This window comes from Oncorhynchus gorbuscha, linkage group LG21, assembly GCF_021184085.1.
Source record: "Oncorhynchus gorbuscha isolate QuinsamMale2020 ecotype Even-year linkage group LG21, OgorEven_v1.0, whole genome shotgun sequence".
In the NCBI taxonomy this organism is placed as follows: Eukaryota; Metazoa; Chordata; class Actinopteri; order Salmoniformes; family Salmonidae; genus Oncorhynchus; species Oncorhynchus gorbuscha.
This window is the reverse complement of record NC_060193.1, coordinates 42,113,538-42,183,706: the sequence shown is the minus strand read 5'-3', so window position 1 is coordinate 42,183,706 and position 70,169 is coordinate 42,113,538. Positions and strand designations below refer to the sequence as shown.

General features: G+C 42.0%; 1 protein-coding gene across 4 annotated transcripts; it reads right to left on the bottom strand.

Moving 5' to 3' along the window:
* Positions 1-11,712: 11,712 nt before the first annotated feature.
* LOC124008333 (sodium- and chloride-dependent GABA transporter 2-like) lies at positions 11,713-54,627 on the bottom strand. Of its 4 annotated transcripts, none has more exons than XM_046319500.1 (16): positions 54,196-54,627; positions 53,007-53,176; positions 51,306-51,553; positions 48,399-48,533; positions 39,858-39,998; positions 36,100-36,187; positions 35,616-35,748; positions 28,813-28,947; positions 19,943-20,046; positions 18,741-18,865; positions 17,766-17,878; positions 17,415-17,552; positions 16,600-16,702; positions 13,266-13,366; positions 12,822-12,992; positions 11,713-12,455 (listed from the first exon to the last, which is right to left on the bottom strand). In XM_046319500.1, exons 3-16 carry the CDS (start codon positions 51,520-51,522, stop codon positions 12,327-12,329), a joined length of 1,833 nt encoding a protein of 610 aa, XP_046175456.1. In that variant the 5' UTR covers positions 51,523-51,553; positions 53,007-53,176; positions 54,196-54,627; the 3' UTR covers positions 11,713-12,326. The 4 variants fall into 4 exon arrangements, with proteins under 4 accessions (XP_046175456.1, XP_046175457.1, XP_046175454.1 ...); XM_046319501.1 differs by having other exon boundaries at positions 54,213-54,627; XM_046319498.1 differs by lacking the exons at positions 36,100-36,187; positions 54,196-54,627 and adding exons at positions 53,338-53,418; positions 53,475-54,181.
* Positions 54,628-70,169: the final 15,542 nt, after the last annotated feature.

The window sequence follows — 70,169 nt, the reverse complement described above, 5'->3', positions numbered from 1 at the left end:
CTGAAGATGCACTCTTGTGGGGCACACTTGTGAGTCAAAATCAAATCAAATTGTATTGGTCACATACACGTGTTTAGCAGATGTTATTGCGGGTGTAGCGAAATGCTTGTGCTTCTAGTTCCGACAGTGCAGCAATATCTAACATGTAATATCTAGCAATTTCACAACATATACCCTATACACACAAATCTAAGTAAAGGAATGGAATTAATAATATCTAAATATACGAACAATGTTAGAGCGGCATAGACTAAAATACAGTAGAAGAGTATAGAATGCAGTATATACATATGAGATGAGTAATGCAAGATATGTAAACATTATTAAAGTTAAATTATTGTGTGACTAGTGTTCCAGTTATTAAAGTGGCCAATGATTTCAAGTTTGTGTATATAGACAGCAGTCTCTCTGTGCTAGTGATGACTGTTTTAACAGTCTGATGGCCTTCAGAAGCTGTTTTTCAGTCTCTTGGTCCCAGCTTTGACTCACCTGTACTGACCTCACCTTCTCTATGATAACGGTGAGAACAGGCAGTGGCTCATGTGTTTGTGGTCCCTCTGCTGTTTCCTGAAGTCCACGATCATCGCCTTTGTTTTGTTGACGTTGAGTCAGAGGTTATTTTCCTGGCACCACACCCCCTGAGCCCTCACCGCCTCTCTGTAGGCTGTCTCGTCGATGTTGGTAATCAAGCCTACTGCTGTTGTGTCATCTGCAAACTTGATGATTGAGTTGGAGGCGTGCTTGACCACACAGCCATGTGTGAACAGGGAGAACAAGAGGGGGCTGAGCACACACCCTTGTGGGCCAAAGTGTTGAGGATCAGCGAAGTGGAGGTGTTGTTTCCTACCTTCACCATCTGGGGGCGACACGTCAGGAAGTCCAGGACCCAGTTGCACAGGGCGGGGTTCAGACCCAGGGCCTCAAGCTTAATGATGAGCTTGGAGGATACTATGGTGTTTAATGCTGAGCTATAGTCAATAAACTGCATTCTTACATAGGTATTCCTCTTGTCCAGATGGGATAGGGCAGTGTGATGGCGATTGTATCGTCTGTGGACCTATTGGTGCGGTAAGCGAATTGAAGTGGGTCTAGGCCTGACAGGTAAGGAAAGGTTGAAGAGATTATGTTGCTTACCTTCACCATCTGGGAGCGGCCCTTCATGAAGTCTAGGACCCAGTTGCATAGGGAGGAGTTCAGTCCCAGGTCTGTGAGGAGGGACTGTTTTGGGACTGTCAGTGTGTGTGTCTTGGCAATTGATTGTGTCTTCAGGGAAGTGTGTGTGTGCCAGCGGTGTCATGCCTGTGTGTTTGGAGAGAGCTGAGGCATACATAGCAGTCTAGGGCCAAACTCTCAGAGGGGAAGTGTGACTCTTCATGCGTCTCCAGCACTGTGTTTATTTGCTAGTTTACTGGTGGCTGAGTCACAGAACAGTGTTTTCCCATAGGAGCCATCCAAATACACAGAGAGGGAGGGAGATATGGAAACTTCCTTCTGTTTTGCTGTAAACACCCACGCAAGCACGCACCCATACACACATGGACCCATACACACACACGCACACACAGTGTTGTACAACTAACCTTGTGGGGACACACAATTCAGTCCCATTCAAAATCCTATTTTCCCCTTACTCCTAACCTTAAACTTAACCCTAACCTTAACCCTAATCAGAACCCTAGCTCCTAACCCTAATTCTAACGTTAACATTCATTCTAACCTTAACCCCAAACCCCCTAGAAATAGCATTTGACCTTGTGGGCATTGGTGGAAAAAGTACTGGTTTAATAGGGTCTGGTTCGGCGGATGATTGGATGGCTTTTAAACGTCTTTGAAATATGGGTGTGGCTATGATCTGAAAATTGAAATCTACTTCGGCTAATTTAAATAATCCTTCCAAATTTTGTCAAGTAGTGAAAGGTTTGGAGTGCAAAAAAATATACACAGCTTCCCAAACAATTGTTGGTCGACACAGATTGTAACTGAGAGAATCTCCATTCTGAAAGCCTTAAATCTTTTTTATTTTACCGTTATTTAACTAGGCAAGTTAGTTAAGAACAGATTCTTATTTTCAATGACGGCCTAGGAACAGAGGGTTAACTGCCTGTTCAGGGGAAGAACGACAGATTTGTACCTTGTCAGCTTGGGGATTTGAACTTGCAACCTTCTGGTTACTAGTCCAACGCTCTAACCACTAGGCTACCCTGCCTGCAGGAAGATTATTTGAAAAGGTCAAAGGTATAAATGAACCCCCCTGGGAATTTACCTGACACCCCTGTGCACTCCTTCGCGAGGTTCTCCTTTTCAACCTTCTCTGTTTCAGAAGTGCATAAAGCCCTGAAAGAAATCTCCTGGCCCTGATGAACTAGACCCCTGCTTTCTACACCTAGTTACAGACATCATTGCTCCCCCTTAACATGCATTTTTAACCTTACGCTTGACGTTAAGGAAATCCCCCAATTTATTGAAATCTGCTTTTGTACTGCCTCTCCTGAAAAGTGGAGATCCTTCGCTACTCGACAACTATTGTCTCATATCAAAATTGTCTGTACTATCAAAAGGTACTGGAGTCCTTAGTTGGTTCGCAGCTGAAGGCCTACCTCCACGAAAACAACATGGAATGCAATCAGGCTTTAGGTCTGGCCACAGCACTGTTTCAGAAACATTGAATGTTTTAAATGTGTCTGTCTTTATTGATTTGTCGAAGGTATTTGACACCGTGGACCATGCTGTGTTGCTGCAAAGGTTAAAATGTGGTGGAATTACTTGTCATGCTCTAGATTGGTTTATAAATGACCTATTAAATCGAACACAATGTGTAATGGCGGATGTTTGAAAAGTCCATAGAGTGCTGTTTGTGCTGTTTTCCGCATGGTCCTATTTTGGGCCCACTGCTGTTCATTTTGTTTATCAACAACATTGGGGATCATATTGAAACAGTGGATGTTCATTTTTATGCAGATGATAATGTTCGTTATTGAAGTGGTAGTAGTTTATCTTTAGCTTTTGAAAATCCCCAGAGCATTTAACATCATACAACAGAATCTGTATGATTTGAAGCTGGTTCTGAATTTGGGTAAAATAAAATGCATGGTATTTTCAAATGCCAGGTATGTTACTAATGTCATTGCTACATTGGCTGGACATGCTGTAGAGCAAGTCAAAGTGTACAAATATTTGGGTGTGTGGGTTGATGACAAGCTGAGCTTCACTGTTCATGTGGAGAACTTGATAAGGAAGCTCAAGCTGAGAATAGGTTTTTATTACCAGCAAAAGGCTTGTTTTTCCCTGAAGACCAGGAAGAAGCTGGTACGATGTACATTACTGGCAGTTTTATATTTTAGTGATGTTATATACAGTTTAAGTCTGACGTTTAGCTTAGCCGAATGCATTCAAACTGTTTTTCACAATTCCTGACGTTTAATCCTAGTAAAAATTCCCTGTTTTAGGTCAGTTAGGATCACCTCTTTATTTTAAGAATGTGAAATGTCAGAATATTAGTAGAGCGAATGATTTATTTTAGGATTTATTTCCTTCATCACATTCCCAGTGGGTCAGAAGTTAACATACACTCAATTAGTATTTGGTAGAATTGCCTTTAAATTGTTTAACTTGGGTCAAACGTTTCGGTTAGCCTTCCACAAGCTTCCCACAGTAAGTTCTGGAAATTGTGGCCTATTTCTCCTGACAGAGCTGGCGTAATTGAGTCAGGTTTGTAGGCCTCCTTGCTGCACATGCTTTTTCAGTTCTGCCCACAAATTGTCTATATGATTGAGGTCAGGGCTTTGTGATGGCCACTCCAATACCTTGACCTTGTTGTCCTTAAGCCATTTTGCTACAACTTTTGAAGTATGCTTGGGGTTATTGTCCATTTGGAAGACCCATTTGCAACCAAGCTTCAACTTTCTGACAGATGTCTTCAGATGTTGCTTCCATATATCCACATAATTTTACCTCCTCATGATGCCATCTATTTTGTGAAGTGCACCAGTCCCTCCTGCAGCAAAGCACCCCCACAACATGATGCTGCCACCCCTGTGCTTCACGGTTGTGATGGTGTTCTTCAGCTTGCAAGCCTCCCCCTTTTTCCTCCAAACATAATGATGGTCATTATGGCCAAACAGTTCTATTTTTGTTTCATCAGACCAGAGGACATTTCTCCAAAAAGTGCGATCTTTGTTCCCATGTGCCGTTGCAAACCGTAGTCTGGCTTTTTTATGGTGGTTTTGGAGCAATGGCTTCTTCCTTGCTGAGCAACCTTTCTGTCACGACTTCCGCTGAAGTCGGGTCCTTTCCTTGTTCGAGTGGCGCTCGGCGTTGCCGGTCATCTAGCCATCATCGATCCACTTTTCATTTTCCATGTGTTTTGTCTTATTTTTCCTCACACCTGGTTTCAATTCCCTCAATCATTTGTTGTGTATTTAACCCTATGTTTCCCCAATGTCTTTGTGTGGGATTGTTTATTCTAAGTGGCACGTGTTGATTGGTGCGCTATGGGTTTTGGTACCCAAATGTCTTGTTATTTTTACACCGTGGGTTTTGCTATTTAACTGCTCCAGCTATTACCAGGTTCTGCTCTCCTGCGTCTGACTTCCCTGCCACCGATTACGCACCCTTTACACTTTCAGGTTATGTTGAAATAGGACTCGTTTGACTGTGGATATAGATACTTTTGTACCGGTTTCCTCCAGCATCTTCACAGGGTCCTTTGCTGCTGTTCTGGGATTGATTTGCACTTTTCGCACCAAAGTACTTCATCTCTAGGATACAGAATGCGTCTCCTTCCTGAGCGGTATGACGGCTGCGTGGTCCCATGGTGTTTATACTTACGTACTTTTGTTTGTATAGAGGAACGTGGTATCTTCTGGCATTTGGAAATTGCTTCCAAGGATGAACCAGACTTGTTGAGGTCTACAATTGTTTTTCTGAGGTCTTGGCTGATTTCTTTTGATTTTCCCATGATGTCAAACAAAGAGGCACTGAGTTTGAAGGTAGGTCTTGAAATACATACACCTCCAATGGATTCAGGCTAATTGACATCATTTGTCAGAAGCTTCTAAAGCCATGACATAATTTCCTGGAATTTTCCAAGCTGTTTAAAGGCACAGTCAACTTAGTGTATGTAACCTTCTGGCCCACTGGAATTGTGATACAGTGAATTATAAGTGAAATAATCTGTCTGTAAACAATTGTTGGAAAACATGCACAAAGTAGATGCAATAACCGACTTGCCAAAACTATAGTTTGTTAACAAGAAATTTGTGGAGTGGTTGAAAAACAAGTTTTAATGAGTCCAACCTAAGTGTATGTAAACTTCCGACTTCAACTGTATATGCAAGCCTCAACCACTACCCTGAGAGGACTTGATTCAGTATATCACGAGGCCCTCAGGTTCGTTACCAATCAAAAATGTTCAACACATCACTGTGATCTTTACAGCACGGTTGTCTGGTCGTCATTGACCTTGGGTAGGCGTAAAACATCGGTATACACTGATTTATAAGGCCATATTGGGTAAAATGTCACTCTTTTTTTAATCAGGTCGGTAAATAAATATAAATTATGGTCCCATTCTCATTTGTTTTTAACAGTCCCAAGAATTAGAACAGATCATGGTAGAAATAGTTTTAGTTATTCAGCTCCATGGTCCTGGATTTCTCTCCTGAACATTTACAAATTTGATGATCGAGTCACGTTGGTGGAGTTTAAACACTTGATCAATGTAAATATCATAGAAGGGTGTAATTGTCTTTAGGACAGCTGTTTTTTAGTCGTGACAGAGTGTTTTGTTTTTAGTAATATGTAATTGTTGTGCTGTATGTGTGTCTATAGTTTTGTTTTAATGTAGTGTTAGTGTATATAAGTTGGTTTTCCTGAAACATTGTTCCCCCTGCTGCTATTGGACCAGGTCTCTCTTGAAAAAGAGATGTTATCCCAATAATTAAAAATAAATATTTTTTGTCATACTTGAGTAAAAGTAAAGATACCTTAATAATAAAAAATGACTCAAGTAAAATGAAAGTCATCCAGTAAAATATTACTTGAGTAAAAGTCTAAAAGTCTTTGGTTTTCAATGCACTTAGGTATCAAAAGTAAATTCCTTATATTAAACAACCAGACGAAATCTATTTTTGCCAGGGGCACACTCCAACACTCAGACATAATTTGCAAAACGTGGCATTTGTGTTTAGTGAGTCCGTCAGATCAGAGGCAGTAGGAATGACCAGGGATGTTCTCTTGATAAGTGTCTGAATTGTCAAAATGTAACGAGTACTTTTGGGTGTCAGGGAAAATGTATGGAGTAAAAAGTTCATTATTTTCTTTAGGAATGTAAAAGTATAATTTGGCAAAAATAGAAATAGTAAAGTACAGATACCCCCCAAAACTACTTAAGTAAAAATACTTTAAAGTACTACTTAAGTACTTTACACCACTGCTTGTGGAGACCAACAAAATGTCCCGTTGGTCAAATTGTTGTTTGTTTACTATTCTTGTGTGGACTTCTGGTCCCCACAAGTATAGTTAAACACGTCCACACACACACACACACACACACACACACACACACACACACACACACACACACACACACACACACACACACACACACACACACACACACACACACACACACACACACACACACACACACACACACACACACACACACACACACACACACACACACACACACACCCTCCTTCCAACCCACCAGTCCACATTTGTCCCCTTGAGAAATGCCTAGCTAAAACATTAGGTTATTGATAAATGTGCATTATTTTGTGTGGGTGAACCCTACTTTCCTCTACCGAGCGCACATACTCCCCCTCTAAAACCCTGAGATGTCCCTTGTCGTACTAATCTAGTAATATTGTGGCCTAGTATATATAAATAAGAGAGAGCGAGAGAGAGAGAGAGAGGACTTCTTAGCATGGCCAAAACAGAACACCATGTGCTGACTGCCACCCTAAGACTCTCCACCTCTCACAGCTCCACATGCATGACCTACACAACCAATGCCCCGCACATTATAGCAGGTTAGTGTTTCTTCCTCATGAATCTTGTTCTGGAGGCAGTTCTGCAGAGTGGTCACTAGCTGGCACAGTCACAAAGTCATCAAATCTGATTTTAAACCTAACCTTAACCACACTGCTAACCCTAATGCATAACCCTAACCTTAAATAAAAAGAAAATGTTTGTTTTCAATAATTTTTACACATTTTGACTTTGCAGCTGGCCCATCTAGCGGAAATCGCTCCGTTCTGCCTCAAGGACAAGACCAATAAACGTCTACCTGCCACATATTACAGGGGAAACTAAAGGGTCCATTGTTTCATGATGCCCCTCTCAATGATAAACAAAAATAAATGCATGGTAATAGGTCACTTTTTAAAATATATGAATTTCAAATTCTATGAACAATGCATTTCCTGAGTTAATCGTAACTTTCTCCTCCCCTGATAGCAGAGGTTTGTGTCAGACCCAATGATGTGTATAAACCCTGGATTGTGGCAGGTACTCTAGCGGTTAAGAGCGTTGGGCAAGTAACATCGAAAGGCCGTTGGCTTGAATCCCAGAGCCGAGCAGGAAATAAATCTGCCGATGTGCCCTTGAGCAATGTACTTACCCTAATTGCTCACTCTGGATAAGAGTGTCTGCTAAATTACTAAAATATTTTAGTCAATTTCACAAGCAACACATTTGACCAAAATAAAAGACACAAAAAAGTATAAATACATTGTAAACCATTACATTTACATTTAAGTCATTTAGTAGACGCTCTTATCCAGAGCGACTTACAAATTGGTGCATTCACCTTATGACATCCAGTGGAACAGCCACTTTACAATAGTGCATCTAAATCTTTTATTAAAAAAAATAAATAATAATATATATATTTTTTTTAAATAAACCACTGAGGTGAATTCAGAATACATGTGAAGTTTTACATCTACATGTAAACCAATGACAGTCAATGCTACGGTAAATTTTGTGTTTGCTTACACCAAATCATGCGATTTGCTACACAAAGAACAACTTATAAAGCAATTGGTGATGGCAACAAAAAAACTATATAGAAAGGGGAGAGAGGATAGGAAAGGGATAGAAAGAGTAGCCGAGATGGCATAGAAAGAGGAAAAGGAGGTGGGTGGGCTACAGACAACCTAAACAATTATACGGTGTAGAGCTTGGGACAAACTGCATCTTCCAACACATCCTCCAATACGTTTCTGTCTTTCATTCCCCTCTCTCTCTCTCTCTCTCACACACACACGGCATCATTTCTAATCCTGTTCCTCTGAAACAGAGGATGTATGCCAGGGAACCATATGGGCCTGAACTAACCACCCCCTCATCTCCACATACACAGTACAATGATAGATCGCACATTCTGCAAAGGAGTCCCATGGTATCTAAAATACTCATCACCAAAACAACGTGTGCATAACCACGCGTGCACAGACACGTGTGGAGCGGGGACAACCCGGTTCTATATATATCATCCGCTGTGGGGGGAATCTAACACAGCTAATTGACACCCCGGACCCTTTTACACAACCAACTGGCTCAGTGATGGTGGATGGTTCCAGAATTAATCTCAACGACTTTCGGCCCGTGTCCCAAATGGCACCCTATACCCTATATAGTGCACTATGTAGGGGATAGGGCGCCATTTGGGATGTATTACACGCTCTTTCACTCACATGCTCTCGCTCCCTCACCCATAACAGGCCACTAAATGCCCGCTGGGATAGAAATGCATCCGATAAAGAACGTTAGCATAATAACGAGAACCCACAACATTTGCTCTCGAGTGATGGATGACAAGTTGGCTTTGATCCTTTCTGAAGAGGCCCCTCCCTCTCTTCATCCATCCCTTCATCGCTATCTCTCGCTCTAAAGTGTGGTGTGCCTGTTCAGAGGCGCTCTCTCTTCTGTCATCCGTTGCCGTGGCAGCCGAGGGGGGGGTTAGGTGACAAGTACAGGGTGTCCCCTAGGACCTAGGTCACAGAGGTAACTTACCTACGCCAGCAAAATAGGACTCACTGGGGCCCTTGCTCCCTTCCTCCATCCAGGACTTCTATATCAGGTGGTGTGAACGGAAGGCCTGGGAAATCATTAAAGACTCCAGCCACCCAAGACATCGACAGTTCTCTCTGCTTCCGCATGGCAATTGGAACCGGTGCATCAAATCTGACACCATGTCTCCTGAACAGCTTCTATCTCCAAGACATAACACTGCTAAATAGCTAACAAAATAATTACACACACTGAGTTGACCCTTTTTTGCAGTCTCTATACAAACTCAGATGGCCCTACACACTCACCGACACACACTTCATAATTTGCTCACACACACACACGCACATATAATTATCATATTTTCTGTTTATCATATATCCTGAGCCTCCAGCACCTCTGATTCAGAGAGGTTGGGTTAAATGCGGAAGACACATTTCACTTGAATGTATTCAGTTGTACAACTGACTAGGTATCCCCCTTTCTCTTTCCCTATACATATCTACCCCTAAAGTATTCCTGCACATTGTATATATGGTACTGGAACTGACTGACCCTGTTTATGTTCTACCTTATGCTATTTATGACATTAAAAATTGAAACTCTGTGGACGAACACAGTCCTCTGCACACACACACACACACACACACACGAACACACGCAGACACATACATATGCACACACTTGTTCAATACAACATGTTTGTTTTTTATCATGAGTTCAATGAGAAAGTAATCAAAGAATATAAAGAGTCATATCCATGGCTGGCAATTTGTAAACCGAGATGACAGTGTACATTTCCAGCAGCTTTGAGAAGTAAAATTGAACACATTGGATCATGATTAGCCACAGTTTTCACATACTGTAGAACAAGAAAATAGTTACAGGGATTTTCACATGATTGAAAACCTTACAACATGCCATTAGATTGTATAAAGTAGAACCTCAAAGATACGAGCCTCAAGAGTTACAGATTGACCAGTCAACCGAACGGGCAATATGAAACGGAACTGTCAAATGTAAATGTTGTTTACATGGTCTTAAAAACAAAATCAGATATTATTACAGTATCTAGATAAATGATTAGAAAACACATGTAAAACAATAAATATATATATATGTATATATTTTCTATAACAAATCATTTATATAAAAATATATTTAATCAATATATTCGATAAAGGTTTGATGAGTTTTTAAAGTGAATTTTAAAGTGAATTTCAAAGTTACGGACATTTCAGTCTGAAGGACCTCCAGTCCAGACATGTTCGTATGTCGGAGTTCCTACTATACACAGAGTACAAAACACCTTCCTAATACTGAGTTGTACCCCCTTTTGCCCTCAGAACAGTCAAAATCGCCAGGGCATGAACTCTACAAGGTGTCATGGATGCTGGCCTATGTTGACTCAAATGCTTCCCATAGTTGTGTCAAGTCGGCTGGATGTCCTTTGGGTGGTGGACCGTTCTTGATACACTCGAGAAACTATTGAGCGTGAAAAACCCAGCAGCGTTGCAGTTCTTGACAGACTCAAACCGGTGTGCCTGGCACCAACTAGTACCCTACCCAGTACATAGGCACTTAAATATTTTGTCTTGCCCACTCACCTTCTGAATGGCACAAATACACAATCCATGTCTCAATTGTCTCAAGGCTTAAAAATCCTTCTTTAACCCGTCTCCCCCCCTTCATCTACACGGATTGACGTGAACTTACTGTTATCATCATCATTATTATGATTATTATGATTATTATCATTATTATTATTATTATCATTATTATTATTATCATCATTATTATTATACCTTTATTTCAACAAGGAACACAGACTGAGACCAAGGTCTCTTTTACAGCTGGGCCCTGCGTATACATGTTTACACATACAGTTCAGGTACAATGACTTAACAAGTGACATCAATAAGGGAGCACAGCGTTCACCTGGATTCACCTGGTCAGTCTGTGTCATGGAAAGAGCAGGTGTTCCTAATGTTTCGTACACACAGTGTATAGTATGCCTCTCTGATTATTACTTATGTTTTCAACTCGGTACTGCATTCATTTTACTCGATTCATTATTCAACACAATAAATAGCAAAAAGGAGAAAGATATATTTTACGGTCTGATTTTCTTCACTACTTCCAATCCCAGAGGAGATTTCTCATTTTCTGTAAACAGTTTCACTTAATGCCTTAATCCAATCAGCCAATTACAGACTTAAATGGCACCATATTTCCTACATAGTGCACTACTTCTGACCAGAGCCCTAGCGGCCCTGGTTAAAGGTAAAAGTGCACTACTTCTGACCAGAGCCCTAGTGGCCCTGGTTAAAGGTAATAGTGCACTACTTCTGACCAGAGCCCTAGCGGCCCTGGTTAAAGGTAATAGTGCACTACTTCTGACCAGAGCCTAGCGGCCCTTCTGACCAGAGCCCTAGCGGCCCTGGTTAAAGGTAATAGTGCACTACTTCTGACCAGAGCCCTAGCGGCCCTGGTTAAAGGTAATAGTGCACTACTTCTGACCAGAGCCCTAGCGGCCCTGGTTAAAGGTAATAGTGCACTACTTCTGACCAGAGCCCTAGCGGCCCTGGTTAAAGGTAATAGTGTACTACTTCTGACCAGAGCCCTAGCGGCCCTGGTTAAAGGTAATAGTGCACTACTTCTGACCAGAGCCCTAGCGGCCCTGGTTAAAGGTAATAGTGTACTACTTCTGACCAGAGCCCTAGCGGCCCTGGTTAAAGGTAATAGTGCACTACTTCTGACCAGAGCCCTAGCGGCCCTGGTTAAAGGTAATAGTGCACTACTTCTGACCAGAGCCCTAGCGGTCCTGGTTAAAGGTAATAGTGTACTACTTCTGACCAGAGCCCTAGCGGCCCTGGTTAAAGGTAATAGTGCACTACTTCTGACCAGAGCCCTAGCGGCCCTGGTTAAAGGTAATAGTGCACTACTTCTGACCAGAGCCCTAGCGGCCCTGGTTAAAGGTAATAGTGTACTATATAGGGAGGGAATAGGGTACCATTTCAGACCCAATCAGTCTGATCAAAATAGTCCAGTCAGAAACCATTGACTAGTCTGACTGAAATTATGATGAGGTAATTTCCCCCTCCTTCATGGGCATGTCACTAAGTCCGGTCCACATATCCCAGGCCCATCACAGTTTCAACCACCATCCTGTCTCCATTTACCAGTGAGAACACAACAGAGGGGCAGAGGCCTCTGCACAGAAACATCACATGACCCCCGATTCTGATCTGTCCCATTGGTGTGCAGAAACTGTATCATTGGCTAAACCCAGGGTGGACGTCCCTAGATCACGTCTGCGATTGGCTCATTGGATTTCCGGCGGTGAGAGCCAGACAGGGTTCAAAGGTGAGAGAGGTGGTCCGGTGGTCCATGGCCAAATTGGAGTCGGGGGCAGGACGACACAGCCGGCGGAAACGCTACGGGTCAACAGGAGAGATGGACGAGATGTTAGTCACACACAACCTATGCCTTAATGCACTGTACAGTATGTCTTATATGCTCAGTACAGTCTTGTGCACGGAATTACTGGCCAACCTATTCACTATAGCATGATGGGAAGGTACAAGTTATTTTCAAGACACACTAACTAATGTCTTGTGTAATCATGAGGGTAAGTCACAGGGGAAATGGCGGTAATTAAGTGTTGGAGTCAGTCCACATAGCGCAGTGTTGGACGGTAGAGGTTGGACGGTAGGGGTAAGAGTAACAGTTAATGTGGGAGTCAGGGTTATGGTAGGGCCAAGTGTGGTAGTTGGCTGTTGGTGTAAAAATGTGTGACTGACCTGTGTTAGGCTGCCGGTGGTGGTGGCAAGGGCGTAAAGTGCACAGAGGGGCAGCAGGGAGACAGAGGAGAGGGTGAGGAGCCATCCCAGAGCTGTGGCCCACCCCGGGGCTACTATGCCCTTGCCCAGGGACAGAGGGGACCAGCACACCAAGGAGAACACAAACGTCGCCTGGTGAGAGAGAGAGAGAAAGAGTTGCACACACATTGCTTGTCTGAATAGGACCCAATGGATTAATCTTGAACCAGTGTATCAGTCTGATCCCTTTGTGGGGTAAGAAATGTACAGAGAAAAGTCCTAACTAGATTCTGCAAAAAAAGGTAGCCAAATCATTCACATAATTACTCAAATGTGTACATGGATATAATGGCAGACACAATTGGGATATATGAAGATCACAGGGCTCTTCCCACACACAGGGGTCAAGGGTTAAAGGTCACTCACCGTGCACATGGCTGGCGTCAGATAGCGCCAGCACAGCTTGAAGAAGGGCAGCGGACTGTAGCCAATCATGTGCTTAATGTTGTCATTGAACCTGTCAGGCCCTAAGGAACAGGGCGAGGGGTCAGGGGTTATTACATGGCTCTGTGGTCAAGGCTGGGTTCTGACCACAACAGTGGTTTAACCATGGTTCTGAATTGTAAGGACCAAACCAGGTCAATCTGAAGTCCAGGCACAATCTTAAAGACCAGTAATTGAAAAAGAGAAAACGGTCTTCGAGGCCCCAAACCACTTAAATCGGAGACCCATATAAAGAGGGTAGAACTATAGCACAGGATATTGTCTAAGGTCCTGAACAGACCACCTTTTAAATCCCATGGCCGTAATGACCATAGAGGAACTACTGGAGACCTGACCGCAGTCTAAATGACCATGGACAAATTCCATCTCCACGAGGATGCTCAGAGAGTAGTAAAGCATGGCTGGGGTCGGAAAGTATTCAGCATTCAGACCCCTTCCCCTTCTTCCACATTTTGTTATGTTACAGCCTAATTCTAAAATTGATTAAACTCACTTTTTTGTTCTCATCAATCTACACACAATAATGACAAATGAAAACAGGTTTTTAGAAATGCTTCTACATTTACATAAGTATTCAGATCCTTTGCTATGAGACTCGAAATTGAGTTCAGGTGCATCTTGTTACCATTGATCATCCTTGAGATGTTTCTACAACTTGATTGGAGTCCACCTGTGATAAATTCAATTGATTGGACATGATTTGGGAATGGCACACACTTGTCTGTACAAGGTCCTACAGTTGACAGTGCATGTCAGAGCAAAAACCAAGCCATGAGGTCGAAGGAAATGTCCGCAGAGCTCAGAGACAGGATTGTGTCGAGGCGCAGATCTGGGGAATGGTACCAAAAAATGTCAGTAGCATTGAAGGTCCCCAAGAACACAGTGGCCTCCATCATTCTTAAATGGAAAAAGCTGGGAACCACCATGACTCTTGCTAGAGCTGGCCGCCCGGCCAAACTGAGCAATCAGGGGGAGAAGGGCTTTGGTCAGGGTGGTGACCAACAACCCAATGGTCACTGACAGAGCTCCAGAGTTAGTCTGTTGAGATGGGAGAACCTTCCAGAAGGACAACCATCTCTGCAGCACTCCACCAATCAGGCCTTTATGGTAGAATGGCCAGACGGAAGCCACTCCTCAGTAAATGGCACATGACAGCCCGCTTAGAGTTTGCCAAAAGGCACCTAAAGAACTCTCACACCATGAGAAACAAGATTCTCTGGTCTGAAGAACCAAGATTTGGCCTGAATGTCAAGCGTCACGTCTGGAGGAAACTTGGCACCATCCCTACGGTGAAGCATGGTGGTGGCAGCATCATGCTGTGGGGATGTTTTTCAGTGGCAGGGACTGGAAGACTAGTCAGGATCAAGGGAAGATGAATAGAGCAAAGTAGACAGAGATCCTTGATGAAAACCTGCTCCAGAGCGCTCAGGACCTCCGACTGGGGCGAAGGTTCACCTTTCAACAGGACAACGACCCTAAGCACACAGCCAAGACAACTCAGGAGAAGCTTCGGGACAAGTCTCTGAATGTCCTTGAGGGGCCCAGCCAGAGCCCGGACTTGAACCCCATCGAACACCTCTGGAGAGACCGGGCTCCCGAGTGGCGCAGCAGTCTAATGTACTGCATTTCAGTGCTAGAGGTGTCACTACAGACTCTGGTTCGATCCTGGGCTGTTTCACATCCGGCCGTGATTGGGAGACCCATTGGGTGCCGCACAATGGGCCCAGCGTCTTCAGGGTTTGGCCGGGGTAGGCCGTCATTGTATGTAAGAATTAGTTCTTAACTGACTTGCCTACTTAAATAAAGGTTAAATAAAAATTAAATAAAAAGACCTGAAAATAGCTGTGCAGACACGCTCCCCCATCCAACCTGACAGAGCTTGAGAGGATCTGCAGAGAAGAATGGGAGAAACTCTCCAAATACAGGTGTGCCAAGCTTGTAGCGTAATTGCTGTAGGCTGTAATCGCTGCCAAACAAAGTACTGAGTAAAGGGTCTGAATACTTAAATGTAATATTTCAGTTTAACATGTTTAAAACATTAGCAAAATGTTCTAAAAACCTGTTTTTACTTCACCACTATGTGGTATTGTGTGGAGATAGATGTGAAAAAAAAATGTTGAATCCATTTTAGAATAAGGCTTTAACGTAACAAAAATAGTGAAGGGGTCTGAATACTTACCGAATGCACTGTAGGCAAGCATGTATGAGGTTACACACACACACACAACACACACACACACACACACACACACACACACACACACACACACACACACACACACACACACACACACACACACACACACACACACACACACACACACACACACACACACACACACACACACACACACACACACACACACACACACTTTAGGAATCCACCAGAGCAGAGAGGTTCCCACCTCACACAGACTGCTCCAATCCCCATCATCATTCCTATCTACAGCCCGTGTCTCTACCTTCTGGCTAGGGCTCTTAGCATAAAACAACAATCCTATCTTACACTCTCAACTTACATGGAAACAAATTAAAGTAGATCACCCAAAATCCCTCTGCAGTTCCACTGTAGACTCTGCAGATTTTCACTCTGGCTTTTCTGTGTCTGAGCTTGTCTATGTTAGAGACTTCGTGTTAGCAGTTGAGGCAGATCTATGCCCAAGCTTTTCTGTGTCTGGAACCTTTTGGGATGTTAGCGTTTCTAAGAAGATTTATGCTCAGGTTTTTCTATCACCAGAGTTTTTCCTGCGTTAGTGACTTAGCGCTAGCATGTTATCATCTAAGGGAGATTCATGCCTGAGCTTTTCTTTGCCTATGCTTTTTGTGTGTTAGTATCCGAGGCAGCTACTGTGGGCTCCCCAGGGCCCCATGGCTGAGACTGTGTGGCGACACATTCAGCGGGAAGATTTAGGGTCTGGGGAGACAGTGACTCATGAATAGATCTGGCGCTGGCTCGGTCTCCACTACACTACAGCTCACACCCTTACTTCAGATTCATATAGTGTTGACCTGAATAGGAATGTGAAAGGTACGGTGAGAGGACATACAAGATTTGTGCATAGTTAAACAACACCACCGTTAGCTCACTTTGTGCGCATTTGCACAATTGAGAGATATCTATACATCTTGCTATGGCTCACAGAAAGTACAGTGTTGAGGCACACATGTGTTCAGTGTACAGTGTTAAGTCTACATTAGGTTGAAAGATGTTGTGTTAAGGTTGTGATATTTAATTGTGCACAACCTCTGGACTCACCGTAAACCCAGCCCACGGCCACCGACTGGAAGATGGACAGGAGCAGCAGACTGGCCCCACTACAGGAGTAGTGGTCATAGATCTGGAACACATAGAGACCACCCTATCCAAAGAGATTGAGAGAACATGACATCACAGATTTATCACCACATCATAGATCTACACAATTGAAAAGACAGAGGGAGATTATTTCATTGGGAGAAGACATTTGGGTAATGTACTAATTGTAACAGAGTGTCTAACAGTAGGTGGATATGTCAACTAGTCGGGCATTAGGTCAAATAGACAGACAGACAACCAATCATGTAGACAGACAGGCAAGCAGACTGAGACAGACAGTCAGCTAGCCAGCCATGTAGCCAGTCACGTAGACAGCCACCCAAGCTAACCAACCAGTCATGTGGCCAGTAAAACAGACAACCATCCATCCATCCATCTAGCCTGACAACTCACACTAAATTCTTCTGCTGCTCTGTCATTCGCTACAGACTTTAGGGGCACAAGGGGCACGTTATAAAACAAAGTAATCAGCGATTGGATCGTCTCTAACCAATCGGGGTATCAAAGCCAAAGATGAATTTTCAAACTGCCGCTTTACCCACGTGTGCTTTGGCTGTGGCCCAACCCATCAATTTCTTGACCAATCAGACTACCCTGAATGTGTTCGCATTTGGTGAAGGGTTGGGGAGGCACTCAAGATTCAGACTCCCAGAGAAGAAACTAACTTCCAAGGGCGTGGGGTAGCACTTGGCCGGAGCAAGGAGTCTGGGGAGCCAAGAAATCATCTACCCATGCATCCATCCAACCAGACTCACCGGGGTGACCATGACCAGGCCAACCAGGAAGCAGACGACACACACCATCAGCAGCAGCAGCTCTCGTCGATAACCCCGCCGGATCACCGTAGGGTAGAGGTCAGTCACAGAGGTCATCAGGGCCTCCAGGCTTACAAACTGGACAGGGGGTGGAAGGGGAACAGGGTAGGTTGCTGTGTGTAAGATGGCCGTTACATTGCAATGCTTGTCTGTTGCATACTGTGTGGGTGTTGTCGGTGTGTGCATGTGGATACGATGCTTGTTACAGTGTAATTCTTATTTGTTACACCCTGGATGCATGTGTGGAAGAGCCCCTGTGTGTTTGTGTGTGTGTGTGTGCCATACACACACCTGTGTGTCCAGCCCCAGCATGATGATCATGAGGAAGAAGCACACAGCCCAGAGCTGAGGGAAAGGCATCATGGCTACAGCCCGAGGGTAAGCTATAAAGGCCAGCCCAGGGCCTGGAGAGAAACACACAGTCAGACAAACACAGCCATACAACACCGAGTCATACACATATAGAAAGTATTCAAACCCCTAGACTTTTTCCACATTTTGTTCTGTTACAAAGTGGGATTAAAATGGATTTAATTGTATTTTTTTGTCACAAAAATACTCTGTAATGTCAAAGTGGAAGAATTTTAAAAAGCATTTGTAAAACAATTCTAAAAAACAAAACACTACTAGATCTTGATAATATAAGTATTCAACCCCCTGAGTTATAAACACATTTGGCAGCAATTACAGCTGTGAGTCTTTTGGGGTAAGTCTCTAAGAGCTTTGCACACCTGGATTGTACAATCGTTGCCTATTATTCTTTCTAAAATTCTTCAAGCTCTGTGAAGTTGGTTGTTGATCATTGCTAAACAGCGACTTTCAAGTCTTGCAAAATATTTTCAAGCCGATTTAAGTCAAAACTGTAACTCGGCCACTCAGGAACATTCAATGTCACCTTGGTTAGCAACTCCAGTGAAGATGGGATTTATTTCTCCTGCTGAAATGTGAATTAAATCTCCCAGTGTCTGTTGGAAAGCAGACAGAAACAGGGTTTCTTGTAGGATTTTGCCTGTACTTAGCTGTACTCCTGTATTTCTGGTCTTTATGGTTGAATCTGTGCTTTAAATTCATTACTCGATTGAGGGACCTTACACAATGTATGTGTGTGGTACAGAGATGGGGCAGTCATTAAAAATCATGCTAACCACTATTATTGAACACAGAACGAGTCCATGCAACTTATGTGACTCGTTAAGCACATATTTACTCCTTAAGTTTGCACAACAAGAGAGTTGAATACGTAGTGACCCCCCCCCCATAATGTACCTGACTGGGCCACATCTGCAATGTCCACGCCCTGCTCCTGAGCCATGAAGCCTAGCACAGAGAAGATGGCAAAGCCTGCCAGGAAGCTGGTGCCACTGTTCAGCAGGCACAGGGATAAACAGTCCCTGGCAAACCACACAGACAATCACAATCAATCACTGAGTAAATATAGGGAACAGACAATCTCAAGCAATCACTGACTTCAAACTACTAAAAAAATAACAATTAATGAATAAAACAAATAAATAAATGAAACACAATCCGTCAGTTAATCAAAAAATCTGATCTGCTAAATAAAATCGATGAATTGATTAACGAGACAATGTTAAAAAGCACAATGGCAAGAAGACTGTCCGTCAGTCAATACATCGGAATAAATGAATCTTTCAAACAATACTATACAGCCCCATACACTTGATCAACCCAATCAATCACGACAGATCAATCAAATCAAAACATGAGTCATTCCAGTGGCATAAAAAGAAGGGATCGTGTTCAAAAGAGTAATCAATTATCTTTATGGTCTGGCGCCAGCTTCAACTTTCAAAGAGCTGTCCAGCTACAAAAGGAGCCTGGGTCATGTTTATTGTGCACCCCCCCTCCCCAAAAAAGACAAACAGGGAGGGACTACTTGGCCCTGTCCAATAAGAAATGCACATTTTTGTTTTTCCGTTGCAGAGTGCTTTAAAACGTTTCCATTATGTTCCCTAATGAACACGACCCTGGGTTTGTAATTGCCAGGACCTGCATGTCAGTGTGGGATTTTGTTCTAGGTGGGGTACGGTGTCAGTGTTTTCCCTGTCATTCCTGGCATCCTTTTTGTAAAATATCTGGGGACTGGGAGTTGGGGGATGCATCCTAAATGAATCCCTATTACCTATTCCCCGGGTCAAAAGTAGTGCACTACATAGGGAATTGGGTGCCATTTGGAACAAAGGCAGGGAGTACCTTAAGAAAGCAAAAGTTCTACGGATAAATCTGCCAATTCACGAGATGAAAACTGAAAGGTGAAATTCTCCCTTTGCTTTATTTTTCTTGGTGAGCTAAGTTGATGAAATTATTACCACTTTGTGTGTATTTGGTTTCTATCATCTACTGTGTGTGTGTGTGTGTGTGTGTGTGTGTGTGTGTGTGTGTGTGTGTGTGTGTATATATATATATATATATATATATATATATATATATATATATATAAGGCTCACTTATAGCAGTCGTTGTTGTATTTGTTGTAGCTGCCCAGGGCGGTAAGGCTCCCCAGACAGATGCCATAAGAGAAGAAGATCTGAGTCCCCGCATCCATCCATACCTAAACAGAGATGGACAGAGAGAGGGACAGAAGGAAGGATGGAGAGAGAAAAAGTACAAATGAGGGAAAGAGAAAGGGAAAAAAGAGAGAGAGAGAGAGAGCACACAAGTCAAAAAGAAAGAAAGAGAAGAAAGACAAAGACAGAGAGAGCATGGCTGCGTAGATAGACTGCATATTTTTACCAATGGGTAAAATGATAGTTCTTTATTTAGGGGGAAGATCAACTTTAATATTGCAGATAGATTGTAGCTTCCATAAATGTAATTGTCTGCATCATTTCCAATCCCCCATATATCATTTTTGTAATTACACACACATATTGTATGTATGTACAGTGGGGAGAACAAGTATTTGATACACAACATGCCTACCACTTTGAAGATGTAAAATATTTTCTCTTGTGAAACAAACAAGAAATAAGACTAAAAAACAGAAAACTTCAGCGTGCATAACTATTCACCCTCCCAAAGTCAATAGTTTGTAGAGCCAACTTTTGCAGCTGTAAGTCTATTCAAGTATGTCTCTATAAGCGTCGGCCATCTAGAATCTGGGATTTCTGCCCATTCTTCAAGGCAAAACTGCTCCAGCTCCTTCAAGTTGGATGGGTTGCACTGGTGTACAGCAATCTTTATGTCATGCTACAGATTCTCAATTGGATTGAGGTCTGGGCTTTGACTAGGCCATTCCAAGATATTTAAATGTTTCCCCTTAAACCACTCGAGTGTTGCTTTAGCAGTATGATTAGGGTCATTGTCCTGCTGGAAGGTGAACCTCTGAAACAGGTTCCCCTCAAGAATTTCCCTGTATTTAGTGCCATCCATCATTCCATCAATTCTGACCAGTTTCCCATTTCCTGCCGATGAAAAACATCCCCACAGCATGATGCTGCCACCATGCTGCCATCATTAAAGTGGTCTTATGGACAGATCCTCCAATCTCCACTGTGGAGCTTTGCAGCTCTCTTTGCCTGGTCCATGAGTTTTGGTGGGCGGTTTGTGGTTGTGCCATATTCTTTCCATTTATTATAATGGATTTAATGGTGTTTTTATTTGGACATGAAATCCAAATAAAAATCCATTTAAATTACAGGTTGTAATGCAACAAAATAGGAAAAACACCAAGGGGGTGAATACTTTTGCAAGGCACTGATATATCTACATCTATCTATCTATACACACACACACACACACACAGTGAAAGTCGGAAGTTTACATACACTCATCTTCAGAAGAATTATAAGAAGATCTACAGTTGAATAAGTAGTTTACATACACTTAAGTTGGATTCATTAAAACTCGTTTTTCAACCACTCCACAAATTTCTTGTTAACAAACTATAGTTTTGCCAAGTCAGTTGTGTCATGCACAAAGTAGATGTCCTAAGTATTTTTTCCAACAATAGTTTACAGACAGATTTATTATTTCACTTATAATTCACTGTATCACAATTCCAGTGGGTTCGAAATTTACATACAGTAAGTTGACTGTGCCTTTAAACAGCTTGGAAAATTCCATAAAATTAGGTCATGGCATTAGAAGCTTCTGATAGGCTAATTGACATTATTAGAGTCAATTGGAGGTGTACCTGTGGATGAATTTCAAGGCCTACCTTCAAACTCAGTGCCTCTTTGCTTGACATTATGGGAAAAACAAAAGAAATCAGCCAAGACTTCAGAAACAAATTGTAGACCTCCACAGGTCTGGTTCATCCTTGGGAGCAATTTCCAAATGCCTGAAGGTACCACGTTCATCTGTACAGACAATAGTATGCAAGTATAAACATCATGGGACCACTCAGCAGTCATACCGCTCAGAAAGGAGACGCTGTTCTGTTTCCTAGAAATTACCGTACTTTGGTGCGAAGATGCTGGAGGAAACAGGTACAAAAGTATCTATATCCACAGTAAAACAAGTCCTATATCGCTCAGCGAGGAAGAAGCCACTGCTCCAAAAACGGCATAAAAACCAGACTACGGTTTGCAACTGTGCATGGGGACAAAGATCGTACTTTTTGGAGAAATGTCCTCTGGTCTGATGAAACAAAAATAGAACTGCTTGCCCATAATGACAATCGTTATGTTTGGAGGAAAAATGGGGAGGCTTGCAAGCCGAAGAATACCATCCCAACCGTGAAGTACAGCGGTGGCAACATCAACATCTCAAGACATCGGTCAGGAAGTTAAAGCTTGGTCGCAAATGGGTCTTCCAATTGGACAATGACCCCAAGCAAACTTCCAAAATTCTGGCAAAGTGGCGTAAGGACAACAAAGTCAAGGTATTGGAGTGGCCATCAAAGCCCTGACCTCAAGCCTATCAAATATTTGTGGGCAGAACAGAAAAAGCATGTGCCAGCTAGGAGGCCTACAAACCTTATTCAGTTACACCAGCTCTGTCAGGAGGAATGGGCCAAAATTCACCCAACTTATTGTGGGAAGCTTGTGGAAGGCTACCCAAAATGTTTGATCCAAGTTAAAGAATTTAAAGGCAATGCTACCAAATACTAATTTAGTGTATGTAAACTTCTGACACACTGGGAATGTGATGAAAGAAATAAAAGCTGAAATAAATAATTCCCTCTACTATTATTCTGACATGTCACATTCTTAAAATAAAGTGGTGATCCTAACTGACCTAAGACAGGGAATTTTTACTGGGATAAACATCTCAGGAATTGTGAAAAACTGAGTTTTAATGTATTTGGCTAAGGTGTATGTACACTTCCAACTTCAACTGTATAGTACTAGTCAAAAGTTTAGACACCTACTCATTCAATAGTTTTTATTTTTACTATGTTCTTCATTGTAGAAAAATAGGAAAGACATCAAAACTATGAAATAACATATATGGAATCATGTATTAATCAAAGAAGTGTTAAACAAAAATGAACATCTTTTTTCCCCCTCCTACATGTTTTTCTCTGAGCAGAGCTGGGACTGGAAAAAAAGGAAACGCATGCACTACCATTGAAAAGTTTGGGGTTGTAATGATCTTCGTCTGTTGTTTGTAGAAAGTCAGACCGAAATGCAGCGTGTAGGTTACTCATGACTTTTAATGAAGCTAATACAGTACATGAAATAACGAAGAAGAAAACAACAAACGAATGAAACTAATACAGCCTATCTGGTGACTAACACTAAGACAGGTACAATCACCCACGAAATACAATGCGCACTCAGGCTACCTAAATACGTTTCCCAATCCGAGACAACTAGAATCAGCTGACTCCAATTAGGAATCGCCTCAGGCAGCCAAGCCTAACTAGACACACCCCTAATAATACACACTCCCAATTAATACAAGCCCTAATACGAAATACAACATATAAACCCATGTCACACCCTGGCCTACCCAAACATATAACAAAAACACAAGATACAATGACCAAGGCATGACAGGGGTCACTTAGAAATGTCCTTGTTTTTGAAAAAAAAGCTCATTATTTTGTCCATTAAAATAACATCAAATTGATCAGAAATACAGTGTAGACATTATTCATGTTGTAAATGACTATTGTAGCTGGAAACGGCAGATTTTTATGGAATACCTACATTGGCGTACAGAAGCCCATTTTCAGCAACCATCACTCCTGTGTCCCTATGGCACGTTGTGTTAGCTAATCCAAGTTTATAATTTTAAAGGTCTAATTGATCATTAGAAAACCCTTTTGCAATTATCTTAGCACAGCTGAAAACGGTTGTCCTGACTAAAGAAGCAATAAAACTGGCCTTCTTTAGACTAGTTGAGTATCTGGAGCATCAGCATTTGTGGGTTCGATTACCGTAATTTCCAGACTATAAGCCGCTACTTTATTCCCACACTTTGAACCTTGCGGTTTATACAATGACGCGGCTAAGTTATGAATTTTTCCCGCTTTCACAAGATTCATGCCGCAAAAAGTGAGCACGTCACATAATGTGACGTAAATTGAGCGCGCTCAAACTTCCCATCATTCTGATTACGGTAGTAATTTTGTCACCCTCATCATGGCAAAGACACGGAGAAATGCATATGATGCAGCTTTCAAGTTGAAGGAGATAAATCTGGCTGTTGGAAAAGGAAATAGAGCAGCTGCATGGGAGCTTGGCCTTAATGAGTCGATGATAAGACGTTGGAAACAGCAGCGTGAGGAACTGACTCAGTGCAGAAAGACAACAAAAGCTTTCAGAGGGAAGAAAAGCAGATGGCCCAAAGTATTTGCAGCCACTCGACATCAGTGTAAACCGTGCATTTAAGGTGGCACTCCTTGTTCAGTGGGAGGCTTGGATGACAAGTGGGGAGAAATTCCTCAATAAAACGGGCCGCAGGCGAAGAGCATCTTATGGTCAAGTCTGCCAGTGGGTCCTGACAGCGTGGAGCATTGTCAAAAAATCCACTATCATCAACGGGTTTCGAAAGGCTGGACTGCTGCGTGTTGAAGGGGCAGCATGAGCTCAGCGGGGTATTTGCCTCCGGATGAAAGTGACGAGAGCGACAATGAAAACGAACCAACATCGGATGAAGCAATTCTGAGGCTATTCTACTCCGACACCGAAGGAGATAACTTCAGTGGTTTCAGTGCGCAGGAGGAAGTTAGTGACCAATGACTTTCTTGGTAGGCTACTGTTTTAATTTTTGTTACAATCCGTGTTTCGTTAAAGCCCATTTATTTTTGTTACAAGCCGTGTTTCGTTTAAAGGCTGTGTAAAGTTCATTTGTTTCAATGTACCGGTAGGCACCTGCGGCTTATAGACATGTGCGGCTTATTTATGTACAAAATACATATTTTTTAATAATTCAGTTGGTGCGGTTTATATTCAGGTGCGCTTAATAGTCCAGAAATTACGGTACAGGCTCAAAATGGCCAGAAACAAAGACCTTTCTTGTGAAACTCGTCAGTCTATTCTTGTTGTGAAAAATGAATGCTATTCCATGCGAGAAATTGCCAAGAAACTTTAGATCTCGTACAACGCTGTGTACTACTCCCCTCACAGAACATCGCAAACTGGCACTAACCAGAATAGAAAGAGGAGTGGGAGGCCCTGAGCAAGAGGACAAGTACAATAGAGTTTCTAGCTTGATAAACAGATGCCCCACAAGTCTTCAACTGGCAGCTTCATTAAATTGTACCCACAAACTACCCGTCTCAACGTCAACAGTGAAGAGGCGACTCCGGGATGCTGCCCTTCTAGGCAGAGTTGCAAAGAAAAAGCTACATGGCTGGCTAATACAATTTAAATATTAACATGGGCAAAAGAACACAGACACTGGACAGAGAAAGATTGGAAAAAAAAGTGTTATGGACAGACAAGTCTAAGTTTGAGGTGCTCGGATCACAAGAACATTTGTGAGACGCAGAAAAGAAAATGAAAAGATGCAGGAGGAGTGATTGACGCCATCTGCTTTGGTGGTGGTAAAGTGGGAGATTTGTACAGGGTAAAAGGGATCTTGAAGAAGTAAGGCTAATCACTTCATTTTGCAACGCAATGCACTTAATTGGATCCAATTTCCTCCTACAACAAGACAATGACCCAAAGCACAGATCCAAACTATGCAAGAACTATTTAGGAAAGAAGCAGGTAGCTGGTATTCTGTCTATAATGAAATGGACAGCACAGTCACAGGATCTGTTGTGGGAGCAGTTTGACCGTATGGTACATAAGTGCCCATCAAGCCAATCCAACTTGTGGGAGGTGCTTCAGGAAGCATGGGGTGAAATCTCTTCAGATTACCTCAACAAATTGACAACTAGAACACCTAAGGTCTGCAAGGCTGTAATTGCTGCAAATGGAGGATTATTTGACAAAGGCAAAGTTTGAAGGACACAATTACCATTTCAATGAAAAAATAAATAAATAAATAAATAAAAATAATCAACATTTATAACCTTGTCAATGACTATATTCCCTATTCATTTTGCAACTAAATTTCATGTATGTTTTCATGGAAGACAAGGACATTTCTAAGTGACCCCAAACTTTTGAATGGTAGTGTATTTCTTCCCTATTATTCTACAATGTAGAATATAATACAAATGAAGAAAACTGTTGAATGGACACCTACTCAAACTCTTGACTGGTACTGTGTATATATATATATCGTTCCTTTATTATATTCCCCTAACCCTTACACCCCTCCCCTAATTAGAGTAAAATAATGGACAACAACACTTAGGATTCTACTTCCAGCTTATACATACTATATGAATTTTACGGACACAATGCATTTTACAATGGTAATTTGGTTTACTCCCATCCTTCAGCTACCCTCAACCCCTCCCATCTACCTCTTAACACAATCCAGTTTTCCACTTGCCATATATTTTTCAACTGTGCTGTTTCACAAAAGTTCTGAACCTTTTTCATAGGAAAATTGCCGCCGGGAAATTCGAGACATTATCAAGTGCTTGTCAAATTGAAAATGAGAGACAGATGAAGTGTGTACAGCCTACGCAAAAAAAAACAAAGCAGAGCTCATGCCTTCAAGCTACTTATTTCAAATCATCATTAGAGACGCTTCATGTAGCCTTACAATGTATTAAAAATCCAAAACATAGAGCCCAGTGTTTGTAGAACAACTAAAGTTACATTGATAACTTAAATTAAGCCTATAGGAGTACCTGTTTCTTTGCTAACCGCACAACACAGAATAGCCGCATGTGTGCACTCCCTCAAATCATTTGGAGAAAATATCCTTTCTATTTTATTCAGCTGTGTTCAATTGTATTCTTCATACCATAAAATAATGGCATGAAATTCTAACCAAATCTTGTCTGCTAAATGAACTAGTGTAGCCCACAGCCATATGGCATAGCCCGATCAGGGGGAGGTAGCCTAGTGGGTAGAGTGTTGGGCCGGTAACCGAAAGGTTGCTAGATCGTATCCCCCGAGCTGACAAGGTAAACATCTGTTGTTCTACCCCTGAACAAGGCAGTTAACCCACTGTTCCTTGGACAACATTGTAAATAAGAATTTGTTCTTATTTGACTTGCGTAGTTAAATACATTTATAAAAATCAGGACCTAACATATGGACAAGTGTGCTATTATTTTCTTCTGAAATAGACAACGTTTTCTTCATATCATGTTTCTTTAGACCTGTCTAAAAATAAATAATGGATTTATTGTGAAGGTTTAGGCTATTTTACATGGATCTAGTAGAGTTATTAAAATGTAGATGTTCCAAAGGTCTGCATCAGTGGCTTGTAGGGGAAGTCAGGAGATGCTAAATGTGTTGATGTTAATTAACGGTCAATAACCATGAGACCGACAATTAGTTTCCTGACATTCACGGGCTGACGAAATTTCGTGACCGCCACAGCCCTAATTATGAGGACGTCCTTCAACTTATCAGAGCTCTTGCAGCATGAACTGACATGTTGTCCATCCACTCAATGGATCAGAGAATGAATCTAGTACCGAAAGCATAAACTACAGATAGCTAGCACTGCTGTACATAGTGTGTGGTGAGTAGTTGACTCAAAGAGAGAACGACAATAGTTGTACAGTTTTGAAAAAACACTTTATTCCCAAAATTTAAAAGGAGACGCAGCAGAGGGAGAACTAGCTATATCTTGTTGTATTGTTTTCTCTTTAGTTTACCTTTCACTTACTTAGCTAGCTAATGCAGCTAATTTAGCATACTCAACAACGTGAATCAAACAGTGAGACGAATGCAATTTATGTTAGCTAGCTGGCTAAGGCTATCCAACACGGCAACTCTTCCAAGTGAAAGTAAGCTTTTAGTCATACTCATTTATTGCCAACGGAGCTGGCCAGCGTAACTGCTAAACAGCTTGCTGTACACTGTACTGTGTGATTGTACATATGGATTAGATTGTGGGTTTACTAATGAGTCAGTTCTAGTAGCTATGTTGACTATGACATTAGATAATATGGTGACAACGATGTAGGCAGTGTAGTGGTTAATGGTTATGGTATGAAGGTTGGAGAGGTTTTTTCACTTGGTCACAGACAGCTGTTGTGTTGTGCACTGAAGTCCACTAGCAAAGGGAAAAAGTGAGAGGAGAGCGCATAGATGCGAGAAGGATTTAAACAATGAGGAAAGTGATGATGCTGTATATGGCTGCTAAGAAAGTGAACTGCGCGGGTGATCAGGGGTATACTTATTCCGCAGATTCTGTTGCAAAATGTTTCCTAAATGGAAGCAAACGCAATGAAACAGGGATGAACCGAGCTGAATTTGTTTCAGTTGCAAAGCGGAAGGTTTTGCAACCGTTTGGACAAATGATTACACACAAGATCAGCTTGATGCAGGCAAGAGGGTGCAAGATGGTATTGAATGTGTCACTGTCTGTCACCTTGATTACTCTCAACCTGTGCACCTACGTTATAAACTTTCACTTGTAGGCTAGGTTGTAGCAACCTCATGATGGGTATAGCGCAAATTTAAGTCTCATGTAGTAGCCTAAACCTATGTTACATTGAGTTGAGTAAATGGAATATCAGTCATCCAATATGCTGTAATAGAAATAAGGCCATGCTCAAAGAAGAACTAAATTGTCCTCCCTAATCTTAAATGGCACCGGCTAAAAAGCAGCCAGTCCAATCAGTATCCTCTCAGAAATTACCAGGGTCATGTTTATTAGGGCACACATTGAAAAACGTTCTAAAATGTTTCACAATGTAAACTTTTCTTATGGGACAAGTTCTGGTAGTCTCTCCCTGTTTCAGTCAGTTTTGTTCAGTTTTGTGCCTAATCAAAAAAAGACCCAGTATATTGGCGGGTATGGGTGTGGGTAGTGGGCGGGTATGAGGGTGGGTCGCAGGTACCTGTGGGTCTGCCAGGCGGGTGATGTTGGGATTGAGATAGTAGATGATCCCCTGGGCAGCTCCAGGCAGGGTGATGCCACGTACCAGCAGGATGGCCAGCATCAAGTAGGGGAACGTGGTGGTAAGGTAGACCACCTGGAACAACAGTAGGATAGCTTCTAGATCAATAACATCTGAAATCCAACCGAAAATGGCGTGATAAGTTCTAGAATCTAGATTCTATATCAATCACATATATGTAACTGTACATCTATGATACCTTATGTCAACCACATCTATACTGTACATTTAAATTCCATTAGAAAATGCTATAATACCTTCTAAACTAAGCTAAAAAAAATACATGTCCCCTTTTCAGGACCCTGTCTTTCAAAGATAGTTCGTAAAAATCCAAATAACTTCAAAGATTTTCATTGTAAAGGGTTTAAATATTGTTTCCCCATGCTTGTTCAATGAACCATAAACAATTAATGAACATGCACCTGTGGAACGGTGGTGTAGACACTAACAGCTTACAGACGGTACGCAATTAAGGTCACAGTTATTAAAACTTAGGAAAGTAAAAAGGAGGTCTTTCTACTGACTCTGAAAAACACCAAAAGAAAGATGCCCAGGGTCCCTGCTCATCTGTGTGAATGTGCCTTAGGCATGCTGCAAGGAGGTATGAGGACTGCAGATGTGGTCCCAGGGCAATAAATTGTATTGTCTGTACTGTGAGACACCGAAGACAGCGCTACAGGGAGACAGGACGGACAGCTGATCATCCTCGCAGCGGCAGACCACGTGTATCAACAGGATCGGTACATCCGAACATCACACCTGCGGGACAGGTACAGGGTGGCAACAACAACTGCCCGAGATACACCATGAACGCACAATTCCGCCATCAGTCCTCAGACTGTCCGCAATAGGCTGAGAGAGGCTGGACTGAGGGCTCGTAGGCCTGTTGTAAGGCAGGTCCTCACCAGACATCACCGGCAACAACATTGCCGGTGGGCACAAACCCACCGTCGCTGGACCAGACAGGACTGGCAAAAAGTGCTCTTTACTGATGAGAGGCGGTTTACTCTCAGGTGTGATGGCAGGATTTGCGTTCAACGTTGAAGGAATGAAGGTTACACCGAGGTCTGTACTCTGGAGCGGGATAGATTTGGAGGTGGAGGGTCCGTCATGGTCTGGGGCAGTGTGTCACAGCATCATCGGACTGAGCTTGTTGTCATTGCAGGAAATCTCAACGCTGTGCGTTACAGGGAAGACATCCTCCTCCCTCATGTGGTACCCTTCCTGCAGGTTCATCCAGACATGACAATGTCACCAGCCATACTGCTCGCTCTCTGCGAGACAGGAATGTCAGTGTTCTGCCATGGCCAGTGAAGAGCCCGGATCTCAATCCCATTGAGCACACCTGGGACCTGTTGGATCGGAGGGTGAGGGCAAGGGCCATTCCCCACAGAAATGTCTGGGAACTTGCAGGTGCCTTGGTGGAAGAGTGGGGTAACATCTCACAGTAAGAACTGGCAAATCTGGTGCAGTCCATGAGGAGATGCACTGCAGTACTTAATGCAGCTGGTGGCCACACCAGATACTGACTGTTACTTTTATTTTTGACCCCCCTTTGTTCAGGGACACATTATTCCATTTCTGATTGTCACATGTCTGTGGAACTTGTTCAGTTTGTATCTCAGTTGTTGAATCTTGTTTTAATATTTGTATGAACATAACATGTAAAGTTGCTGAAAATAAATGCAGTTGACAGTGAGATGACGTTTATTTTTTTGCCAAGTTCATATTCTATATCAGGCATTCCCAAACTGGGGTATACCCAGGTATTCCCAAACTGGGGTACCCCCAGGGGCACGCGCAATGCCGTCGGGGGTACGCCAAATAAAAATGTGATTCACATTTTCAAACAGCACATTTCTTCCAACGGGGCATTTTGTGTGAGGATTTTTTCTCGCCTGAGTAGCCTCGTTGCACTGCCAAATATAAAATTAAACCATCTAGTGTTCAGTGAAATAACAACACAATGTCAAATACAGGTAACCTAGTCAAATAATTAACATCCAATCACATTAACCCTCTCAAGGGAAACGTTCACTCTTGCGAAGACGTTTAGAAATTAAACATGACAATTAAAAAAAATAAGCCACTGGAGTTTTTTGAGCGAGAATAAAGATGACTTTCAAGTAGTAAGACATGTATAAAAGCAACAGATACCAACGCCAGGGTAGTGGGTTCGATTCCCGGGACCACCCATACGTAGAATGTATGCACACATGACTGTAAGTCGCTTTGGATAAAAGCATCTGCTAAATGGCATATATTATTATTATTATTATCTTGTAAGGTGATCTACCCGAGTGGCTTGGACAGGCAAGCCCTGTTGCGGAGAACTTCATTATTCTTACTGCTGCGCATATGGCTGGGACAATGCTGGGGGAAAAGGCCCCCAAAAAATATACAGACAATGATTTAATCAAACAACACCTTTTTCAAAATGCATCAGTAACATGGTAGGAGATGTTTTGAAACTATTATTGCTTTGCAATTTGCTTTACAAGCCAGTGAATTATATGCACTACAGCTGAATGAGTCAGACGTGACGGGCCTGGCACAGCTTCTGGTATATGTCCGTTACGTTTATGGGGGGGTCAATTAAGGAAGACATCCTCTTGTGCAAACCACTGGAAACCAGGACAACAGAGGATATTTCTAAGTACTGGACAGTTTGTGACATCAAATGGACTTCAGTGGTCAAGACATTTGGTATCTGTACTGATGGTGCAAAAGCCATGACAGGGAGACATAGTAGAGTGGTAATGAGCATGCAAGCAGTTGCTCCCGACGCCACTTGGGTACACTGCAGCATCCACCGAGAGGCTCTTGCTGACAAGGGAATGCCTGACAGCTTGAAAGACGTTTTGGACACTACAGTGAAAATGACTAACTTTGTTCAAGCCAGGCCCCTGAACTCTCGTGTATTTTCTGCATTATGCAATGATATGAGCAGCGACCATGTAAACGCTTTTACAACATAAGAAGTGCGCTGGTTATCAAGGGGCAAAGTATTGACACGTTATTTTGAATTGTGAGATGAGCTTAAAGTTCTCTTTACTGACCCTAAATTTCACTTGTCTGACCTCTTGCATGATGACGAGTTTCTCACATGACTGGCCTATCTGGGTGATATTTTTTCTCACCTGAATGATCTGAATCTAGGGTTACAGGGTCTCTCTGCAACTATATTCAAAATTGAGGCTATGATTAAGAAGTTGGACCTCTTTTCTGTCTGCATTAAACAGAAACAACACACAGGTCTTTCCATCATTGTATGATTTTTGCATGCAAATGAACTCAAGCTTACGGACAATGTCAAATGTCATATAGCGAAGCACCGGAGTGAGATGGGTGTGCAATTACGCAGGTACTTTCCTGAAACTGAGGACACAAACAACGGGATTCCTTATTCCTTTCATGCCCTGCCTCCAGTCCACTTACCGATATCGGAACACAAAATTGCAACAAGCAGTTCTGTGAAAATGCAATTTAATCAAAAGCCACTGCCAGGTTTCTGGATAGGGCGGCGCTCAGAGTTTTTTGCCTTGGCAAATCACGTGGTTAAGAGACTGATGCCCTATGTGAGAGTGGATTCTCAGCACTCACTAGCATGAAAACTAAATACAGGCACAGACTGTATGTGAAAAATGATTTAAGACTGAGACTCTATCCAATACAACCCAGCATTGTAGAGTTATGTGCATCCTTTCAAGCACGCCCTTCTCATTAACCTGTGGTGAGTTATTCAGTTTTTTTATGAACAAAGGTTTTATATGTAAACAAAAGTGATTGATTATTATTATTTGTGCTCTGATACTATAAGAGCGCTTTGTCACTTCCCACTAACCGAGATGTGACAAAAACTCACTCATTCTTATGTTTAATGAATGTATTGTGTAATGGGTGTGTGGCAGGCTTCAAATGATGACAAAACACAACATTTGAGAGTGCGCTGACCCTGGTGCTAGAGGGGGTACGCAACTGGAGGTTGAATGTTTGAAGGGGTACGAGACTATAAAAAGTTTGGGAACCACTGTTCTATATCAATCACATCTGTTCAACTGTACATTTATGATACCTTCTATATCAACCAGATCTATACTGTCCATCTCCAATCCATTGGCCATGAAGGTTTAAGTGGAATCCTTCATGTACAGTACTCCCATAGCAAAGGAGGTATGATTACTGTTGGTCGATAGCAGGGTTGTTCAATTTCGGTTCTGGAGGGCTGAAACACTTCTAATTTTGTTTTCTACCTGGTAGTTAATTGCACTCACCTGGTGTTCCAGGTCTGAATCAGTCCCTGATTAGAAGGAGTGGATGAAAACCATACAATTTAGCCAGAATGTGTGTTGTGTGTGATGGCTTTTGGTCAAGCTCATTGGTGAGTGTTTTCTTGAGGTGGTTGCTGAAAATCAGTTTGGTCAAGCCTTTCTATGCGGTATCTGAGTCTGTAATTGCTCAGGGGTGTGTTTGAGGGTTGGTGTGGGAGGCATATATATATATATATACACACATACATGTGGGAGGCGTATATGGTGTGGGAGGCGTATATGGTGTGGGAGGCGTACGCCTCCCACACCATATACGCCTCCCACATGTATGTATATATATATATATATATACGTACGTACGCCTCCCACACCATATACGCCTCCCACATGTATGTGTACATACATACATACATACATACATACATACATACATACATACATACATACATACATACATACATACATACATACATACATACATACATACAATCACCCAACCTCAAACCAATTGAGATGTTTAGGAATGAGTTGGACTGCAGAGTGAAGGAAAAGCAGCCAACAAATGCTCAGCATATGTGGGAACTCCTTCAAGACTGTTGGAAAAGCATTCCAGGTGAAGCTGGTTGAGAGAATGCTAAGAGTGTGCAACACTGTCATCAAGGCAAAGGGTGGCTACTTTGAAGAATCTCAAATACATAATAAAACACAATATTATCGCTTGCGCAGTGTTCCTTGGGATGTTTAAAGCTTGGGAAATCTTTTTGTATCAAAATCCGGCTTTAAACTTCTTCACAACAGTATCTCGGACCTGCCTGGTGTGTTCCTTGTTCTTCATGATGCTCTCTGCACTTTTAACGGACCTCTAAGACTATCACAGTGCAGGTGCATTTATACGGAGACTTGATTACACACAGGTGGATTGTATTTATCATCATTAGTCATTTAGGTCAACATTGGATCATTCAGAGATCCTCACTGAACTTCTGGAGAGAGTTTGCTGCACTGAAAGTAAAGGGGCTGAATAATTTTGCACGCCCAATTTTTCAGTTTTTGCCTTGTTAAAAAAGTTTGAAATATCCAATAAATGTCGTTCCACTTTATGATTGTGTCCCACTTGTTGTTGATTCTTCACAAAAAAAATACAGTTTTATATCTTTATGTTTGAAGCCTGAAATGTGGCAAAAGGTCGCAAAGTTCAAGGGGGCCGAATACTTTCGCAAGGCACTGTATATAAGCACACATCAATCCACGAAGAAATGATTCATTGACCACAAAATTAACATTTTGCAATGGTTTCCGGACTTGAACACTATTGAACACCTATGGTTTCAATGGAAGACGGCAGTCAATAAGAGCACACAAAGGACATTACATTTACATTTACATTTAAGTCATTTAGCAGACGCTCTTATCCAGAGCGACTTACAAATTGGTGCATTCACCTTATGACATCCAGTGGAACAGCCACTTTACAATAGTGCATCTAAATATTTTAAGGGGGGAGGGGGGTGAGAAGGATTACTTTATCCTATCCTAAGTATTCCTTAAAGAGGTGGGGTTTCAGGTGTCTCCGAAGGTGGTGATTGACTCCGCTGTCCTGGCGTCGTATTCCACCATTGGGGAGCCAGAGCAAACAGTTTTGACTCAGCGGGATCTTCCTCAGTGGTAGGGAGACGAGCAATGGATGAACGCAGTGCCCTTATTTGGGTGTAGGGCCTGATCAGAGCCTGGAGGTACTGAGGTGCCGTTCCCCTCACAGCTCCGTAGGCAAGCACCATGGTCTTGTAGCGGATGCGAGCTTCAACTGGAAGCCAGTGGAGAGAGCGGAGGAGCGGGGTGACGTGAGAGAACTTGGGAAGGTTGAACACTAGACGGGCTGCGGCGTTCTGGATGAGTTGTAGGGGTTTAATGGCACAGGCAGGGAGCCCAGCCAACAGCGAGTTGCAATAATCCAGACGGGAGATGACAAGTGCCTGGATTGAAGGGTCACTCTGCGGATGTTTAGAGCATGAACCTACAGGAACGTGCCACCGTCTTGAAGTTGAAACGACAGGGTGTTGTCCAGGATCACACCAAGGTTCTTAGCGCTCTGGGAGGAGGACACAATGGAGTTGTCAACAGACATCAAGTGTCTGGAAAGATTCTGTATGAAGGAATAGTCTCAGATCCCTCCCAATGTATTCTCCAATCTCATAAACATTTGAGAAAAAGCCACAGTGGTGGTATCCTCGCCAGGTGAGGTATTGAAAGGTTTTGCTACCTTTTTGCAGAGAAAATATTACTTGGTAAACAAAATAGTTTTCCTCTCAGCAATTAAGTCAATATAAAATATTATAATTTCCCCCCCAAAAATGTAATACAATATAGATCAGTATTTTAATTATTTATTCTATAAATCATTTTTTTTGCTAATCTCTGTCAAGGGTGTCAATAATTTCAGACCCCACTGTATGTATGTGTATTTGTGCTCACCTTGCCAGTGGATTTGACCCCCTTCCACACACAGAAGTAGCAGACGACCCAGACTAGCAGCAGACACAGAGCCAGCCTCCAGCTGACTGGCCCCAGCTCATCTGGTCCACTGGACAGCTGCAGGACCTCCCGCCTAGACGGACACACACACACAATTAATAATACCCCCAAATAGATACAAGGCTAAACATGAACCTGTTTAAAGCCACTGTAATTCCAAAAGGTAGATTATGATCACTCTACTCTTGGTAAAACTGAACCCCCTTAAACCCAAACCCCTGTTGGAAATGTGGCCCTACCTCGTCTACAATATCTCCAGTCTTCTCTATTTCCCCTAATACGGACTTTGGCAATTCACGGACACGACATTGTTAATACCTCACATTTTAAAATGCCAGCCAAAAAGCTGCATATAATGCCCCTTTACTTTATTTCAAAGGAAACAAAATGCAGTCGTGTTGTAAGGAACGTGGGCGAGACTCACTCCCAGAACTCGATGACAGGCGAGGTAGCGTTCTCTGGTAGACCGGTCCCAGAGGTTAGGTTCTGACAGTCAAACAACACACAGGTATCTACAAGACAGACAGAACTTCAACACACGATCACCTTAATGATGTGACTAGGGGGCAGTATTTTCATTTTAGAAAAAAAAATGTTCCCGTAGTAAACGGGATATTTTGTCAGGACGAAATGCTAGAATATGCATATAATTGACAGCTCAGGATAGAAAACAGTCTAACGTTTCCAAAACTGTAAACATATTGTCTGTGAGTATAACAGAACTGATGTTGAAGGCAAAAGCCAGAGAAAATTCCAATCCGGAAGTGCCCCATGTTTTGAAAGCGTTGCGTTCCAATGAGTCCCTACTGAGCAGTGAATGGGCCATCAACCAGATTACTCTTTCTCCATATTCCGGAAGGTGTCTACAGCACTGTGACGTAGTTTTATGCATTTATGTTGTAGAATACCCGTAAGCGGCTACATTGCGCAAGTGGTCACCTGATGCTGCCATAGATTCTCGCGTAAAATACAGAGGTAGCCATTACTCCAATCGGTCCTACTGAAAAACGAATTGTCCCGATGGATATATTATCAAATGGATATTTGAAAAACACCCTGAGGATTGATTATAAACAACGTTTGCCATGTTTCTGTCGATATTATGGAGCTAATTTGGAATATTTTTTCGCTGTTTTCGTGACAATTTCCGGGCGATTTCTCAGCCAAACGTGAAGAACAAACGGAGCTATTTCGCCTACAAAAATATTTTTTTGGGTAAAAAAGTAACATTTGCTATCTAACTGGGAGTTTCGTGAGTGAAAACATCCGAAGCTCATCAAAGGTAAACGATTTAATTTGATTGCTTTTGTAACAGTATAACTTTAGACCGTCCCCTCGCCCATACCCGGGCGCGAACCAGGGACCCTCTGCACACATCAACAACTGACACCCACAAAGCATCGTTACCCATCGCTCCATAAAAGCCGCGGACCTTGCAGATCAAGGGGAACCACTACTTCAAGGTCTCAGAGCAAGTGACGTCACCGATTGAAACGCTATTTAGCGCGCACCGCCAACTAAGATAGCCGTTTCACATCCGTTACACTTTTCTGATTTCCGTGACCAAGTTACCTGCTGCTAGCTGGACAAAATGCTATGCTATCGTTAAACTTACACAAATGCTTGCCTAGCTTTGGCTGGAAATCATATTTTGAAAATCTGAGATGACAGGGTGATTAACAAAAGGCTAAACTGTGTCTCAATATATTTCATTTGTGATTTTCATGACTAGGAATATTTTCTAGGGATATTTATGTCCGTTGCGTCATGCTAATTAGTGTCAGGCGATGATTACGCTCCCGCATGCGGGATGGAGAGTCACTAGAGGCTCAACTAAACTCACCTTAGCCGACTCATAATCATCCCATACCTCCTTCTCTTCCAAAAAAAAAACAAAAAAAAAAAAAAAAAAAAACTGGTTTACAGTTTTTCCCTATTTGTGAAGGGCACCAGGCCCTCCTGCAGCAAAGCCCATTGTGTAGGTCTACAATCTTGTCCCTGACATCATTGGAGAGCTCTTTAGTCTTGGCCATGGTGGAGAGTTTGGAATCTGATTGATTGATTGCTTGCTTCTGTGGACAGGTGTCTTTTATACAGGTATCAAACTGAGATTAGGAGCACTCCCTTTAAGAGTGTGCTCCTAATCTCAGCTCATTACCTGTATAATAGACACCTGGGAGCCAGAAATCTTTCTGATTGAGAGGGGGTCAAACACTTATTTCCCTCATTAAAATGCAAATCAATTTATAACATTTTTGACATGCGTTTTTCTGGATTATTTTGTTGTTATTCTGGATTATTTTGTTGTTATTCTATCTCTCACTGTTCAAATACACCTACCATTAAAATTTTAGACTGATCATTTCTTTTTCAGTGGGAAAACATACAAAATAAGCAGGGGATCAAATACTTTTTCCCCTCACTGTATCTATATCCACAGTACAACAAGTCCTATGTCGACATAACCTGAACGGAAGAAGCCACTGCTCCAAAACCGCCATAAAAAAGCCAGACTACGGTTGGCAACTGCACATGGGGACAAAGACCGCACTTGAGAAATGTCCTCTGGTCTAATGAAACAAAAATATAACTGTTTGGCCATAATGACCATCGTTATGATTGGAAGAAAAAGGAGGAGGCTTGCAGGCATCATGTTGTGGGGGTGCTTTGCTGCAGGAGGGCCTGGTGCGCTTCACAAAATAGATGGCATCATGAGGTAGGAAAATTATGTGGATATATTGAAGCAGTCAGGAAGTTAAAGCTTGGTCGCAAATGGGTCTACCAAATGGACAATGACCCCAAGCATACTTCCAAAGTTCTGACAAAATGGCCTAAGGACAACAAAGTGAAGGTATTGGAGTGGCCATCACAAAGCCCTGACCTCAATCCCATAGAACATTAGTGGGCAGATCTGAAAAAGCGTGTGCGAGCAAGGAGGCCTAGAAACCTGACTCGGTTACAACAGCTCTGTTAGGAGGAATGGTCCAAAATTCACCCAACTTATTGTGGGAAGCTTGTGGAAGGCTACCCAAAATGTTTGACCCAAGTTAAACAATTTAAAGGCAATGCTACCAAATACTAATTGAGTGTATGTAAACTTCTGACCCAGTGGGAATGTGATGAAAGAAATAAAAGCTGAAATAAATCTACTATTATTCTGACATTTCACATTCTTAAAATAAAGTGTTGATCCTAACTGACCTAAGACAGGGAATTTTTACTAGCATTAAATGTCAGGAATGGTGAAAAACTGAGTTTAAATGTATTTGCCTAAAGTGCACGTAAACTTATGACTTCCAACTGTATATTTACTGTATTTTTGCATTTTTACAGTATTCTGTTTGACATGTATTGAGTCATGTTGAAATATAAAACTTCAATTTTTGCATTTGTGTTCCTTTCTTGTTTGAGTACACACAAACAATATACAGTATATCAACAAAATCCTAGTCTTTACACTGAAATAGTTTCTGATAGTAGTGTTTTGAATATGTCATTTTAGTGTGACCTTGGTTTGTTCGTTTCATTTGATGTGTATACATTGATTTGTATACAGAGTTTCAATTTGAGAAGGGAGTACATGATTTTGATTGCTATGTTTCATTTTGCAAGACGTCTGTGGTTTTTGGGGAAATTGTTTTGTGTATCTTGGATGTAGTTTCAGCAAACGTGCGTTAACAATTGGGGAAAAACTGCAATGGCAACTGCCGAAAAACGTGTCAACTGCCTTTGGAAGATAAAGAGAAATATGTGAAATATTTCACAGACCTGGGTCAAATAGGTACATAGGCACCTGTAGGTCAAATACTTGGACCGGACAATTGAACTGATTTCGTTTTTCTGGTACAATGGAACCATTGGAATAGTCCCAAAAATGCAAACACCAACCTAATCAAACACATCTCCAATGCGTTCAAATATTTGACACTAGTTGACATATGTAGGCCTATTTGACATATGTAGGCCTATTTGACATATGTAGGCCTATTTGACATATGTAGGCCTATTTGACATATGTAGGCCTATTTGACATTACCTCTTTGAAAATAAGATAACTCATCAACATCCCCATCTTCCAGTATGGTTCCAGCAAATATTTGTGTATGCATAAACAGGCCAGCCGAGTACAGCTTGGCTCAGTTTGACTTAGTAGTGTGAAAATGGTATCGGTACATGGTGTACCTGTGTTCCAGGTGTTGTTGCAGTGGGCCCAGGGCAGCTCTGACTGGAAGCTGTGGACCAGGTAGAAGAGAGCCCAGGCCAGGACCACAATGTAGTACACACACCCATGGAGGATCATCACCTGACTGGCAAAGCCCAGACCTGTGGAAACACATTCCAAATACTTTATTTAGATCTACAAATCACATTCCAGGTCCAGGTTCTCTTGAAACTAACCTGGTTAAATAAATGAATAAAACATTACAATCAAGGATTAAAACTTTTTTTTTTTTAAAGTCACATGGACTCTCATGGATACAAAAGTACCAAAAGTGTCTAAAACTTTGTCAGACCTTTACTGCATGAATAACTTTAGTTACACACCCACAGGCACTAAGAAAACATACACACGCACACACACACACACACACACAGGCACACAGGCAAACAAAACCTACACACTCAAACACAGGCACACAGACAACACGCAGGCACAGGGGGAAAAAAAACACTAATACATTCTAATGGATACGCAGCTATGATTCAAATAAAACAGTTAGTGTGCATTCCCTGTGCTATTTCGTGAACAACGCACAACTTGGCTTTTAACCAATCACCTTGAGTGGTCGTTACTAACCGCTTGATAAAAACGCTAAAAACAGACGCACAAAACTTTAACTCCCATGTAGATCATGGATTAACAAGGGTACAGGTAAACGGGCACATACATTTGCATAGCTTTTAAGATAAGATTTCACCCTTAATATTTAGGACACACTAACAGAGCATGAACACGTGCACAGGCAGACAAGTCTAAAAACAATCTACTAGTACTAAATGTACCAAAACACAGATGCTGCAGCAGTGTTTGTCCCTCTGCTAACTCATGGCTCTGTTGGCCATCACACAACTCGCTGTAAACATTCCACGCCTGCTGTCTTATCTGGGCTCTGTGTGTCTGTGCTAGCGTGTACAGTGCATTCGGGAAAGTATTCAGACCCTTTTGACTTTTTCCACATTTTGTTACAATTACAGCCTTATTCTAAAATTTGATGAACTGTCGTCGTCCCCCCCTCATTAATCTACACACAATACCCTCAAAGTAGATTTTAGCAAATGTATAATTAAAAAAAATATTACATTTACATCAGTACTTCGACCCTTTAATCAGTACTTTGTTGAAGCACCTTTGGCAGTGATGACAGCCTTGAGTCTTCTTGGGTATGACGCTACAAGCACACCTGTATTTGGGGAGTTCAGGTTGGATGGAGAGCATCACTGCACAGCATCTGGTTCTTGGTCACCTCCATGACCAAGGCCCTTCTCCCCCGATTGCTCAGTTTGGCTGGGCGGCTAGCTCTAGGAAGAGTCTTGGTGGTTCCACACTTCTTCCATTTAAGAATGATGGAAGCCACTGTGTTCTTGGGGACCTTCAATGTTGCAGAACTGTTTTGGTACCCTTCCCCAGATGTGTTCCTTGACACAATCCTGTCTCTGAGCTCTACGGACAGTTGCTTCGACCTCATGGCTTGGTTTTTGCTCTGACATGCACTGTCAACTGTGGGACCTTATATAGAAAGGTGTGTGCCTTTCCACATGTCCATTCAACTAAATGTACCACAGGTGGACTCCAATTGAGTTGTAGAAACATCTCTAGGATGATCAATGGAAACAGGATGCACCTGGGCTCAATTTCGAGTCTCATAGCAAAGGGTCTGAATACTTATGTATATAATAAAGTATTACTATTGTTTGTTTTATCATACATTAGTAAAAATGTCTAATAACCTGTTTTTGCTTCATCATTATGAGGTATTGTGTGTAGATTGATGAGGATTTTTATTTATTTAATACATTTTAGAATAAGGCTGTAACGTAACAAAATGTGGAAAAAGGGAAGGGGTGTGAAAACTTTCCGAATGCACTGTATGTGTGTGTGTGTGTGTACGAGCATGTAAGTGTGTCTGTGCAGCTGTTGGCCATATGGACAGAGAACAGCAGCTGTCTGTATGAGGGGGAGAGGAGGAGGAGGAAGAGGCATGTTTACGTGAACCGGAAAGCTATCCAGAGGCAGAGAGTTCTAACACCAGCTCGTTTACAAGATAGATTACGTTTACAATGTGTCGACCAGGTGGCTTTGCTAAGAAGCTAGTCATCTGGCTGCACCTGTAGAAAGTACCACACCCAGGTTGTGTTCAGCAGGCAGAGCCGGGGTACCAGGCTATTTGAGCCATCATGCCCCTCCCTGTCATGTAAAACATGTTTGGCATGACAAGGAGTGGCAAGGCGTGGCATGATGGCACAAACAGACTAGTACCCAGGTTACGAAACGGGACAGAACGGCACAAAAAAAAAAAAGAGGAAACGAGGCAATATCTGAACATAATAAGATAGGCGTGTTTTTGTTTTCTGGTGTAAAACGTTTCACTATGGTGTTCCCTCATGAACATGTCCCAGGTGGAACAGTTTAGACCAGTGTTAGTCACTAATATTCCAGAGGGAACAACTTTTGTAAAACAAAATCACTTGGTGAGGCGCCATTCCCATTGGAGAACGGGGGTCACAAACTAAAATGGATTAATTGAAGATCTTAAACTAATTTCTACATAATACTTACATGTATTAACATGGACCTCCAAGCTATTTGATTACCTGATTCTCTACTTTAGGACATTTGGGGAAAATCAGAAACAAATGTGATGAATTGTTAGAATCTGACCTTATTGCCATACTCTCAATAATATTATCGAGCACAAGATATGTTAAATCAGGTAATGGCAAATTTCAGTCTGAAGAAAGCAGGGCTTGGAATGATTGAAATGCATCAGAAAGGTATTGTAATGTTCAGGAAAACATCAGGGATGGTCATCAAACAATCTTATGTATGCTTGTTTACGGAGAATCTATTCATTTCCCTCAGTTATCCTGTGCAAATTCATCACTCTCTCTTCTAAAAAAAGTCCTGCACAGCTTGTGTCTTAGATGGAAACAGAAGTGTTTGGTAATAGCTCCAACCGTTGAAAATCTAGAGCCAAATTCGTAGGGGGATAAAAACTATTTCAAGATGCGCCAGAGGCACTAGAAACGGACACTGATACCACGATTCTATGAACTAAACGGCGTAGTCGGCTGACTGAGGAAAACACATTCTTTCAGACTATTGTCACGATTCACAAATTAAGTCGCCAAGAGACGCAGGCGTCTCACGAGACACGCAATGACCGTGCCTGGTTTAGACAATGCAGTTGGGAGTAGTAGGATACAGCGAGACTGAAAAGTAGTTCCTAGACTCATCTACTTCTAAAAACGTCTAAGGGAGACGAGGAGACCATTTGAGAATAAGATCAAACGAGAGGATTGAGTGTAGCTTAGTTTACCTATGCGCCACCTGAACAGTTCAATCTAGAGATTTAGCTATCGTCATCAGGTCTGTGGCTTTAACTCATTAATTTCAGTCTGTCCAATCCAACTAAACATAACTTAAACCCTCTCACTGTTTTGTCAAAACAAACAATAACACATGGCACCACAGATGAGTGAGAGTGTGTGTGTGTAAGTCATTAAGGCAGTTGCGACCCCTCATTCAGGGCAGTTGGGGGTGGAGCCTGTTTTGCATGACATTAAGGGAAAGATAAGTGTCTCCACTCCAGGGAATGGTCAATGTGTAACACATCGATCTAATCAGGTCGTGTGGAAGCATTACAGGTTGTCAGCATGACACTGCATTCGAATCAATTCAAATTTTATTCATCAAGTACGGCATGAATATAAGGTGCGTGTGTGTGTGTATATGTGTGTGTGTGTGTGTACGTGCGTATGACTTTGAGTTACATAATCCATTGGATTACTTGAAATGAGTAACGCAATCTGATAATTTTTTGATTACTTCATTGGTTAGCCAGACGTAGACTATTCACAGTTTGCAAAAACACGTGGATATTTCTGCAAAGATTTTAGTGTGCTTTTTCCCGCTGAAACAAATTTAGCGGAGTAAATTTATGATTTGTTACGCGTGTCATCCCAGTGCTTAGGAAGTGAACAGGAAGGAGCTGTGTTGACAAATCAAAAAATGCCTTTTGAAACAATGATCCTGATGAAATTTGGGATGATTCAAGTCTCATTAAATAAGGGTCTGACTTCAGTTTTTTGGTTAAAAGGTTTCTGAGGAAAGCCACCTTGGAGCAAATTTAGCAACAACAACAAACATATTCCACATAGATTAGAACAGAAGAGCAAAGCTTCCAATGACTGAAATGGAGCGAATAGAATGTTATCAAACACATGGAAACCATGTGTTTGATGTATTCGATACCATTCAATCTACTTCGTTCTATGAGCCAGTCCTCCCCAATTACAGTGCCACCGGCCGCCTGTGGCTGCCACTGAAAGGTAACTACGATTAGCCAATGATCTTTCTCACAGGCTACAAGTGAAGACGGACACTTCGTCCTTATCCAATTCCGAGGGGTATATTGGAAGAACTGTCCATATTTACTTTTTGTCAGTCAACAAGATGAGTAGGCCTAATGAACAGCAATAGCACTAGCCTATCTCAATCTACTATCCCCCATAGTACCAAAGTTGACCTTTTCTATTCTGTGCCAGAAACAAATATTCCAAACATAATCTGGGACATTTGTAAGCAATGAGGTTGACACAACAGCAAAACATTTTGTAAGCAATGAGGTTGACGTAACAGAACAGAACGTTTAGCTTAAATGGTTGGTGTGTTATGTGTTATCCTTCCTGTTTGGCCCTGTCCGGGGGTGTCCTCGGATGGGGCCACAGTGTCTCCTGACCCCTCCTGTCTCAGCCTCCAGTATTTATGCTGCAGTAGTTTATGTGTCGGGGGGCTAGGGTCAGTTTGTTTATCTGGAGTACTTCTCCTGTCCTATTCGGTGTCCTGTGTAAATCTAAGTGTGCGTTCTCTAATTCTCTCCTTCTCTCTTTCTTTCTCTCTCTCGGAGGACCTGAGCCCTAGAACCATGCCCCAGGACTACCTGACATGACTCCTTGCTGTCCCCAGTCCACCTGGCCATGCTGCTGCTCCAGTTTCAACTGGCCTGGGCCCTAGGACCATGTCCCAGGACTACCTGACATGAGGACTCCTTGCTGTCCCCAGTCCACCTGGCCATGCTCCTGCTCCAGTTTCAACTGTTCTGCCTTACTATTATTCAACCATGCTGGTCATTTATGAACATTTGAACATCTTGGCCACGTTCTGTTATAATCTCCACCCGGCACAGCCAGAAGAGGACTGGCCACCCCACATATGCTCTCTCTAATTCTCTCTTTCTTTCTCTCTCTCGGAGGACCTGAGCCCTAGGACCGTGCCCCAGGACTACCTGACATGATGGCTCCTTGCTGTCCCCAGTCCACCTGACTGTGCTGCTGCTCCAGTTTCAACTGTTCTGCCTTATTATTATTTGACCATGCTGGTCATTTATGAACATTTGAACATCTTGGTCATGTTCTGTTATAATCTCTACCCGGCACAGCCAGAAGAGGACTGGCCACCCCACATAGCCCGGTTCCTCTCTAGGTTTCTTCCTAGGTTTTGGCCTTTCTAGGGAGTTTTTCCTAGCCACCGTGCTTTTACACCTGCATTGTTTGCTGTTTGGGGTTTTAGGCTGGGTTTCTGTACAGCACTTTGAGATATCAGCTGATGTACGAAGGGCTATATAAATAAATTTGATTTGATTTTGATTTGGTAAACTACTAGGTTATTTCTTCCCATTATAAGCGCAGCAATGCGCACACAGCAGTAGGATCTCAGCATGAATGTACCAAAATGCAATCAATTAGCTGGAAAACACCATTCTCAAAAGTGACCTAAATGTGATTGTGCATTTTTATGGTGAAAATTATCTTCCCCAAACACGAAACTCACGTGCTGCATATGTATGCCAGTTAGGCTCTACACTAGAGTTTGACCGATTAATCGGAATTGCTGATTAATTAGGGCCGATTTCAAGTTCATAACAATCGGAAATCGGTATTTTTGGACACCAATTTTTTTTACACCTTTATTTAACTAGGTAAGTCAGTTAAGAACACATTCTTATTTTCAATGACGGCCTAGTGCGTGGGAACGGTGGGTTAACAGCCTTGTTCAGGGGCAGAATGACAGATTTTCACTTTGTCAGCTCTGGGATTCAATCTTGCAACCTTACGGTTAACTAGTTCAACGCTCTAACCACCTGCCTCTCAATGCACTCCACGTGGATCCTGCCGGTTACGCGAATGCAGTAGAACCCAAGGTAAGTTGCTAGCTAGCATTAAACCCATCTTATAAAAAAACAATCAATCAATCACTAGTTAACTACACATGGTTGATGACATTACTAGTTTATCTAGCGTGTCCTGATTTAAACAAAAGCGCATTTGTTAAAAAAAGCACAATTGTTGCACGACTGTACCTAACCATCAACACCAATGCCTTTCTTAAAATCAATACACAGAAGTATATATTTTTAAACCTGCATATTTAGCTAAAAGAAATCCAGGTTAGCAAGCAATATTAACCAGGTGAAATTGTGTCACTTCTCTTGCGTTCATTGCACGCAGAGTCAGGGTATATGCAACAGTTTGGGCAGCCTGGCTCATTGCGAACTAAATTGCCAGAATTTTACCTAATTATGACATAACATTGAAGGTTGTACAATGTAACAAGAATATTTAGACTTACGGATGCCACCCGTTAGATAAAATATCGAACGGTTCCGTATTTCACTGAAATAATAAACTTTTTTTTTTCTTTTTCAAAATGATAGTTTCCGGATTCCACCATATTAATGACCAACGGCTCGTATTTCTGTGTTATTATGTTATAATTAAGTCTATGATTTGATATTTGATAGAGCAGTCTGACTGAGCGATGGTAGGCAGCAGCAGGCTCGTAAGCATTCATTCAAACAGCACTTTTGTGCGTTTTTCCAGCAGCTCTTCGCAAGCACAGTGCTGTTTATCACTTCAAGCCTATCAGCCTAATGGCTGGTGTAACCGATGTGAAATGGCTAGCTAGTTAGCAGGGTGCGCGCTAATAGCGTTTCAAACGTCACTCGCTTGAAGTGACGAGTAGTTAGGCCTCGGCTTTTGTGGAGCGATGGGTAACGCTGCGTTGAGGGTGGCTGTGTTCCTGGTTCGAGCCCAGGTAGCGGTGAGGAGAGTTATACTGGGGCGGCAGCGTAGCCTAGTGGTTAGAGCGTTGGACTAGTAACCGGAAGGTTGTGAGTTCAAACCCCCGAGCTGACAAGGTACAAATCTGTCGTTCTGCCCCTGAACAGGCAGTTAACCCACTGTTCCCAGGCCGTCATTGAAAATAAGAATATGTTCTTAACTGACTTGCCTGGTTAAATAAAGGTAAAATTTAAAATGTTCTGAGCAAGGACCTCAAACGTTAGCTTTTAATTTTTTTATTTTTTACATGGCACACATTTGACTTCTCCAACACTTTGTTTTTGCATTATTTAAACCAAATTGAACATGTTTCATTATTTATTTGACGCTAAATGATTTTTATTGATGTATTATATTAAGTTAAAATAAGTGTTCATTCAGTATTGTCGGAATTGTCATTATTACAAATAAATACATTTATATATATATATATTTTTTTTTTTAATCGGCCGATTAATCAGTAGCGCCTTTTTTTGGCCCTCCAATAATCGGTATTAGCGTTGAAAAATCATAATCGGTTGACCTCTACACCTCTTGTAAATCGCATTATGTGCTTAATTTATTTGGCCACTTTAGTTGTGATACAAACCTTATTAAAATATATAGGGGGATAGGCTATGGGATAGGCCACATGAGGTGTGTGACTATGATTTGAACAAAACGTCACAAATGAAAAGGAATGCGCTGTTTCTTGCCTGGGCATCATTCACAAGTGATAGGCTAATATTGTCACCCATCAGACTAGTCATGATTTAATCTTATCTTTACATATACTAAATAATATACGCTTTTTCTTTAGAATGGACCATTATCATCCACCTGTCTTGAAACAGGGGCAGGGGAAAAAAATACATGTCATCTATCCAATTAAATAGTGAATGGAGGATGCATTTCCATGGTTCATTTTCATGCCAGCCAGGTAGGCTATACTCCTGTTGTGAAGAGAAGCAATGTGCTTAATATTAGGAAAGTTGAGAAATAAATATAGTAGGCCAAGCCATTAGAAAGCTGATGGGAGCCTCCTCTTTTTAAGAGGCCATCACTCTGTTTTCTCACGCAATTGCATACCCTATAAAAATGTTGCGCAACATCAGCTCATGGGCTCTCATTATGTTTGATTCGATTTGCAATGACATTTGCATTGCTGTCAGAGTGATTAGAGGGGCAATAGAGTGTTGAATACCCAGCAGTTAGCAACTTTGGTAAGTTACTAATGACCATCAGCAGCATCAGAGCTCGGAGAAGCCTAATTACAGTGACTAAATAGTCACATGGAATTTGACTGCCGTCGTGATTCGTGACCGCTGTTGTGAAGGTAATACGGTCACCGCAACAGCCCTATTTGTGCGTGGATGTATACCTTGGGGTGGTGTGTGTTTGTACCTCCGAACAGTGGGCAGATGCTCCTCCAGGCACTGACCCCTCCCAGGCTGGTATACTGACCCAGAGAGGTCTCCATCAGGAAGAGAGGAACACCACACAGAACCAGAAACAACAGGTAGGGCACAAAGAACACACCTGAGAGAGAGAGAGAGAGAGAGAGAGAGAGAGGGGGATGGATGAACACAGATAAAGAGACATATAATATACAGTGATCAAAAAAGTATTTAGTCAGCCACCAATTGTGCAATTTCTCCCACTTAAAAATATGAGAGAGGCCTGTAATTTTCATCATAGGTACACTTCAACTATGCCAAGACAAAATGAGAAAAAGAAATCCAGAAAATCACATTGTAGGATTTTTTATGAATTGATTTGCAAATTATGGTGGAAAATAAATATTTGGTCACCTACAAACAAGATTTCTGGCTCTCACAGACCTGTAACAACTTCTTTAAGAGGCTCCTCTGTCCTCCACTCGTTACCTGTATTAATGGCACCTGTTTGAACTTGTTATCAGTATAAAAGAAACCTGTCCACAACCTCAAACAGTCACACTCCAAACTCCACTATGGCCAAGACCAAAGAGCTGTCAAAGGACACCAGAAACAAAATTTTAGACCTGCACCAGGCTGGGAAGACTGAATCTGCAATAGGTAAGCAGCTTGGTTTGAATAAATCAACTGTGGGAGCAATTATTAGGAAATGGAAGACATACAAGACCACTGATAATCTCCCTCGATCTGGGGCTCCACGCAAGATCTCACCCCGTGGGGTCAAAATGATCACAAGAACGGTGAGCAAAAATCCCAGAACCACACGGGGGGACCTAGTGAATGACCTGCAGAGAGCTGGGACCAAAGTAACAAAGCCTACCATCAGTAACACACTACGCCGCCAGGGACTCAAATCCTGCAGTGCCAGACGTGTCCCCCTGCTTAAGCCAGTACATGTCCAGGCCCGTCTGAAGTTTGCAAGAGAGCATTTGGATGATCCAGAAGAAGATTGGGAGAATGTCATATGAAACCAAAATAGAACCTTTTGGTAAAAACTCAACTCGTCGTGTTTGGAGGACAAAGAATGCTGAGTTGCATCCAAAGAACACCTTACCTACTGTGAAGCATGGGGGTGGAAACATCAAGTTTTGGGGCTGTTTTACTGCAAAGGGACCAGGACGACTGATACGTGTAAAGGATAGAATGAATGGGGCCATGTATCGTGAGATTTTGAGTGAAAACCTCCTTCCATCAGCAAGGGCATTGAAGATGAAACGTGGCTGGGTCTTTCAGCATGACAATGATCCCAAACACACCGCCCGGGCAACAAAGGAGTGGCTTCGTAAGAAGCATTTCAAGGTCCTGGAATGGCCTAGCCAGTCTCCAGATCTCAACCCCATAGAGAATCTTTGGAGGGAGTGGAAAGTCTGTGTTGCCCAGCAACAGCCCCAAAACATCACTGCTCTAGAGGAGATCTGCATGGAGGAATGGGCCAAAATACCAGCAACAGTGTGTGAAAACCTTGTGAAGACTTTTGACCTCTGTCATTGCCAACAAAGGGTATATAACAAAGTATTGAGATAAACGTTTGTTATTGACCAAATACTTATTTTCCACCATAATTTGCAAATAAATTCATAAAAGTCCTACAATGTGATTTTCTGCATTTTTTCTTCTCATTTTGTCTGTCATAGTTGAAGTGTACCTATGATGAAAATTACAGGCCTCTCATCTTTTTAAGTGGGAGAACTTGCACAATTGGTGGCTGACTAAATACTTTTTTTGCCCCACAGTATGGGAGACAGAGGAAGGAAGGGGTAGTGATAAAATCATCACGTCAACACCTATTATTTCACACAGAGTGAGTCCATGGAACTTATGTGATTTCTTAAGTCAAATTTTACTACTGAACTAATTTAGGTTTGCCTAAACAAAAGAGGGTGAATACTTATGCAAGAACTATATTTTAGTTATTTAATTTGTATTAATTTGTTTAAAAAATCTATGGAATTTTGTTTCCACTAACATTGTGGAATATTTTGTGTCGATCACTTGCAAAAAATAAAATCACAATTAAATCTATTTCCATCCCACTTTGTAACGCAACATAATGTGAAAAAATCCAAGGTGGGTGAACACTTATCATACCAACTGTACATGTAGGTCTACTTTAGTCTCGTGACAGACTCTTACCCTAACATTTAACTCTGGGTTCCAAGATAAGGTCTACATAGTGTTATGTCTGTACAGTAGGAAGTCACGTGAGATGTCATTCTTACAGTGGTTGACCCTAGGGTTATTTTACGGCGCCCACTTTCTGTATTGTTCCGTTGACGTTATGATTAAAAAGAGTACAGTTAGCTCTGACATCTGTGGTAACGTCTTTCCTTCAAAACATCTTGGCCATGTTCTGTTATAATCTCCACCCGGCACAGCCAGAAGAGGACTGGCCACCCCACATATGCTCTCTCTAATTCTCTCTTTCTTTCTCTCTCTCGGAGGACCTGAGCCCTAGGACCGTGCCCCAGGACTATCTGACATGATGACTCCTTGCTGTACCCAGTCCACCTGACTGTGCTGCTGCTCCAGTTTCAACTGTTCTGCCTTATTATTATTATTCGACCATGCTGGTCATTTATGAACATTTGAACATCTTGGCCATGTTTTGTTATAATCTCCACCCGGCACAGCCAGAAGAGGACTGGGCCACAGCACATAGCCTGGTTCCTCTCTAGGTTTCTTCCTAGGTTTTGGCCTTTCTGGGGAGTTTTTCCTAGCCACCGTGCTTCTACACCTGCATTGCTTGCTGTTTGGGGTTTTAGGCTGGGTTTCTGTACAGCACTTTGAGATATCAGCTGATGTACGAAGGGCTATATAAATACATATGATTTGATTTGAACACTTAGTTTCTCACCTCCTCCGTTCTTGTAGCACAGGTAGGGGAATCTCCACACGTTGCCCAGGCCTATGATCTGTCCCGCCACAGCCAGCAGGAACTCTGCCTTGCTGGCCCACTGGCCCCGGGCCTGCAGGTCTTCCACTTTCCCGGCCTCCAGACCCTTCTTGCTCTTCATGTGCAGGCCACTGTTCAGCAACACACCTCCCTGCTCCAGAGCAGGCTGGGTCGACATGACGGGATCCAGTAGAGATACACACAAACTCCTACAGAGAGGGGATGGATGAGAATAAGGCACACACTCCTACAGATGGGAAAAATATGAATTAGGCTAGAGTTAGTGAGATAGAGAGAGAGAGATGGCAGAGAGCTTGCATCTCTAACAGTGAAGATGAATGACCATTGAGGAGCTATTAGTGGGAAAAACAAAGTTAAAATACAAATTTGGCTACAGAATGGGAGAGAGAGAGAGAGAGGGTTAACATGAGTGCTTACATCTCTGCCGCCTGCGATGGAGAGACCAACAACCTTATTAGTGGGGCGCTTCTCTGACGGTTGGGCCTGCCTGCGTAACTTATCTGTACCTCCCTTCTCATGGCCCGCCCTGTGTCGGGTGTGTGTCTGCTATCTGACTTCCTCAGGCTACACAAGGTCTACGTTCCAAATGGCACCTTATTCAAAAGTGGCGCACTATGTAGGAAATAAGGTGCCATTTGTGACGCAGACAAGGTCTAGAAGGTGTTTGTACATGTTGACAGCCCCCCGAAACACCAAACACACAACTAACTGTAAATCGTGATTTAAATACATGTCCAAGTCGTAGACTGGCACCACATACGCTCCTGTGCCACGCATCAATTCTGCAGTCTGTTTGTATGTAAACGTGAGAAACTCCATTCCTAAACCTCACCCCCCCTCCTCCTATCCCACCCCACCCCATAGAGCTCACCAGCTTGTAGTTCAAAAAATGCAGAACTGAATCAGCCATTACTTTGGGCAAAATGAATGGGGAAAGTAAAAGACACACACAGAGATCGATTTTGAATATCGACTAACCCCCCCCCATAGCAACTCAGCTCAGCTTCCTTTCTCAATGTACAGTGGGTATCATAAGTACTCACCCCCCCTTGGACCTCAAACCCCCCAAAATAAGGTTTGAGGTCCTTTGTAGCTCAGTTGGTAGAGCACGATGTGTGTAATGCTAGGGCAGTGGGTTGGATTCCTGGGACCACCCATGCATAAAATGTATGCACCTGTGACTGTAAGTCCCTTTTTTGATAAAAGCGTCTGCTAAATGGCAAATATTATAATATTAACACAGGCCTATAAGTTCTTATGAGAAAATATCAGTCAGAACATGATCTTTAATAATTATAAAGCCCTTCATTTTCCAATAGGCTTTGTCTAACGAACCATGGCATACTTTAATTTTTTAAATTTACTTTAACCTTTATTGAACTAGGCAAGCTAGTTAAGAACAAATTATTATTTACAATGACGGCCTACCGGGGAACAGTGGGTTAACTGCCTTGTTCAATGGGAGAACGACAGATTTGTAACTTGTCAGCAGTGTTGCCAACTTAGCGACTTTGTCGCTATATTTAGCGAGTATTCAGACCCCTCTAGCAACACATTTTCAAAAAAAGAGACTAGCGTCAAATCTAGCGACTTTTTCTGGTGTTATTGGGACTCTGACGTGAAAGCATGTATCGTTCTTACTCTTCTCAACGAGCAGCGGCTTCTACCGGGAGTCCCAAAGCATTCACAGGCGGCCCAGTCCTCTCGCACCAGTCCCTCCCAGCTGCAGTCAGAGCAGGAGATGTTCACCCCTCCACATCCAGACTGCAAATGAATCGTGCATGCGGGAAGCTGCTGCGGCTGATCCCGCCCTGAATGTAAATGTAAATAAAATAAAAATTTAAAAACGAAGTAACTCCGTCAGTGTCTCTTGCCTGGATAAAAAAGGAGGGTTGGAATTGTGACATAAAAATAAAAAAAACAAGAAATGTTTAGAACTACAAATAAACTATTTAGGGTGTTTTTTACTCACTTTTTGTCTCTCCTACAGCGTCCATCACAATTACATGCACATGGCCAATTATGCAAATTAGACAATGACGTCATTTGGCGACTTCGAGCGACTTTTAGGACAACCAATAGCTACTTTCCTTACTGTGGAGTTGGCAACATTGCTCGTCAGCTCCAGGATTCGATCCACTAGGCTATAATGCCTCCCCGATTTACTGCCTAGGAAAGACACCGTGCTTCTACACCTGCATTGCTTGCTGTTTGGGGTTTTAGTCTGGGTTTCTGTACTGCACTTTGAGATATCAGCTGATGTACGAAGGGCTATATAAATACATTTGATTTGGACATTATTGCTTTTTCTATTGTCAGCTGAGTTACTCAAACTGCAACTGTCATGTTACCACTGCCTTTGGTTGTTACGTGTGTCTAGTGAGATAGTGATGATAGTCAAGTAAGTACCTATATAACCCTGATTTTTACGGTCTCTCATGTAACCTTTCCAGGATTCATGTAGGTTGAGGGACAGAGAGAGCAAAGGCACATGTTCAACACAAGGAGGAATTTCACAGTTTACAACGGATATGCAATAGCCTAGTCAGAAGACACAAGTCCCATTTTTGCATCCTTTTATACAATCAAGATGCAGAGCTAGATAGAGGCGTAGCTTGCAATTATTTTTGGGCTACAGCGTAGTCGCTGAACCTACACTATTAGGCTAGAGGCGTAGTTTGCAATGATTTTTGGACTAGTGTGGCCGCTGTTGCTACACTATTAATATCTGTAACAGTTCGCATTTGGCCATTAACGATACACAACGAGGACATTTGCTTAGCTTTCCTATCAAGTGCAAAAGTAGTTAGTGAAAAAAAAGTACTTATACCTGGTATGATAGCTTACAATGAATGTAGAGACGGATCTCCACAACATGCCTTCCTTGCGCCTTTCATAACACACCTCACGGGCAACACAAATAGTTGTGAGCATATGCGGACGGATGTAAAACGGTGAACTTTAGAATTACTGAGTTAATCATTTATAATAATCAGGTTTCAGTTGGTACGGTTAATCGAAAACTTTCATACGCCATAGAACAGCGCAGATGAAACCACACAAGTAAATAGCCTAAAAACAATGCGTTTTTCGTGGTCAACATTTAGCATTTCACAAGGATTACGACCGCGGTTATTTTAGCCTACCTAATTCCGAAGAGCAGCCTATACATTTGCCGCGTTCACGTGCTATTCGGAACTAGGAAACACTTAAATGTCCAACTTGCTAACTGGTTGTAGTTATACGCGTGCCGCGTTCATACTGTAACAATTCCGGGTTTGTCTGAGTTTTCAAGTTTCCTACTTGTCCTTGAACGCAGCATTAGAAGCCAAAAGACGTTCACCAGTAGCGGGTCCTACAGCACTTACACCTCTGTCACAAAGAACAGTCGCCAATGCTAGAAACCCTTCAAGGCTAAAGGCATGAGTGTTACACAGGGAATAATGCGTCTTGCTGGGGTTCCTTTTGCCTGCTATATTTTTTATATTTTAAATTCTCCTCTAAAATAAAAAATATTGTAGTTATGAAGTTACAGTAACAGAATATGACTACAGTAGTATTGCAGTCTATCTGCAAAATGACCACAGTTGAAGTACAGTTGACTTGCAAACGTACTGCAGTAGACAGCACAGGTGATTTTCTATGGACCATAAGTGAATACACAACTAGTCTGATACTATTATTGTAGACATGAACACGCACGCACGCACCCCCAATATATACCCCCAATAGATACAAGACTGAGCATGAACTTGTTAATGTAATGCCAAATGTAGATTATGATCGCTCTACTCTTGGTAAAACCGAACCCCCCTATAATCAAACTCCTGTTGGAACTGGGACTCTACCTCATCTTTAATGTCCTTCTCGTCTCCAGGCTTCTCTAAGTCGCCTAATATGTACTTTGGCAATTCACGATCCTCTTCGCAATCCAAATGAGGCATTGTTCCGTGTATAGGGTATTGTTTTCCTAACTTTTTTTTTTTACAGGGGGAGGCAGGTAGCCTAGTGGTTAAAAGTATTCGGCCAGTAATCAAAATGTTTTTTTTTAAATAACCAAATATTATTTTCAAAATTTTCCCCTTTATTCTAGTTGTCATGCAATTGTCAATAGTGCTCACACTGCACTTAGCCTAGGGCTGGACTAAGAGAGCTTATAGCCCAGGGCTAAGCGACTGCTTACACTTGCACATATTAAATCTAGGATAGCGCCAACCTTAGCCCAGGGTGAGCCAATCACAGTCCCCTAATTTGAATATTCTACTCCAGAAAAATGACAGTCAGTTTCAGTTAGCCCTGCTTATGTGAACACATGCTAAGCTAGCCCAGGGTCAGTCTTAGCCAAAGGCTAAGGCAAGCCAGGGGCTAAGAGCAATGCAGTGTGAAAAGGCCTGAATAACTGTGCACTGAGTGGATTGAACTCTAAGCCTTTCAAACATTTCGTGTTTGCACTCCCTCCTCATTGCCCAAGCAGGCAAAGCTTATAGCCTTGCAGGCTCTAAAATGTATTGACCAGTGCATAGGTTACCCATTTTATTCATCCAAGATGAAGACCATAAATGGAATACTTAGTTTCTTGACTCAAAGTCCACATGTAATCTAGTGTGTTTAATCAATATTAAAGTAACGGTATACGACAACCGCTCTATTAATTCAGAATAAATCATTGCTCACCCAAAAGCCATCAAAAAAGTACAAGATTGTTGGTGGATGGATGTAGGTTGAGCAACAGCTGAACGAAGTGTTAAGGCTAAAAGGAAGTGAGGTCGCTGCCACCTGTAGCTTTATCCCGTTCTTGCCACTTTGGGCACCTGCATCGGAAATTAACATAAGGCTCTGACTAGACTAGAGTGTTGTAGGTTAGCTAGTGGGTAGACATTTTTAGTGTCAACGGCATTCCTCCAGGTGTCTCCAGTCGTGTGTAAGACTTCCGAGACACCCATTACCCATTTGAGTAGAACAAACAACTTTGTTTTTAACAACATAAATATCTGCCTTTCCAAATTTACATTCACACTTTCTCTACTGAATTTGTCAAGTGCTTTTGGCTGATGATGATTCTAAGCTGAGTCATGTCTGGTGTTCAGTATACTAGCTTCAGTGTGATCTCACATTCCATCCCTAGTGCACCTAGCATAACATGCCACAGCTACATACAGGTGACCTTAGCGGCTGCCACGGCCTCCTGCTTACCGCCATCCCCAATGTCAACACTGGCCTCCTTCCTCCTGGGACTGAAAGAACATAAGAGAGAGTGAGAACCAATGTACCGAAATGCACTTCCACCTTCGACTGCAGTTGTTATTTCCGTGTCAGTTGGTTTTGTTTTGGAAAAGCACACATAGTTTCATAAATTCCATCTGCCTGCTCTTACAAAGCGCAGGCCTGTGGACTTGCTTGTAGTGTGAGGGTAGACTTGCTTGTAAACCACGCATGCACACACACGCATGCATGCACACACACGTACACATGCACCCACAGACAAGACACTGACCACCTTAGATGTGTTACACCATCATTCTGTCATTAACGCATCACTATTCTGATCTGTCACCGGCTTCTTGGTACAAGTCTGTCATCTACTCTTTAATACTCGGTTAGATCATTGGCTGTTTACAACAGGGATCTGTCATATGGGACCCTCAATATTCTGAGCTGTTATCGTCTCACCATCCCAAGCTTTCAGTTTGCCTGGGATGCTAATTGCTTGCCTCAGTGCTAAACTGTCTCCATTCCTATTTATTTTTATTTAACTGGGCAAGTCAGTGCACTAATAATATTTTGGGAAAAACTGAACATTTGCGATCTAACTGAGAGTCTCCTCATTGAAAACATCTGAAGTTCTTCAAAGGTAAATTCTTTTATTTGAAAGCTTTTCTTGTTTTTGTGAAAATGTTGCATGCTGAATGCTAAGGTTAAATGCTATGCTAGGCTATCAATACTCTTACACAAATGCTTGTTTAGCTATGGTTCAAAAGCATATTTTGAAAAACGGAGATGACAGTGTTGTTAACAAAAGGCTAAGCTTGAGAGCTAATATATTTATTTCATTTAATTTGCGATTTTCAAGAATAGTTAGCTTTGCGTTATGCTAATGAGCTTGCGGAGATAATTACACTCCTGGATACAGGTTTTTTTCATAGCCAAACGTGATGAACAAAACGGAGCTATTTGTCCTACACAAATAATCTTTTTGGAAAAACTGAATATTTGCGATCTAACTGAGAGTCTCCTCATTGAAAACATCTGAAGTTCTTCAAAGGTAAATTATTTTATTTGAATGCTTTTCTTGTTTTTGTGAAAATGTTGCATGCTGAATGCTAGGCTTAATGCTATGCTAGGCTATCAATACTCTTACACAAATGCTTGTTTAGCTATGGTTCAAAAGCATATTTTGAAAATCTGAGATGACAGTGTTGTTAACAAAAGGCTAAGCTTGAGAGCAAATATATTTATTTCATTTCATTTGCGATTTTCATGAATAGTTAACGTTGCGTTATGGTAATGAGCTTGAGGCTATAAATAGGATCCCGGATACGGGATTGCTCGTCGCAACAGGTTAAAGAAACATGTGTGTGTTAAAAATGCCTAACCACTTGTATAATCTTTTGACATACACTTCAAACAGACATACCCCACAAGACACGCCACTATGGGTTTCTTCAGGGTACCCAAACCAAAAACAGATTTAATGCGACGCTCAGTTATTTATACAGTCATGTCATGGTGGAATGCTCTGCCACTAGAGGTTATTCAGGCAAAAATCAAGTGTAGCTTTTAAAAACATCTTGTATCTGTCACGACTTCCTCCGAAGTCGGTCCCTCTCCTTGTTCGGCGTTCGGCGGTCGATGTCACTGACCTTCTAGCCATCGCCGATCCACTTTTCATTTTCCATTTGTTTTGTCATTGTCTTACACACCTGGTTTCAATTCCCCAATTACTTGTTCATTATTCAACCCTCTGTTCCCCCATGTTTTTTTGTGAATAATTGTTTGTATGTAATGCGGTCTGTTATGTGGGCTCTCTTTATTGTATTGTATTTGTCTATTTTGCGTAAATTATGTTTATTTACTCATATCTGCTGTCCTGCGCCTGACTCCTCTACACAAGCTACACACAGACCACATTACAGTATCGCAGAACCTCTCCTCTTTCTAAAGATCAAATTTAACTGTACTGGATATATGAATATGTATATATGAATAGTGGGCCAATAGTATTTTTGTTGTGTCTTGGTGTCCTTCCCATATACGTACAACTTTTGAATGTTATATCTTATGTTATCTTATGTTGTTCTTATCTATTACTGTTCTGTACTTTGTCATGTATTTGTACGTTTTATGTGGAACCCAGAAAGAGTAGCTGCTGCATGTGCAGTAGCTAATGGGGATCCTAATAAACTAAACTAACATATAAGGCACTGTTATCATCCTCTATTACATCTTCACCATATCTTTCCCAAATATTACTTTTCAGTCCCTCCTATCTCTTTATTTTCAAATCCATTTCGCAGCTTTTCTCTTATTGAATTCAACTCTGACAGTGTCCTTTTTGCCTCCATGGATACATTTTTCTGCCTGTTCCCCAAAGCATTTGGCGATTGCTGTGTAGGCTATTTGGTGCATGTACAGTTAGGCCTTGAAGCTTAGACTTACACACTAATGCCAGATAGCTTAAAATAATGAAGTAAAAACCTCAATGTAGCCTATAGATATAAATTGTACAAAAATTATACATGTATTTATTTTTATTTAACCTTTATTTAACTATGCAAGTCAGTTAAGAACAAATTCTTATTTACAAGATTTTGTAAGGTATTGTTTTCTCTTTATTCAACTCACCCGTCCTTCATCCCCACAATATTTAATGACCCTAAACCTGCCCGCTCTGCAGTTGTGAGTCAACCAGCAAATCACAACAACACGTACTACCATAACACGACTCAGTGGCAATGCCATTCATCCACAGCAAAGCTAACTACCGACCTACACAGGCTGGTCTGCACTGGGCTGGTCACTGAGGGTCAAGAGTAAGGAAGTCTAGACTCCGTTGGCAAGTGAAAGAAGGGACTATGTATCGTTTCTGTTAATAGTTATGTACCTGTTAAACATTTGTTTGACAGAAAGACACACACACACACACACACACACACACACACACACACACACACACACACACACACACACACACACACACACACACACACACACACACACACACACACACACACACACACACACACACACACACACACACACACACACACACACACACACACAGATAAATCCCCTCCCCCCAACACACACTGACCTCACCCCATTCAGTTACTTGGGACAAATCAAATACCAGCGTAAGAGTCTTTTCACACAGTGGCCATTGTTCTGTGCAGAACAGACCTGGAGTCCCAGTAAATTAGTTGCAGAATTCAGCCTAGGCACAATCGTGGGCCTCTACTAGCATCCCACTGGGCAGAAACTGGTTGAATCAACGTTGTTTCCAAGTCATTTCAACCAATATATTCAATGTGATGATATTGAATCAATGTGGAAAACTAATTGGATTTGCAAAACGTCATCAACAAAGGAATGTTCTCTTTTAACCTAAATCCAATGACATGATGAATTTATTTGTTGATTTTATGTTGAATTCACATTAGTTGACAACTCAACCAAATGTAAATCAAAACTAGACGTTGAACTGACGTCGGTGTCCAGTAGCATGCTTTATGGTGCCTTTAACTGATGTCTGGCAGGCAGGGCACTGGTTCACACATTCCCCATGTTGACACTACTAGACCCCCAGCATCACTCACTTATACACCACACACCATTCGCCTGGATTCAGCCCTATCACCACAGAGGTCTAGTCATTGGGGTATTGCGGTATTTTGGGGTCGGGAGGGGTAGCTGTGTATGAGGGATTCTCGTGTTAATACTAGACCTGAAAAAGTGTATCTGAAATCTCTGCGTGAACTGTAGCAGTGCTTGATTGAGTTTGCTTGGATGAATTGAACCAATGGAATAGTCCCAAAAGTGCAAACGCCTGCCCATCTGGTACTCCAGGCAGACTCAAGCAAACAAACAAAGTATAATAACAACAACAAAAATACTGAATACAGTTGGTCACAGCTGGACATAATGTATTTGCTCTTTGTTGGTCCCGATTCAACATTTGATACTCGCACTATGTTCTGTCCAACCCACTGAGCCACTGTATCTGCTTAAGTTACATTTGCTACATACAGTGCATACGGAAGCTCTTGACTTTTTTCACATTTTATGTTACAGCCTTAAAAGAAAATGTCCCCCCCCCCTCGTCAATCTACACACAATACCCCATAATGACAGTACAAAAACATATTTTTTGCAAATTTATTGAAGCACCTTTGGCAGCGATTACAGCCTCGAGTCTTCTTGGGTATGACGCTACAAGCTTGGCGCACCTGTATTTGTGGAGTTTCTCCAATTCTTCTCTGCAGATCGTCTCAAGCTCTGTACGGTTGGATTGGGGAGCGTTGCTGCACAGCTATTTTCAGGTCTCCCCACAGGTCTCCCCCATTTTCAAACATCCCCACAGCATGATGCTGCCACCACCATGCTTTAGGGATGGTGCTAAGTTTCCTCCAGATGTGACGCTTGGCATTCAGGCCAAAGAGTTACATTTTGGTTTCATCGGGCTGTTGTGCATTTTACTGAGAAGTGGCTTCTGTCTGGCCACTTTACCATAAAGGCCTGATTGGTGGAGTGCTGCAAAGATGGTTGCCTTTCTGGAAGGTTCTCACATCTCCACAGAGGAACTCTGGAGCTCTGTCAGAGTGACCACCGGGTTCTTGGTCACCTCCTTGACCAAGGCCCTTCTCCCCTGATTGCTCAGTTTGGCCGGGCGTTTGTATATAAGGTATCTGTTTTTCATTTTTAATATTTTTCATTTTTAATATACTTGCAAAAATTGCTAAAAAACTTTTTTTTCACTTTGTCTTCATGGGGTATTGTGTGTAGATTGCTGAGGAAAATGTTTAATTTAATCAATTTTAGAATAAGGCTGTAACGTAACAAAATGTGGAAAATGTCAAGGGGTCTGAATACTTTCCGAAGGCACTGTACTGGTGGTCTGAGATCTACCCAGACACTACTGACATTAGCAGAGTACCAGGCTGTACCACGCATAAGCGACAAAATCGGATTTATTTTGTGGGGGAACTCAGTCTTACTATTGACACTAAAAACACTTGAATACTCCATTTTGATGTTTGGTTGTCCATTATTCAACAATTTTCCTCTTGTTATGTCAGTCACTGACAGGACTAAATTAGCCATGTCAGCTAACAAGTTTTTAGATTGGCAGTTATTTTAGCCAACCATTTAAACCTTGAAAGTAATCATGGCCGATGCCGATTTTCCTTTGGACCGCCTACAGATGACTATATCGGTTCTGCTGACACAGGACTAGAAAAGGCCCAGTACACTACTTTTGTTTTGATTCAGATTTTTCAGGGGGTGCTGCCGCACCCTCGGCAACCCTACTTCACGCGGCCATGCTCATGAGCTGTCCTAACCAGTCTAAGAGTTACCAGCAGGTGTCCTGATAATAGAAAAATGCAGCAAGTCATGGGGTCCCTTGCGCCACATTCAATTGCTTTGTTGTTCAAATAATGTTTTGATATTTCTATAGGCCTATTATCAATCCATAAATGATCTAGACCTACACGCAAAAAAGTATCTCTTGCGCCTTTGGACAATGACTTCACATTAGGCCCATTTCACAGGATATGCATGAATACTTATAACCACTCGGCGAATAAATAAACACATTTTTCTTTTGATGATTTAATTATCATGTTATTTGAAGTTATCCATTTGGAGCGCAACATCGCGTGGTTAAAAACGATGTCTAAATTGGGCATGCCTATAAATTGGACAATTGAAAAGGCATCTGGGGCTTAGGTTGACTTTGATTGTGTTCAAATTATAGACCTTTCAACATAGCTGCAGGAAGATGTTTTGGGGGGTGGGGCTTGATGCGATTTTATCACCGACAGGGTGGGGGCAAGAAAAACAGTTTTGGCACGGATATCGGTCCGCATTTGTGAAACAATCAAATATTTCAATGTATTTTCTTTTCAGATTTTCAAGTGATACTGCAGCACCCATACTTCCCGCTGCTCTGCCTTTCCAACATTGTACGTTATCGGCAAGTGACTTAGAGTTGCAAGCGATATAGAGTTGTTAAAACGGGCCGAGACGAGTGTGTCTAAATAATGATGATTACTGTAAAAAAAAAAAAATCACATTCATCGTGGTTGTTTGAAGCGTGCTATAGAGTTCACAGCTGACGATGCTAGCTGGTTTATTCTCAATGTGCAACCATGTCAATGAGCAGTCATCACTATCTTTCCTTTGCAGTATCTCAAACTGTTGTGATTACCAGCCAAGATAAACTTTTATGTGTTGATTTTACTGTCTCAGAGTTTGTCTGGGCAGTGTCTTAACATCACTCTAAAACATACTCTTGAGCTGGGAGTGTTTATAGTCTTAAAACAGGATTCCTAAGACCTTTTCTGAGATGCTTTGTGGATACAGGCCCGTGCTCTTCCCCTCACCACTGCTCCCCTGTCTACGACCCCTTCACACATTTCCTCTTTCCCGGATGTGGCCAATACGGCTTACCCTCAACCCCCCTGACCTCCATGTCAAACACACCAGGGGGAGAGCACTAATCTAATATTCCCTTGCAGCATTTTGTCCTAAAAGTTTGCCGCTGGGCAGGGCTCCCCTGAGGCGATTGAGGGAGGCCATTTAATGTTGTATTTATTGTGAATGGCGCTTTAATGCTAATAATCCTTCCTGGGGATTTTATGTGCTCTGCGCTGAGAAGGAGGGGGACTGACTACTACTCCCAGTCTGGAGTCCCTCTGAAACAATGGTCTCTCTCTCTCTCCTTGAATTAGAGTGGACAAACCCACTCCCACACCCCATCCTCCATCCAAGAGGGCTAATTGGGGTTAGGAGCTAGTTTAATGAGGCGAGACTAAGCAGGCCGGCCTATAGGCTGGAGACATGCGAGTAGGAAATAATGATGCACTCTCTCTCTATGGAAGTACATAGGGTAGGGACAGAGAGAGGACCAGATGTTAACTTTTTAAAAAAATCTGTGTGCATTACTCAAATGTCCATGCAAATCCATTGACATAAAGCATGATTTACAGTCTGAGTCATGAGTGTTGGACTCAATTTAGGAGTCACAGGTGTTGAACTCAAGTTAGGAGTTACGGGTGTTGATCTCTTAGGTTCCAGTTGCTTCTAACTGTCAAAGCAAGGAGCACAGTCATGTCAACATCTCTTCTCATCTCTTCCACTCTCTTCTGTAGCACACAAGGCCACAGCTTTCAGCAAGACCATACATTGCACAGTGCAAATACTGACACAGTCAATGGGGCCATACACAAAAACATCAACATGGATGATGGAGGTATGTGTGTGTTTGTTTTACTGTGTACATGTGTGTCTGTGTACATGTGTGTGTACGTCTATGTACATGAGTGTAGTGTGTATTTGTGTACAGTATGTGTTTGCGTGTTAGTGTACATGTGTCTGTGTGGACATAAGTGTGTTTGTGTTGAATAAACACTTTGTGTCGACACACTGCACAAGCAAGATGGATGAGGTCAAGAGTCAGCATTCCCAGTTCCCATTATATGGAATCCTATAGAATTCTCAGGAACGCTAGTGATCAGGAAGACCATGGATGGGGCAACATGTACAGACCACAGACCCACCTGGTGGTCAAATTCCCATCCCATTGCTCCAGTGATCCGAGCTGGGAAGAGACGGATCCAGACAAGCCAAACAAACATAGATTCCTACTGCTCACTGATCCTGGAGCCTAGGTCTAAACGGTCTAACCACGAGACCAGGCTACGAACTGACACACACACAGAGTGAAGATATCCATCGATGTTTAAATGTTATCACCCACAACGTGCACTCAGAATGACTGCTAAGGTGGACTTAACTAAGACTACCTAAACCACCTAAACTGGAAGAACCATCTCAGTAATGAGTGTAATAAAGCCAACCCCTTACAGATTGGATCAGTTTATAAAGTTATTTATCTGTATTTCTTTCTTTCTATAGTATAAGATCAATTAATCAAAGTCAGAGGTGGAAAAAGTACTAAATTATCATACTTGAGTAAATGTAAAGGTACTGTAACGATCTTCTTCATCTGAGGAACATAAAAGATCGGACCAAAACACAGCGTGGTAAGTGTCCATGTTAAATTTTATGTAACTGAATAGCAAAGTGAAACAACGAAAATCAAAACAGTCCTGAAAGGTGACACAACACAAAACAGGAAACAACTACCCACAAACACCAGGTGGGAACATGCAACCTAAGTATGGTTCTCAATCAGAGACAACGATAGACAGCTGCCTCTGATTGGGAACCATACCAGGCCAAACACATAGAAACACCACAATTCACGCCCGACCAAACCAAAATAGAGACATGAAAAGGAACTAAGGTCAGGGCGTGACAGATACCTTAATAGAAAATAGAAAAAGTAAAAGTAAAAGTCACCCAGTAAAATACTACTTGAGTAAAAGTCTAAAAATATCTGGTTTTAAATGAACTTAAGTACAGTGGTGGAAAATGTACCAAATGTCATACTTGAGTGAAAGTAAAAAGTAAAAGCTATAAGTCAAATTCGATATATGTAGCAAACCAGACGGCACGGTTTCCTTATTATTATTATTATTATTATTTGACAGCCAGGGGCATACTCCACCACTCAGACATAATTTACAAACTAAGCATTAGTGTTTAGTGAGTCTAACAGATCAGAGGTAGTAGGGATGACCAGGGACGTTCTCTTGATAAGTCTGTGAATTAGACCCTTTTCCTGTACTGCTAAGCATTCAAATTGTAACAAGTACTTTTGAGTGTCAAGGAAAATGTATGGAGTAAAAAGTACATTATTTTCTTTAGGAATGTAGTGAAGTAAAAATGGTCAAAAATATAAATAGTAAAGTACAGAAACCCCCCAAAACTGCTTAAGTAGTACTTTAAAGTAGTTTACACCACTGATCCAGGAGCATAAGGAAATGTAGATACTGTATTATAACAAACTATTCTAAAAAGCAACCTGCAACAAAGCATGCTGGGAAATATGATAATGTTCCCCCTCCCACTTCGTTTTCACTCTGAGTTAACAGAAATGAGTATTTTATTTTTATTGAACCTTTATTTAACCAGGCACATCAGTTAAGAACAAATTCATATTTTACAATGACCCTCACCTAACCCGGAGGATGCTGGGCCAATTGTGCACTGCCCTACCAGGACTCCAGATCACAGCCAGTTGTGATACAGCCTGGGATTGAACCAGGGTCTGTGGTGACACCTCTAGCACTAAAATGCAGTGCCTTAGACCGCTGCGCCACTCAGGAGCAACAAAAACACTACACGATTGAAAATATTTCTTGAATCAAATGTCCTGTTCAGTTGTGCTGAAATGGTGGTAAGGTGACAGACATACCTAACACTGATCTGAATCAAAGGTAAGGGAAGTCACATCCAGTTGTAACAACTAAATACACTCTCAACAGGATGATGGGAAAGTCAACACTGGTTTTAAAATCTGAAAACGTAGGAGATACTGTATACCGTAGGTGCTCTCCTGCTTTGAAACGGACAGGAAAAACCTGACTAGTATGTTTTATTCTTACATTCTAAACACTGTGTCTGAGACGAGAGCACTTATTTGCTCATCTACATGCCAAATGTTTATGTTTTAAAGATGTTTAGCTTGTAAATGTGTCACGTGTTTCATGGTTTTTACAGTGTACGATTCTGCTAAAATAACGATTGATTAGATGTATTACTACCACTGCGCTGCTGTTCATTGATTATCTATCTATTTATCCTGGTGCTGGTCACTATTATTCCAGTTTACATGTAAAATCCTTCTTTAACCTGTCTTGTCTCCTTCATCTACACTGATTGAAGTGATATCAATAAGGGATCATAGCTTTCACCTGGATTCACCTAGTCAGTCTGTCATGGAAAGAGCAGGTGTTCTTAATGTTTTGTACACTCAGTGTGTATTACCATTAATATATTACCATAAGTGTTCATACATTCCTGCTACCAGTCACTTTTCAACCCTGTTTACATGTTTACATGAAAATAATATATTTTAAATGCAACATTCAACAATTTTACAGTTCAGAAAAGAAAATCAGTCAATTTAAATCAATTCATTAGGCCCTAACCTACAGATTTCACATGAATGGGAATACAGATATGCATCTGTTGGTCACAGATACCTTACTAAAAAAGGTAGGGGCGTGGATCAGGAAACCAGTCAGTATCTGGTGTGACCATCATTTTCCTCATGCAGCATGACACATCTCCAACACATAGAGTTGATCAGGCTGTTGATTTTGGCCGTGTGGAATGTTGTCCCACTCCTCAACAATGGCTCTGTGAAGTTTCTGGATATTGGTGGGAACTGGAACACGTTGTCATACACGTCGATGCAGAGCATCCCAAACAAGGTCAATGGGTGGCATGTCTGGTGAGTATGCAGGCCATGAAAGAACTGGGACATTTACAGCTTCCGGGAATTGTGTACAGATCCTTGCGACATGGGCCTGTGCATTATCATACTGAAACATGAGGTGATGGCGTCGGATGAATTGCACGACAATGGGTGTCCGGATCACCTAACAGTATGTCTGTGCATTCAAATTGCCATTGATAAAACGCAATTGTGATCGTTGTCTGTAGCTTGTGCCTGCCCACACTATAACCCCATCTCCACCATGGGATACTCTGTTGATAACATTGACATCAGCAAACCGCTCACAACGTCAAACACGTGGTCTGCGGTTGTGAGCCTGTTGGACGAACTGCCAAATTCTCTAAAATGACGTTGGCAGTGGCTTATGGTAGAGAAATGAACATTCAATTCTCTGGCAACAGCTCTGGTAGACATTCCTGCAGTCAGCATTCCAATTGCACGTTCCTTCAAAACATGATACATCTGTGACATTGTGTTGTGTGACAAAACTACACATTTTAGATAGGTATTTTATTGTCCCCAGCACAAGGTGCACCTGTGTAATGACCTTGCTGTTGAATTAGATTCTTGATATCCCACACCTGTCAGGTGGATGGATTATCTTGGCAAAGGAGAAATGCTCACTAAGCACACACATCCATGGGTTGCTCGTCTTTTCAGTTCGCTGCAGCTAGCGACTGGAACGAGCTCCAACAAACACTCAAACTGGACAGTTTTATCTAATTTTCATTCATGGAGACTTACTGACAGTTGTGGCTGCTTTGCGTGATGTATTGTTGCCTCTGTCTTCTTTCCCTTTGTGCAGTTGTCTGTACGCAATAATGTTTGTACCATTTTTTTTGTGCTGCTACCATGTTGTGTTGCTACCATTTTGTTGTCATGTGTTTCTGCCATGCTATGTTGTTATCTTAAGTCTCTCTTTATGTAGTGCTGTCTCTTGTCGTGATGTGTGTTTTGTCCTATATTTCTATTTAATTTATTTTTATTTTTAATCCCAGCCCCCATTCCCGCAGGAGGCCTTTTGATTTTTGGTAGGCCGTCATTGTAAATATTTGTTCTTAACTGACGTGCCTAGTTAAATAAAGGTTAAAGAAATTAAATAAACACTTTACATGTTGAATTTATATTTTTGTTCAGTGTATATCCGCCTATAATAATAATAATCATACCTACACGGACACGGACACTAACACTGACACCCACACACTCACACTCACACCCACACCCACACGCTCACACTAACACCCACACACTTACACTTACACCGACACACACATACACCCACACACTCACTTCCACACACTTAGACTAACACCCACACACTCACCACCATACACCCACCCATTACTTTTGCTCATGCCATACTGTTTACATATCTACCTCAGATACTCCAGTATCCCTGCACACTGTAATTTTGGTACTTGCACTGACCCTGAATATAGCTTCCTCTTTAATTCCTTATTTCTCATGTTTTATTTTTATATTTTATTAGTTATACTATTTTGATATTGAATACTGCTTGCAAGTTATTAAGCATTTCACTGTACTTGACAAATAAAACTGAACGAGGGCTGCTCTTTGTAAACCAAACACACACAGCCAAGTATCTTGGTTTAGCAATGCACAACTCCCCGTTGTTGCCCACAAGAAGAAGCAACAGGTGCATTAAACCACATAATCCGTTCACACAAATACAAATCAACCATGAACTAATACTACTACACATGACCAGCCAATATCCTTTCACTGCACCAGTACACACGTACTGTACAACGCAACCGACCACCAGATACATTGTGTCCTCAATAAAAACACATCACACGTGTCCCAAGCCCATTTGCTAATGCTAACATGAATGTTTCACCCAAATACATGTTGTATCTGTCACGCCCTGACCGTAGAGAGCTTTTTATGTCTCTATTTTGGTTTGGTCAGGGTGTGATTTGGGTGGGCATTCTGTGTTCTTTTTCTATGTGTTTCTATTTCTGTGTGTTTGGCCGGGTGTGGTTCTCAATCAGAGGCAGCTGTCAATCGTTGTCTCTGATTGAGAACCGTACTTAGGAATCTCTTGCTCACATGTGTTTTGTGGGTAGTTGTTTTGTGTCTTTCTGCACCAGACAGAATTGTTTCGTTTTTTTTTTTTGTTAATCAGTGTTCAGTTCAAATAATAAAGATGAACATGTACCATGCAGCACCTTGGTCCTCCACTCCTTCCAACAGCTGTTACAGTATCCCTCTAGCAATATTCACGCACACAGCGCCCCCCCCCCAAACACCTGTTCAGGAATGGGTCAGAAGATGTGCAGGCCTACTGGAGGTCTCTGGGGGTCTGGATGATGGTTTGTAAGAGATCTTGAGGTTAGGTCTGGAGGTATGGTAAGGAATGCAGAACTACTACTCCGAGCGCAATTTGATTATCTCGAGTAATTAAACAATAATCCCTTTCTCGGGCCAGCTGCCACCGCCGCCAGTGAATAGAGTTTGTTTGTCACTCATAATGGGTGAACAGGGAGAGTAGATAAAGCCTTCTGATTGTGCCAACACCGACGCCGTGAGAACCAGTGTTAGGGCAGAGTCATTTCTTTACTGGACGTTGACGTCTGTTTCTCAAACTAGACACTAATGTACTTGTCCTCTTGCTCAGTTGAAGCCTCCCACTCCTTCTATTCTGGTTAGAGCCAGTTTGGGCTGTTCTGTGAAGGGAGTTGTACGAGATCTTCCCCCTTCTGATGACCAGATCATCTCTGCATGTCTGGCAGACATATCAGTGTGGATGACGGATTACCACCTTTGTAGAGCGCTAAGAACCTTGGCTGTGCCAACACCGACGCCGTGAGAACCAGTGTTAGGGCAACCAAGGAGGACCATGGGAATTTGAGTCTACAATGTTCAACCAGACCAGCATCCCATTCCCAAAGAAACGTTTGGTAACCTGCATACTATTAACGTCCTTATTCTAATTCGGTAAGAACTATTGTTGGCCCTCGTGTTTCCATACTGTAAACAAGATGTGGGGGGTTCCTATATAATAAATAAATAGTTTCATTATCGTCACTTTTCTTTCATTAGAGCAGGTTATTTATTATTTTTTCTTCAAGACCCAAATGAGAAATTGACGGCTCCTCCCATGATCCAAATTGCCCTCCAACTACCCAAATGAAGAATAAATAGTGTGTAATTATAGATGTACTCGTGACCCACCTTTCCCGACCCATAGT

Excerpts from the sequence above, each read along its gene's own strand:
- LOC124008333 (XM_046319499.1), bottom strand. The coding sequence starts at position 53,362 with ATGGACGCTGTAGGAGAGACAAAAA. Across the intron at positions 53,177-53,337 it reads CGCTGTAGGAGAGACAAAAA|GGCGGGATCAGCCGCAGCAG; the intron begins GTGAGTAAAAAA and ends ATTTACATTCAG. Across the intron at positions 17,879-18,740 it reads TGCAGATGTGGCCCAGTCAG|GCCCTGGGCTGGCCTTTATA; the intron begins GTACATTATGGG and ends GTTTCTCTCCAG.